The sequence below is a fragment of the Equus asinus genome, chromosome 8 (assembly GCF_041296235.1).
Source record: "Equus asinus isolate D_3611 breed Donkey chromosome 8, EquAss-T2T_v2, whole genome shotgun sequence".
NCBI lineage: Eukaryota > Metazoa > Chordata > Mammalia > Perissodactyla > Equidae > Equus > Equus asinus.
Genome location: NC_091797.1, coordinates 97,527,837 through 97,579,304, shown reverse-complemented (window position 1 = coordinate 97,579,304; position 51,468 = coordinate 97,527,837). Strand labels below are relative to the sequence as shown.

The following is a 51,468-nucleotide window of genomic DNA, read 5'->3' as shown; positions in this document are numbered from 1 at the left end:
ATGCAGAACGAACTTGTGAGTCAGGCTGCAGTGGGATTGGAAAGAGAACTGAGCAAGGTCAACTCCTGTCACCCAGGCTGCACCAGCAGGAACCGAGCTCAGGATGACAGCTGGATCAGGGGCCAAGGATGCTGAGGAATACAGACTCTATGGCTCTGAGGGCTTGTACAGATCTATGGATTTGGTTCCCATCTGAGTCAAACTTGCCTTCTTTTTTCACTAGTAAGATTGAAGTATTACAGGGGGAGGAGGTAAGAACTAGTCCACCCTGTTGCAGATAGGGGCCTGTTAGAGATTCAATTCCTCACTCTGTGTCTCTGGAGAGCAGGTAATGGGCTACTGATGGACACAGTTCAGTCTTTTTCCAAGCAATGTGAGCGGGTTCTGCACTTAGTAACAATCCTACCTCATTTGCATGTGTAGCCCAGAGACTAATGGGGACATCTTTTAAAGACTCATCCTCTTCAGAAGAATTTCAATCAGGATGCCTTTCTAGCAAGGAAAGTAGGAGACTTGGGGTTTGGTCTGAGGGCCGGGAGGTGAAAATGCCTTTCTCATTACAGTTTTTAGTGGCATTAAATTTACATAACAAACTCTGCCAAAAAGGCTTGCTGGTGAGCAGTGGGAGACTAGAGAGGCAGGGTGAGTGTTAAGGTGCTGAAGATGTTGCAGTGGACTGGGATCTGGGCCATGAAATAGGCTGCCCAGAGACTCCAACAGCTTGCACAGAATCAGAGGGGACAGGTAGAGATAAACCCTCTGAAGGGTGAGTAGAGAAACTCACATCAGTGTCACTTAAGAAATCCAGTTCCCCATTCTCTATTTTAAGTTTAATGGTGGCTCAGGGCAGTGACTGAGGATCAGCTGACCCCATCATTTAAGGGGGAAGTGCCTCTCAGGAGGAGAAATACGAGCCTTCTGGGGGTGCTGGGACCAAGTGGGGGAGGTATTTTTAAGCTTTCCCTTCTCTTAAGAGCAAGACAATCTCTCTCCAATGCCCTGGTTTCCTGCAAGACCTGCAAGTGTCTGGAGGCGAATAGGGAGCCCTCTGAGTGGGCTTCAGTTTCCTCTCACAGTCACATTTCTCCTTCTCTAAAGATTCAAGTTGTAAAGCTAGAAGAATTACTGTTAATTCTTTGTTCTTTTGCTATCCTGCTGACTGTTTTCAAAGAATTATTTAGCAGCCTCTGTTATTATCCATAATGGCTGCCTTGACAAACCCCAACCACAGTATTTGGAATTTGTTTTTTGATATAAGGAAGAAAATTTCCTACTAAAGCAGAAATTAGGAGATTCCTGTGCTCTGGGGCTTCCGGGTTTAATGCACTGCACCTTTGAAAAGTTTGTGTAAAACATTCACAAAGGGCTTTTGGATGTTCCTCATTCTGAGTGCATAATTCCGTTTTTGACCATTTACCTTTAGGAGGAAACACCTCTAAAATGGCTCCTATTAAACCTTGAGTGTCAGCCTCCAGCAGAGCCACTTCCTGGTCATTTGCAGGAGGGCCTGGGAGAGGGTCTGGCCCTCTATTTCCCCTGTGAGGAGGCCCCCTGGCCTGTCTGATAACCACAGTGTAATCCTGGGCTGGAAGAACCCCCTTAGCAGCCAGCCACGATCTCCGTGGGTGGGGTTATGAACAGCCACTGACCTTTCTGAGTCCTCTCTAAATTTAGTGGGATCTTCTGGCCATGGAGGCAGGAGAAGTTTATAATTTAATAGATCGGCTGTGTCCAGGGGACATGAACTGTCTGCAGTGGAGGCCCAGGGCACATCCACAGTGGACCCTGCATGGACTGCCTGATACTGGCAGAGCCTGATGACAGAGCCCTGGAAAGCAGGAGGACTTGGAAGGGGCAGCAAACCAGCCTTCCTGCCTTTCCTGGCTGCTTCCACTTCTATTCCTGGCTTCAGCATTTGCACCAGTGACCTGTGTGCCCCTAGCTTGGGGGTCAGGCCTGAGGGCCCCTGTGAGTCTTCTAAAGCAAGTGCAGTGAAGAAGGGCAGCTGGATACTGTCTGGAGAAGTTGGGGTTTTAGGATCTAAGCGAACTGACTGAGGAGCTAAATCTTCAGAAGGGGAGTTGAAACCAGGGGGCCAGAGACTCATCAGATCTTCTAGGGGGTCAGGGACAGGGAGCTGGGGGTACAAGGGAGCAGAGGAGGGAGCAAAAGGGGAATTTTCATTCAATTTGCTTTTTAATCTTTGTTCTAAATCTGACTTTGGTTGTTTCATTTTATTAAGGGATCCTCTAAGGCTAGCTGTTATATTTTTTGGGTTTTCTTTTCAATTTGATCTTCCCATAAATACCAGTAAGGCAGCTGTTTGTGATGAGAGTGCTCTCCAATAATTTTCAAATATGAAGTTTTTCCAATTCAAAAGGCCATCATCTGGACATTGACAAGGAGGATCTCCACTGTATGTTATTCTAATATGACTCCATCCAATGAGCCTTTTTAAGGACAGACGTGAAGATGACTTTCCAGGCCTAGAATGAATCTCTACCATGGATGCAGGAGGCATCCCTGGGGAGGGCACAGGTGCTGTAGCCCTCATGATCCAAAAAGTTCACTCCCCAAAATAGTCAGAGAGAGTAAAGAGCTTCATTGCACAAGCAGTAAAGATGGTGTCGTGAAAACGGTGTCTGCAGTCTGACGAGAGCGTGGGCCACTTCCTGTCACAGACCGGGTAATCTGTGACACCAGGCAGGACCTACTCGAGTAGGATTATTCCAGCACTAACAAGCAAGGAAGGTTGAGACAACAAAGGCATTTATGATAAACTCCTCCGAGAGCTTGGCACAGCTGGACAGAGACTGCTCAAAACCCGTTATTTGACTGGGCACCAAGGTGCACTCCAGAAAATGCACCTTACAAATGATGGAGACCAAGGAGAATATTCTCTCTGGTGATAAAGCCAAGTTCTCAGGACATAGAACAAGACAGAAAGAAAAACCTCATCTGGCTTTTGTTTTCTTATATGCATAATAACAGTAGCTACCCTGTGGGTCTCTTGGAACCAAACTAACACCTAGGAGGGATGTGATGTGGGTTTGAGGGTTATGTGTGACTTGCAGAGTACCTTGTTGCATGGAAATTTTTCTTTTTCTTTTTTTGAAGGGAAGAATTTGCCCTGCACTAACATCTGTTGCCAATCTTCCTTTTCTTTTCTTCTCCCCAAAGCCCCGGTGCATGGTTGTATATCCTAGTTGAAAGTCCTGCTAGTTCTTCTATGTGAGCTGCCACCACAGCATGGCTGCTGACAAATGGCTGGTGTGGTTCTGTGACTGGGAGAGGAACCTGGACCACAAAAGTGGTGAGGGCACCAAATCTTAACCACTAGACCATCAAGGCTGACTCAAGGAAATTTCCTGGAGGTTGACGGGGACCTGTTGTCATCTACCCCATTCCATGACCACCTTATCCTATCATGGGAGCCTTACGTAAACTTACTTAATAAAGCATTGACAGGGTTTGAGAAGACTGACCCAATTTTGAAAGAATTTCTACCGTGGGTAAAATGCCATCAAACAGCATCACATGCTACAGAGAAATTGTTCACGAAAGGAAGAGTCAATCGATGTGGCAAACTTCATTGTTGGCTTATTTTAAGATGTTGCCACAGTCACCCCAACCTTCAGCTACCACCACCCTGGTCAGTCAGCAGCCGTCACCATCAAGGCAGACCCTCCCCCAGCAAAAACATCACAACTTGCTGAAGGTTCAGATGATGGTCAGAATTTTTTTTTACCATAAAGTATGTTTTAATTAAGGTTTGTACATTCTTTTTTTTAGACATAATGTCACTTAAGTGACTACAGTAGAGTGTAAGCATAACTTTTATATGCACTGGGCAACCCAAAAATTCACGTGACTCACTTTGTCATGACATTCATCTTATTGCAGTGGTCTCCAAGCAAACCCATAGAATCTCCAAGGTCTGCCTGTATAGTTTAAGCTCTTAGATTTAGGTCTCTGATCCACTTTGAGTTAATTTTTGCATGTGGTGTGAGGTGGGAGTCTGACCTCATTCATTTGCTTGTGGATGTCCTGTTGTTGCAGCACAGTGTGTTCGAAAGACTATTGTTTCCCCCATTGACTTTTTTGGCTCTCTTGTCAAAAATCAACTGGCCATCAAGAGAATGAGAAGACAAGGCACAGACTAGGAGAAAATATTTGTAAAGACATAGCTGATAAAGGATTGTTACCCAAACTATACAAAGAACTCTTAAAAATCCACAATTAGGAAATGAAGAACCCAATAGTAATAGGCAAATGATCTGAACAGACACCTCACCAAAAAAGATATACAGTTGGCAAATAAGCCTATGAAAAGATGCTCCACATAATATGTCATTAAGGAATTGCAAACTAAAACAACAATGAGATGCCACTACACACCTGTTAGAATGGCAGAAATTGAGGTCGCCAACAACAGCAAATGTTGTGGAGGATGTGGAGCAACAGAAACACTCATTCATTGCTGGTGGGAATGCAATATGGCACAGCAAGTTTGGAAGACAGTTTGTAAATTTCTTACAAAACTCAACATACTTTTATCCTATGAATCAGCAACCACACTCCTTGGTATTTACTCAAATGAGTTGAAGACTTGTGTCCACACAAAATCCTGCACATGGATGTTACAGCAGCTTCATTCATAATCACCAAAACTTGGAAGCAACCAGGATGTCCTTCAGTAGGTGAATGGATAAATAACTGTGGACCCTTCAGACAAGGAATATTACTCAGCGCTAAAAAAAAAAAGGAGCTTTCCAGCCAAGAAAAGATATAAGACAACTTTAAATGCATATCTCTAGGTGAAAAAGGCTGATCTGAAAAGGCTACATACTGTATCATTTGATTCCAACTCTATGACCTTCTGGAAAGGCCAAACTGTGGAGACAGTGAGAAGATCAGTGGTTGCCAGGGGTTAGTGGGGAGGGAGGGATGAGTAGGTGAAGCACAGAGGATTTTTAGGGCTTACTGTAGTAGTGTGCACACGTCATTATACATTTGTCAAACCCATGGAATGTACAACACCAAGAGTGAGCCCTAATGTAGACTCTGGACTTTAGGTGATAGTGATGTGTCACTGTAGGTTCATCACTTATAACAAATGTACCAATCTGGTAGCGGATGTTGATAGTAGGGAGGCTGTGCTTGTGTAGGGACTGGGGGTATATAGTGATATGCGAACTCCACCTTATGCTCAATTTTGTTGTGAACCTAAAATATAAAATCTATTTTTAAAAAATCAGTTGGCCATAAATTTAAATTTGCAATAAATTTTTAAAAGTTAATTGTCCATTATTTTGGACCCTCAATTCTATTCCATTGATCTATATGTCTATGTTCATGTCAGTAACACGCTGTCCTGATTCCTGTAGCTTTGTGGTCAGTTTAGAAATCAGAAAGCACTAAGTCCTCCAACTTTGTTCTTTGTCAAAATTGTTTGGGCTCTTCTGGGTCCCCTGCATCTCCACATGAATTTTAGGATCAACTTTATAATTTCCGTAAAACAGGCAGTTGGGATTTTAATACGGATTGCACTGAATCTGCAGACCAATTTGGAGAGGATTGCCATCTTTATAACATTAAATTTTCCAGTCCATTAATGTGGGGTGTCTTTCCACTTATTTAGGTCTTCTTTAATTTTCTTCAATGGTGTTTAGTAGTTGTCAGTGTACGAGTCTTGCATTTCTTTCGTTAAATGTATTCTAAGTGTGTTTATACATAAATTTATTCTTTTTGATAGTACATAGGCAGAATTCTGGATAGTTCCTTGCTAGTATATAGAAAGACAGTTGATTTTTGTATATTGATCTTGTATCTTGCACCTTTGAACCTGAACTGGTTTATAAGTTCTAATATTTTTTGTGTGGATTCCTTAGGATTTTCTCTCATAAGATCATGTCATCTGTGGTTACAGAAAGTTTTACTCCTCCCTTTCCAATCTGGATTCCTTTTATTTCATGTTCTCACCTAATCGCCATGACCAGAGCCTGCAGTAAAATTCTGGGTGCAAGTGGTGAGAGGACCTCCCGATGTTGTTCCTGAGCAAAGGGAAAGCTTTCAGTCTCTCTCCACTGAGCACAGCAGCTGAGGGATTTTTGTGGATGGTCTTCGTCAGTTTGAGGGTGGTCCCTTCTATTCCAGGTTTGTTGACTGTTTTTTTCTGTGTCTGTTGAGATGATCATGTAGTTTTTGTCCTTTATTCTATTACATGGCCTATTCCATTGATTGACTTTCAGATGCTAAATCAATCTTGCATTCCTGGGATAAATCCCACTTGGCTCTTTTTATATGTTGGTGGATTCAATTTGCTGGTACTCAGTTGAGCAATCCTGCAACTATATTCATAAAGGATGTTGGTCTGTGGTTTTCTTTCCTTGTGATGTCCTTGTTGGGTTTGCTGACAGGGTGCTCCTGCCTTTTGTAGGATGAGGTGGGAAGCGTTCTCTCTTCTTCTTGTATTTTTGGTGCTTTCTCTTCACTGCATCTTCATGTGTTGCTCAGTGTAACTGCCTTGCTCACTGAGGTCCAGCACTTGGCCCAGCCATGTCCCTGGAAGTTTAGTTTACTGCGTCGACCATGCTTGACCACGAGTATCCACTGGATGTTGGCCCCTGTGAAGGGGGTGTGGTGAGAGCCCCTCTCTGGGGAGATGAAAAGTCAGGGCTCTGAAACCCTGCACACCAGCTCTCAGGTGGCCGTTGGTCAGGCCTTGGGGGAGTTGCTGTTATACAACTGCCCAGGCCTCTTGGTTGGAAATGTATTTTTCTGGGTTTCTTTGAAGGCGTTTCAGAACAAGGAACTCTGCTCGGTTATGTTTAGGCCACACAGGAGTGAGATGTGGGAGGTGTCACCCCTGCAGGGAGTGGAAGCCCATCTGAGAAGCTCCTCAAGACAACGTCAGCCACATACCAGAAGGGAGCAAGGGGCTGGCTAAGGCAGAGTGCTCCAAGTGGCACTCTCTTGTCTGGGAGTCCACCACCCTGTCACCAGCCCGCTGAGCCAGACAGCCTGCAGGTGCCCCTAACATCCTATCCCACAAACCACATAGAAACCTGACAACATGGAGAGAGTTCTGGGTAAGAGGATGACTGTTTTGGTTTTGCTTTGCTTGGATGGATTGTCCTCATTTTGCTGTAAACAAGTTCACATCCTGTCACACCAGGCTTTCCATTTTCAAAGGCGTGGGAAGAGCAGAAGGACAGAGACCCCTCAGCTCCAGGAATAAATATGCCTGAGGGGGTTTGTGATGGTCACGTGATGAGATGTGATGTGTCCCCATGATGCAGGGAGTGGCATGGAGCAGATGCTCAGTCCATGACTCCTCTCAGATATCCACAAGTGGGAGCTGCTCTTAGGGTCCCCCAGGGTCCTCCAGGCTTTACAGGTGCTCCTGGGCTGGGAGGGGCTGCCATTGGTGTCTGCGGGGCCTAGGGGTGCCCCAGGCTGGAGGGATGAAGGTGGTCCCCAGGGGTCTGCTTGCGCCCTTTCAGGACACTGTCTGTAGCTGGAAGCTCAGAACAGCCAGCACAAGTTTTGCCAATTCACAGAACACTCCCCACAGCTGGGTGCTCCCTCATCAGTGGGTGAGGGTGGCTTACTGCCATCCCATTGTGCCAGAGGTCAGGCACTGCCCAGGGCCTCTCAGCCACATTCAGACCCTCGTCTTATCAGCGTCTTGCCTGACTCCTGCAGCCCCAACCCCTCCCAGGGTCGAGGGGCCTGGATGGTGCCCAGCTGGTGGAGTCTGTGTGTTGGGATGAGGGATAAAGGAGGGCATCTGCAGCAGTGGAAAGTGGGTGGGCTCCAGACCCCACCAAGACCTGGACCTTAGGCTCCACTGGCCTCCCAAGGCCACCTGGTGACCTGGGCTAGTCACTTACCTGGTGGCCTGAGCTTCCTCATCTGTGAACCGGACACAGTCATAGGGCTTCCCCAGAACCTGGGGAGCACTGGTCTTGACTGTGTGAGGTGTGGGCAGCATGGGCTGAGGGCATGTATGACTGTGAGGTAGGGCCCAGGGCTGGATCTGGCACTGAGGGGTTGTAGGGGAGGTCATAGTGTGCAATGGCTACAGTTGTGACAGCAGGCGAGCTACAGCAAGTCCTGTGGGGACAGACTCAGCCCAGAAAGGAAGCGATACTCCAGCACCTGTGCACCGGGGTGCGGGGAAATTGGCTCTGACAGAGGTGTGGTGGTGGGTGTGAGACATTGGCTTCCAGCATATGGCCCAGGGCACCCCTACTCCTCGCAGGGAGCACTGATACACCAGCCTGGCAGGACAGGGGATGGGGGGATGAACGCAGCTGTCTGAGGCTAGGCAGCTGTCTAGGCCAGAGTTCCTCCTGTCCTGGGCCCTGGGGGCCTGGCCCAGCTCCCAGGAAGCTTTTTCCAATGTGCTCTGGGATCCCAGACCACTGGAGCGGGTCCTAGCTAGGCTTCCTGGGGCGGCCCTCCCCACCCTCAGGGCCCCTCCCATACACCCAGTCTCTTGCCCAGGAGGCAGGCCAACGGGATCCCCACGCTGCCCTGTGGCCTCCTGCCCGCCCTGCTGCCAGGCCCTGAGCCGGCCTCATCCAGCCCTGCAGCTGCCAGTGGTTCCAAGCTTGGGTCCCCAGGGCAGGGTCAGAGCATGGACTGGAGGCTGGTCAGGACCCCCCTGGTCAGGACCCACCTGGACAGCCTGTCACTCCCCTCTTACCCTTGTAGCTGCCAGTTTGGTGCTCCTCTCAGCTGCCCACCATGGCCTGGGGACTGCCCAGCACCGCAAGCCTGGCACGCTTCTGCCAGAGGCTGAACCGGCTGAAGACACTGAAGGAGCCCACCACGGAGAGGTTGCCGCAGCGCCACCTGTCCACACTGCAGCTGACCCTCTTGGGTTTGGGTGCCTTGACGGGCTTTGAACTTTATGTGCTCACAGGCATTGTGGCCAGGAAGATGGCTGGCCCTGCGGTGCTCGTGTCCTTCTGTGTGGCTGCCGCGGCCTCCCTGCTGGCAGCCCTATGCTATGTGGAGTTTGCAGCATGTGTGCCCAGCACAGGCTCTTCCTACCTGTTCACCTATGTGTCCATGGGTGAGCTGTGGGCCTTCGTTGTTGGCTGGAACACAATCTTCCAGTACCTCATTGCTGGCGTTGCAGGGGCCAGTGCCTGCAGCGGCTACCTGGATGCCATCTTCAGCTACCCCATCCGCAGCTTCATCGAGGCCCATGTGGGCATCTGGCAGGTGCCCTTCCTGGCCCAGTACCTCGACTTCTTGGCTGCTGGCATTGCACTTTTGGCCTCCGTGTTCATCTGCTATGGAGCCCCCCTCTCTTCCTGTCTTGACTACACCTCTTCTGCCATCAACCTGGTCGTCATCGTCTTCATCATCATCCTGGGGTTTGTCCTGGCCAACCCGCACAACTGGAGCGCTGAGCAGGGTGGCTTTGCACCCTTCAGTTTCTCTGGGATCATGGCTGGTGCCGCCACTTGCTGCTATGCCTTCGTGGGCTTTGATGTTGTTGCTGACTCCAGTAAGGAGGCCCGGAACCCAAAGTGAGCCGTGCCTATGGCCATCGCCATCTCTCTTGGTCTGGTAGCTGGAGCCTACATCCTCGTCTCCACTGTGCTCACCCTCATGGTACCCTGGCACAGCCTGGACCCTGACTGGGCATTTGTTGATGCCTTCTACCAGCGGGGCTATAGCTGGGCGGCCTTCATGGTGGAGGCTGCCTCCATCTGTGGTAAGGGGCACCTCAGGGCAAGGCAGGAGGGGAACAGGGTGGTAGGACCTTGCTCTAAGCCCCCAAGGGCACACATCTCCATCTGGGCCTGTGCTCCCAGTTGCATCCTGGGCCCAGGAGGGTGCTAATGATTAGACTCTTCACCAGGGCTTGTTGGGAGGGACCTACTCACTGTCCCTCCCAGTTGTACACAGAATGTCAGTTCTGGGCATGTGCTTCCAGATCCTTCCAGGCAGAGGGACTCAGCCCTCATCAGATTCTCCAGTGGATCTGCCACCTAAATTGGGATGTTTAATTCCTGGGTGTGATGGGGGACAATCCAGTACCCTAAATACACTCAGCCCACTCTGAGAGCCCAGACAAACTCATGCCCATGTTCCCAAGAGGCCACCCATGTCTTGGCCCCCAGCAGCGGCCCCTGATGGGCCTGTCCACCATGCTGACCAGTCTCCTACTCTCTGTCACAGCCATGATAACTGTCCTGCTCTTCGACCTCTTTTCCTTGCCAAACATCATCCATGCCATGGCCACCGATGGGCTCCTCCTCCAGGTGTTTACCTACATGCACTCCCAGATACAGGCACCTGTGGTGAGCATCCTGGTGTTCGGGGCCCTCATGACTTTCCTGGCTCTGCTGCTGGACCTCGAGGTGCTGGTCCAGTTCCTGTCCATCAGCACACTGCTGGACTATAGCTTCATGGCCACCAGCACTATCATGCTACGCTTCAGAAAGACACCTCCATCCAGCTCCCTGGCCCCAGGCAGCCCTGTGGGCACTGAGCCTGGGCAGCTGCGACCAGCCCTGAGGCCCTACCTCAGCTTCCTGGGTGGGTGCAGACCTGGAGCTGCTGTGGCTTGGACCCTCGGTGTCCTGGTGGCCTCGGCCATCACTCTGGACTGTGTGCTGGTCTTCGGGGACTCAGCCCTGCACCTCCCGCCCTGGGGCTACACCCTGCTGCTCCTGCTCAGCTCCGCCACCTTTCTGCTCAGTCTCCTCGTCCTGGGGGCCCACCAGCAACAGCGCCGGCAGGACACCTTTCAGGTACTTCCTCCAGCCAGCACCCACCGTGCTCAGCCCAGCCAGCTCCCTTCGCCCCTTCCTCCTCTGCCGTGGCAGGATGCACCAGGGCTGCAGGGTGGGGGAGGCCAGTACCCCACACCCTGCTCTCTGCATGGCGGGTGGGCCCTTGTCTCTGGAATCTCCAGAGGCGGAGAAAGGCTCTGTGGACTCCTGAGAAGTCAGGCCCTGGGCCAGCAGCCCTTCCCTGCGGCCCAGCCCCATCCTTGTCCCCTCAGGTTCCCGTGACTCCCCTGACACCCGCCCTGAGCATCCTCCTCGACATCTTCCTCATGCTGCACCTGAGTTACCTGACCTGGCTGGGCTTATTCATCTGGCTGCTGATTGGTGAGTTGGGTCCAGGCTGGGACCCCAGGTGGCCTGCAGGAGGAGGGCAAGCAGGGAGGCAGGGCTAGGACCGACCCCTCAGGCTTATGCCACCCTTGCAGGACTCGCGGTGTATTTTGGCTACGGCATCTGGCACAGCAAGGAGAACCAGCGTGGTTGACCATCCCACAAGGCAACCTGGAGGAGATGGTGCCAGCCCTGCAGCCCCCCAGCCAGGCACCAGCCCAGGAGCCCAGTCACACGGAGCAGCCGGACAGTCTATGAGGACCACTGGGGGCCTGCCTGCCCTCCCCATCTCTTCAGGTTGCCTGAGGTGTTGGCCACCCCTTCTATCTTGGGCAGCTTGGGTTTGCAGACCTGCCCGTGCTGGGGGGTCCTCAGGACCTCAAGACCTTAGACCAGGTGCTGAGCTTCGAGTCTTTGGGAGTGGGCCGTGGCCAGCACTGGTGTAGTGGACTCTGCCCATCACCTTCCAGTTTATGACCAACTCTAACTACCTGGGCAGGTGGAGTAGCGCGGGCAGGGAAGAGCCTCGAGTCCCAGGGATCCACAGTAATAACTGCTTAGCCTGCCATGTGGCCTGCTGCTGTGTCCACTGTGGTAGTCTTTGTGGCCCTGAGTCCTCACCTGCCCCTGGGAACTAGATGGTTGTCACCAATCCACAGCAAAGGTGCAGAGGTTCTGCAGGGAGGAGGTGCCAGGCCTGAGTCAGGGACACAGCCAGGCCTGGTTCTCAGGGTCCTGCCCTCAGGCAACTGACCCCTGCCCAGCAGAGAGGGGAGCTACACACACCAGGCACAGAGGGGTCCCTCACAGAGTGAGGCCAGGCTCCCTCCCAGCCTCCCCACATGTCATCTTGAGGACAGATCCAGAGAGCAGAGCCATTGCAGTTCCAGGTTTTCCTCATTTTCCCAATCCTGAGACCTGCCTCGGATGGAGAGGGCCCCCTGCCTGGGCACACGCATCTCTCAGGCACAGGCCCACATGGCCCACACAGTCCCCTGGGCATGCACCCACGTGCAGACTGAGGCAGCAGCTGTTTCCCAGCCCAGGGCTGCCTGCAGCTTCCAGCGGCCTCTCTCCCTGCTGGCCCCTCAGGGCTTTGTGACAAAGGCTCAGGATGAGACACACATGGGCAGGTGGGTGCATAAGTACCTGGGCCTGCTCCAGGGACCTTCCACCCAACTGTGGTGTTGAAGCCCCATCCATGGGGGTCCCTAGGCCCACCCTGCACCCCCCGTGGTCTCCCCAAGGCCATGCTCCATCTACAATAGCTGCCTCCCCCTCCCCGTTCTTGCCTGTGAGGACCACACAGGAAGCTGCTGGCTTTGGCAGTTTTACTCCTCGACTCTCTGCAGCCTCAACATCACTTTCTCTGGGCCCCAAGGGCAATCAGGGACATGTGACCCCACTCCAATAACCAGGCCTCAGGGCCGTGATCTCTCACTCAGGCCCTTCTGAGCCAGCCTCCCATGGACACTGCCCTGGGGGTGAGAGGCAGCAGGGATCCCAAGGCTTTGCTGAGGCTCCTGGTGCCAGATGATTCCAGATGTTGCCCAGCCTGAGCCCCAGGCCCCCCTCCCAAGTCTGGCCTGTGTCCCTCCACCAGCAAGCTGCCAGCAGGGCCCTGCTCACCAGGGACCCATGTGGAGGCAGCCTCTTGTCTCCCTGGGGTAGGTACAACAAACCCTGCCCCTCCCTGGGACCCAGAGAGGGCTTGGCTCCTGCAGCCCTGTCCCTGCCCTCCTGACCATGGGCCCAGGACATGGGGAAATTCTCCAGCAGGCAGGACTCAGGCCCCCAGGAGGATTCCAGAGCCAGAACCAGGCCAACCTGCTGGGGGCCCTATGTCTTCTCTTAGGGACATTCTCTCCACCCCCTGGGCTCCACCTGGGGTCTTGTTCAGAGTGTGAGCTTCATGCAGTTGGCTTAGGCTGCATGGGCAGCTGCCCAGACATATTCTTGGGTGTGACCTTGGGCAGCTTTGACACGTGTGTCCAGGGATACAGCCTCCCCACCCCATGGCTCCCAGGAGTCCGGTGAGCAGCTTGCAGGGTCTTGTGCTGCGGGTACCAAGGAGACATATAGAAGATTCCAAAGGACCCCATGCCCACCTACTCAGCCCCTCCACCCACGTCCCCATCCCAGCCCTCCACAGGCCGAGGGCTGCCACCAGGAAGGGGATGGTGCTCATCAGCTGAGCAGGTAGGGGACAAAGGAATCCTGTGCCCTTGTCTGGGGTCCTAGGGGGTCAGAGCATCTGCCCACCACATTCCTCACTCTATGGATGAGGCCCAGAACTGGGAGGGGCCCTGCACTGGGAACCCAGCACAGAGCAGCTGCCACAGCTCCTCTTGTCAGGCTGCCTTCTCCCTGGCCTTGGACTCTGGCTGCACAGACCCCAGTGTGGGACAGCTGAGAGGGCAGGGCCTCTCCCTGTCAGGGGGTGCCAGCAGGGGGAGGAGGGCTGGGAGCCAGGCAGGGCCGGAGGCGACCACGGCCAGTGTGGTGCACAGCTGGAGAGCGGGGAGCTGCTGGGAACACTGGAAATGGAGACTAGGAGAGCATCTCCAGCCCCAGCCCCAGCCGGAGCCCCACTGGACCGGGGCCCTGCGTCTGTTCCCTGCAGTCTCTACACAAAACTGGCTTCTGTGGTCCCCAGGCAGCACCTGCCGAGGCTGGCGCTGGGGAGGGACAGGCTACCTGGGAGCAGAAGGGTGAAATTCTTCCCCAACCCCTGCCCTGGGCCTTCCAAGGCTTCAGCCATGAGTCCCCAAGGTGCGGGCCCCTAGTCATTTGAGCCTCCAACCTCCAACCAGCAGAGAAAGGCTACAGGCCTCAGGAATGGGCCAGCAAGTGGGTGCCAGGCCCACTCTGTTGACAGCGTCCAGCTCCCAGCAGCAGCAGTGGGGGCAGGTGCTGGGCCCCCTCTAAGGCACCTGGGCAGCCAGATGTGGAGAAGCCGCCTGTCTGCTCAGGGTTGGCAGTTCCCTTTGGGGCCTTTGTCTGCAGATGAGGACAGCAGGTCAGGGCTCCAGCCACCATCCTCCAAAGTGTAGCCCACGGTCAGGCAGGCCTGCAGCCCTCTCCTCATGCTTGATCCTCCAGTAGAAATGGGCTTCTCCATCCACGTACAACAGCAGCAGGTCACAGAAGGGGGTGATCTGGGAGAGGCAGGGCAGACCCACGGCCCGGCCCCCAAACTGCCATTCGCCTCCTCCCCAGCCCTCACTCCAAGACTCAACATCAGCCAGGGGGCTTGGGAGGCACTCGGGGGGCACGTGCTTGCTGACAGCCAGAGGGAGCCACGATGGCCAGACTCATCACCCCCAGCCAAGCCGCTCCAGTGCCCAGCATGTGGGGTGTGGGGATAAGCCCGAACTTTCCTGCCTGAGAGAGACCTAGGCCGAGCCTCTCTGCCCGTGGCTGTCACCCCCTCCAGCCCCTCCTCTCTTCCCGCCCTCACCTGTCCTGGCCTGACCCCTACCTGCCCAGTGATGAGGATGGCGAAGCGGATCCCGTAGAGCTGAGCAGGCTCCGGGCCTCCACGCCTGAGGCCTCCCCTCAGTGAACAGCTGTCCTGGGGCAGGAGAGAGTCCAGTGGCTGCTCTGCCCACTCCTGGGTGGCCTGGCCCTCACAGGCCTCATCTTCCTCATCCACTAACTCCACCCCCAGCCTGAGTCCTGGGTCTCAGCCCTGTGTCACTGCTGAGGACACAGGGGACAAGCAAGATGGGACCTGCCTCTCAGAAGCTCCCTGACTGCTGAGGGGACAGGGACAGAGGATCCCTAAACAGACAGGGGCAGTGGGGGTGGGGGAGGTGGGGCAGGCCTGTGGCTGTGGGGTCCTGAGAAGGGCGATCACTCTCCCCCAGGAACCAGGGAAGACTTCCTGCTAGGAGACCCTCAGGCTGGATTCCCAGGGCTCAGAAAGGAGCTCTAGGCAGGGCAGGGAGAGTGCAGAGGGGAGGGGAGCAGGGCATAGGTGGGTCCAGCCCCACATGGTTGCACAGGGCTGAGGAGACCAGTGAAGCCAGGGCAGGAGGGCCCAGAGGACAGTATCACAGAGCGTCCCCTCCAGGCCTGGTGGCTGTGTGCATGTCTGTGTGAGGGTGACAAGGTGACATGAGGGGGCAGAAGGATGGGACACATCTGCTTAGGAGACTCAAAGACACGACAATACACACAACAAAAGAGCCTTGAGTGCATCCTTGATAAGAAAATAAAAAGCTTTAGGACTATTTCTGGCACAGCTGGGGAAATTTAAATATTAGATCTATCTGCCAATGTTAAATTTCCTGAGTGTTACAAGAGGACAGCGGTCACCTGGGGAAGGTCCTCCGTCTCAGGACACCGTTGAGAGAGGTGAGTGTCCGGATCTCTGCAGCAGGGTGTGGGGACAGATGGGGTGGAGGCCAAAGGGCTCAGGAGGGAGGCTGGATGGAGCCTGTGCTGGGGCACCTGGAGCTGAGAGACCCCCTCCTGCCCTGGGACCCCCTCACACACACAGCAGAGCGTCCAGAGGGATGGGCCAGGCTGTGGTCTGTCCTGGCCACCACAGGAGGACAGGTGGGGGAGGACCTGGCTGAGGAGCAGCAGGTGGGCAGTGGGGCAGCACCTGAAGTTGGAGCTCCTCTCCTGCAGCTGGAAGGAGCTGTGGGGCCGGAAGACAGAGCCCCCGCTGTCCAGGTCACAATCCCAGCAGACATGGATGGTACATCACCACCCTGCACACAGTGCATCACTGCTCCCCCAGCATGTGGGCCTGAGAACCTCTCCCTGAGCCCTCCCAGAGCCCTGCCCCCACAGACCCACCAGCAAAGCCAGGTCCTCAAAGACCTCTCCAGCTGTGGTCAGATCACCCATGTGGAACACAGGACAGCAGGGGCTGAAGCATGGGATGTAGTGGCAGCACTTGAAATAGGTGGTGTCCCAGGTCTCGAAGGCATTGGACCTGAGAGGGGGTGGGGCTGGGGGTCGGGCCAGTAGGGGACAAGGAGGATCTGGGGCCAGCCAGGACCCAGCATGCTTACTTGAAGAAGTTGAACTTGCTGAAGGTGACAGTGATTTTGATGAACAGCGTGAAGTTCTCAGCCTGGACCAGCAGGGGCTTCCTGCAGGTGGGAGGAGGTAAGGGACAGGCTCTGCTGGTCCTGGGACCCTGCCCTGGATGTCGGGGACACTTACACAGGCACAGTGTCACTCTCCATGGGGCACCAGCCCCAGATCTCATAGGTCCTGTGGGTCCCATTGAAGACCACACACTGGCCTGCTTTTATGCCTTGAAAACATGAGAGAGAATCCAGGCCTCCAATCCCCACAGGGCCTGGGAAGCGAGTGGGCAGGGGGCTGCTGGCAGAAAGAAGAGACGCAAAGGCACCACGGGACCTGCACACAGGAGCCACCCAGTGTCCCAGCCCGGCACCCTGAACCCCATCCCAGTGGAGGTGCTGGAAGACAGGCCCACAGTTACCATGGCTGTGCGTCCCTGTCTCCCCTTCAGGACAGTCCTTGTCAGCCCAGCAGGTGCCCAGTGGGATGGAGGGTGTTGAGGTAGTGAGAGAGCAGAGCTGTCCAGGCCCAGGAGAGGGCTCCCCTGTGTGACCCAGCCCTGCAGTCCCCAGGGACACACCCTTCCCCTGCTTAGCCCCCAGGTTCCCTGAGTTTGGGGCACATGGGAAAGCTGGAGGGTGCAGATAAAAGGAGGTGCTCAGAGGGGGAGGACGAGCAATACCCTGGCCAGATAGGGGTGCAGCGCTGTCTCCCAAGGCAGAGCGAGACTCCTTCCCTCCTGAAAGTTTTGTGCCCAGGGGAGCAGAAGTGACTCCTCCAGGCCCAGCTCCTCTGGTTCAATTCAGATGACAGAATAGGGAGGGTGGAGGGACTCTGGGAGGGTGAGCTCATGCCAGGGTGGAGGTGCCGGGTGTGACACACAAAGGGTGGGACCCTCCTCAGAGGGGCCTGTCGGGAAGTGGGACCCCACACACTGGCCAAGGGACAACAGGCCAGTCCCTTCCTGGCTTGTTCTGCTGCAAACAGGGACATCAGTGCCTGCACAGGGTCACAGAGTTCTGGGCATCAGCCAGGAGGGGGGGGCAAGCTCTCTGGGAGTCCCAGACTCAGGAGAGGAAGCGTCGGGCACTGGTACAGACATGGTTGTGCCAGGTGGAGGGTGGACGCCGCTGTCCAGGGCCCCTGGCTCAGGGGCAGCAGGAAGAATGCAGCACCAGGGTGGCAGGAAGGCCTGGGGACTCTGAGAAGCCAAAGGAGACTTGGGACTTTGTGGGGGTGGGACTATGAGAAGTGGGCAGGGGACAGTGTGGGCCACCTGCTCTGCCTTGCTGTCCCTACCTATGTCCTGAGTCTGCCCCTCCTCTCCACCCTGGCTGGTCCACCATCTCCGCCGACCAGACCCCATCATGACCAGCATGGTCCCCACCTCTGCCCCTATCCACCTCCCTCCAGCAGCCTGCGTGGTCCTGAGGCCTCGGGTAGCCTGATGTGCCTCCCTGGGTCTCCCAGCTGCAGCTTCTTCCCCAGTCGCAGGACTGGCCACCTTGGCTGAGCTGTCTGTGCAGGAGCTCCATGAGGTAAGGACGGTGGAGTTTTGCAAGCCTGGTCTGGGGGAGGCTTGGCAGATGCTTGCTGGAGGCTGTGACACCACAAGGACACAGTGTGTGTGCTGGGACGGACCAGACGACCAGGCCCCTGAGAGGAGCTGGCAGGAACTCCGCTATTCTCAGGAAGCCGGCTTGTCGGATCTGGTGGATCACCCAGGCCTGGCAGTTTCGAGGGAAGGGCCAGAAGCCTGGAAGGGGGCAAAGAGGATCACATGGATTCCTGAAAACGCAGACCCATGGCCCCAGCACAATTTCAGGACAGTCTACAAACTGAACATTAACTAGACGTCTCTGGGCATTTGGAAAGGGAAGGACGTCGTGTGTGTTTCTGAACGTCAGCACATGCTCTGTGCACGTGCCTCACCTCATTGTGGACGGGCCAACCAGGGACATGTGGCACCCCAGCCACTGTGGTGGGACCAAAGACCAGGACTCAGGGGACAGGGGCCACACAGTTACCCTCCAGCCCAGCAAGCGATTCAGTGTTGGACTCATCTAAAGAAAGACATCACCGTGGAGGCAGGCTTCCAGGGCGGTGTCCCGGGTCCCAACTGTTCACGCAAAATCCACAGTTGGGGAACTGTGCACGGGAAAGTGGCTAAGATGGTAAATTTTATGTTAAGTGATTTTTATCACAATAAAAAAAGTGGAAAAAATCCACAGCTGGGGAGGAAAGCAACTGTTTTCTGTGACAGACAGTGGATCCCAGGGACGGCCTTAGGGGAGAGGAAAAGTTGAAATTTCAAGGGAGAGTCTGCATTTCCACATGAATGGGCAAGAAGAGGGTGGGGCACTCTGGCTTGACCACAGTCCTCATGAAAAAAAGTCAGAAACCATAAGTGACCCTGCGCTCTGCATAAGAAGGAGTGTGCTGTGTTTGCCCACAAAAGGGGAAGCTGCCCTGGGACACATTATCAGAGGCTGGGCATAGAGAAGGGGAGGTGATCTTCCAGCTTGGCTTTTGCTATCAGAGTCTACCTAAGCATTGTGCCCAGTTCTGGGGTTTACACTGACAACCTGGAGAGTGCCCAGAGGAGGGGCCAGGGTGGGGAGGAGCCTGGACATCTCACAGAGAACAAGAGTGGAAGGATCTGGAAGCAGACTGCTCAGGGGTGCAGAGTCCCATCCCCCACAGGCTGGAGGCCTTGGGTCAGTGACTCAGCCTGGCTGAGCCTCAGTCTTCTCCTCTTCAATGGGGCCTGCAGCAATTCCTGCCAGGCAGGGTGCTTGTGAGATGAAATGAAATGATTCAGGAAAAGTCTCAGCTCAGAGCCTGGGCTACAGCAACACATGATGAGCCTCAGGCACCTGGGAAGGAGAAGGGGGAACATGGCTGTGACCCAGGGCTGGCGGAGGAACAGGGACATGCTGGGAGGCTCCCAGGCAGCCTCACCTCTGAGCATCTGCCCTGAACTCCTTCTGGCATCACAAGGAAATTGGTCACCAAGAAGAGCACGTTCTCTCCCTGGAAGGCAGGGGTCAGGGTTGGCCCTGCTTGGCTCCTTGATGGGAGAGGCCAGAGGCTGGCAGCTGAATTTGGGAGGGAAGGGGTCCCATCGAGTCATCAATCCTGTGACCCAGGAAAATGCCTCCAGTGAGGCGAGTTCAGGCTGAGACAGGAGGCTGATTGGGTTTCTGGACATTTCTGAGCCCCTGTGCCCCTCTTTGAGGCAAATTTTTTTTCTCATATTCACTCTCATTCACTCAACCAGAATTTTGCATGAGCCTCCTGCTCTAGGCACTGAGGACCCAGAGCTAAATTGGGCTGGGCACACACCCAGGCTAGTGGGGAGGTGGACCCCTCATTGCACGCATGATGGGGGGCTGGGGGAGCAGGTGGTGAGCTCTGCCTGGGAAAAGGCAGGGGCTGTGGGGAAGGGTGGCTGGCACCATGTGCTGCCCATGACAGCTCTGCACATGTGGGGGACGCACACCCAGGAACGGAGGGGAGGGCTGGGCAGAGGGCAGCTGGGGGCAGCGGTCAGGATCTGCAGGGACCTGGTGGCCACCATCATGGAAAGGGAGCCTCCAAGTGTGGCAAGCAAGGGCTGGCAGGGACTGATGGTATCACCTGTGAAAGCTCAGCCTGGCCTCTTGGCAGAGAGCACCTGGGGGCCCACAGGATGACCACAGGGACAGCAGGGGCAACAGGGAAACCATCACAGACGGAATAGATGGCAGGGAGGGGCAGGGAGGTGTCGAGCCTGGTCCAGCTTTGGCTCTGGGGACGTCATGGCCTCACTGGATGAAAAGAGGCCCCCCTGGGAGATGGAGAGGGTTCCTTGGACGAGGCGGGTGTGCACCAAGAGGCAGCTATGCTGGGCAGGTGTCCCCAGGGTACAGTGTAGGCATCAGCAGAACAGAGGAAATGGGACTGTGGAGGATCTGGTGGAGGGAAGAGGAGCTGGAAGGCAGCGTGGGGCAGGCAGAGGAGGCACAAGCCCACAGGGCCCAGGGCAGGGAGGGAGCATTCAGGAGCTCCAGGTCCTGCCCCCTGATCCCACCCCTCCTTCAAGCTCAAGCCTTGAGCCCCCAGACCCTCCACTTTTCCAGATGCACCATTGTAAATGCAGTCCCTCTGGCCTGGCTTCCTGGCTTGTTCCTCTGTCCACCTGGAAACCTCTTACTCATCCCCGAGAGCCTGTCCAGGGCCACTCCTCTGTCAGGCCCTTCCTGAGCCTGGCCTGTGACAGTGCCAGCATCTGCTCCAGGATCACATGCCCCTCTTGCAAACACTCACGGCAGGTGTGGGGTCAGAGGTGTCAGTCCCTGGCAGCAGCACCCAGACACCCACCTATGGTGGCTTCATGAAGTCAGTCACGTCCTGTAGCTGGTTCCCCAGTTCCTCTATCTGGGTCACTGGAACCCCTTTGAGTTTGGTGATGATGGAAACCTGGGGGTCCAGGTCCTGCTCCTGGTAGCCTTTTTTGGCGAGGAGGGCCCACCTGGGGAGGAGGCGATGGGCAGTGTGGCATGCCCCCCACATAGGTGACCAGCAGCAGAGCTGAGCCCACCCACTCAGCCCCTACACACCCTATAGGTCCCAGCACAGCATTCAGGCCCCGCCTCTTCTCCAGCCTCATTTCCACCCAAACACCCTGCACAGGCCAGACATTCAGGCCACGCAGCCGAGACCCATGCTCTCAGACTGAGCTGCCCACCTCCTCCCTTACCAGCCCTCCCCCTCCCCTGCCCCGGCCACACCAGCTCCTCCTCAAATGCTCCCCTGACCCAGCACAGCTGGTGGCCTTTCTCAGGGGCCTCAGGGCTGCAGCTCTCACAGGGGTCAGGGATTACCTCCTGCCCTCCCAGGGCCTCCTGGGCAGGGCAAGGCCATCCTGCTCTGTGCCCAGAGCCCAGCACAGGGCTGGGGACAAGGCCCAGGAAAGGGGACAGGTGGGCGCACAGGAGGACACAAGCACAAGAGGAGGCTCATTCTTGTCCCTGCTGGCCTCTAGACAGACAGAGATCCTTCCTTCTGCCCCTCCCTGTTTCAACATGCCCTCTCCACCACTATCAGCCCGGCCCCTGGAGAGTCAGACCCCCAACCCTCAGCCCAGCAGGACCAGTCAGGGTCCCTCCAGCCAACCGGCCCAGGAGACATTCTCTCACCCACCACGCAGACCAGGACCCCGAGCTGCAGCAGCCTCTGCAGGGCGCCCACCCGCCACTTCCTGATCATCTCTTACTTCTTAGTTTTGTAATCCAGAAGCCCCAGCCTGTCCCAGCCCCTGGGGAGCCCCTGCTCTCAGCTCCTGCTGGCTGCTGGGAGCAGGAGTCAGCACAGCAGCTGCAGCCCCAACTGAACAGGAGGCAAAGCAGGGGCCCAGGCTAGGCCACGCCAGCAGCATTAAAGGGACACTCGGGGCAGGGTCCAGCCCCACCCCAGCCCTGGGCTCAGTCCCAACCCCCAGCTGCCCTGGGCCTCCCTTCCTCCCCACACTCCTTCTTCTGGGCTTTAGGGCACAGACAGGAGGAGCTCCTCTCAACTGCCCTTTCACCTCACTTCCTTGGGGCTGAGGAGATGACAGGTGTTATAGGTATTTTGAGAGGGTGGCATGGGGGTGGCAGAGCCCAGAGGAGGGGCCAAGGAAAGCTTCAGGAAGAAGGGCCCTCTGAGCTGACACTGCAGATTCTGAAGTTCAACAAGCAAAGCTGGGGAGAGATGTTCCTGGTGGAGGAAGCCACACATGCGACGCTAGATCAGGAGAGAGAACTGGGACCCACAGAGAGAGAGCGTGACTCTGGTTCCAGAGAGGAGGGTGGCTGGCTCTGCAAGGTCCCCCAGGCCCTCCTGTGGGATGCTCCTGCAGAGCTGCCCCACCCCCAAGTGCAGTAACTAAGTACAGCTCTGGAGTCAGGCAGAGTCCTCAGTCCGGGGAAGGCGGGCGCTGCTGGACTTATGAGTCCTGGCCAGGAGGGGGCTGAAGGTCAGCGCAGGCCAGTGGCAGTGTCCGCAGCGACCAACAGCCCGGGGTTCCCCAGGCAAGCGCCTTGGGGAGCGTGTCTCTACTGGCTGCAGTGCGGTGGAAAGGAGGGGGATGCCTGTCCGCTGCCAGCCACACTCGATTGGTCCATGCGGCCGGCGGGTCCGTCCACATCCCCGGCCTTCTGGGTTCCTGCGACTCAGTCTCAGCCTCAGTGCCTGGGACAGTGAAATGGACAGAGCCATGGGGGTCCCTGTGAGAGGTCCGGGGAGAGGGAAGATCAGGAGGAGGTGGCGGCTGCTGCTGGGCATCCTGCAGGGGTCCTGGAAGCTGAGTGGCGTTCGAACACAGGTTCTGATTGGGACCTTCAGGCAGCAGGTTCCTGGGTATGGGGTTCAGGTCTGTCTCCTCACCTCAGGGGCTTCTAGGTAGGGGTAGACTGGGGCTGAGGGACAGGGGACCCAAGTCCAGCAGAAAGCCATCCCTCCCTGGGACACCTTCAGGGCAGCTGGCAGCCCCTCCAGCCCCGTGCATTCCTGGAAATGCTCTTGACAGAATCAGTTGTTCCGCCCTTAGAATAGGCTTCCAGAATGATGTTAAAATGCAAAAGCTCAGCCAAACAGTGTAAGGAGGGGTGTCCCACCTCTTCCTGAAATGGGATCAGGGCTGAGTTTTCCCAACCAAGAGGAGAAACTTAGCTAATGGATGTATGGAACTCAGAGAAGGAATAATCGAAGGAAAAATAAAAGTGTTCAGTTTATGCATTTCTTATTCTAAACTGATCTAACAGATTCATCTTGTTCAAAATAGTGATTGTAAAAATACATTGGGTGATAACAGTTCACGGATAAGTGAGGTGTAGGAGAGCCGCTTTATACGGGATGGGAGGGAGGAATCGGGAGGACTCTGTCATAGGGACCTGCACTAACCATGAAGAAACAGTGTCATTGCAAAGTGAACTGAGGTTGCTTGTAAATTTATATTATAAGCTCTACAGAAACCACTGAAAAATTTCAAAAGAAATAAAATGGAAATGCTAAAAGAAAAGAAAAAGTGGAATCATATAAAATGCTCAATTAAAACCAGAGAAGGCAAAAAATAATTTAAAAAGTGCAAGACAAAAAAGGAAAGATCAAAAGCAACAGATAGAACCAGTTACAAATATAGTAGATATTAATCCAACTATATTAATAATCACTTTAAATAAGAATGGTCTAAATGTGGCCGGTAAGAGACAGATTTCAGACTAATTTTAAAAAATAAGAACGAACTACATGCTGTCCACAAGAAACCCACTTTAATTATAAAGACACAGCTGGGTTAGGAGTAAAGGGACAGAATAAGATTAAGTCAGGCTAACACACATCCAAGGAAAGCTAGAGGAGCTGTGTTCATTCCAGACAAAGCCAATTTCAGAACAAGGGAAATTCTCAAGGACAAGCAGGCATTCCATGATGTGAAAGGGGTCACTTCTCAAGAAGACATGACAGTCCTTAACATACACACCTCTAACAACAGAACATCAAAATATATGAGGAAAAACTCTTAAAACTAATCCACTATCACAGTGGATGGACACAGAACCAGACAAATCCCCATGACAGCACTAAACACCGCTCTTTCAGTGACTGACAGACGCAGCAGGCAGAACCTCAGGAAGGACGGACTGGATGGTGCCACCCATCTACTGGAGCTCAGTGACATGCATAAAACACCGCACCCAACACAGCAGAGCACCCGGGCTCCAAAGCTCACACAAATCACTGGATAGAACACATTGCAGGTAAAAAAAAAAAAAAATCACACTTCAACAAATTTAAAACAATAGAAATCAGACAAAGCATGCTCTCAGACCAAAAAGGACTTTGAAGTAGGAAACAAAAATAGAAAGATAACTGGAAAATCACAAAATATTTGCAGATTAAACAACACATGGATCAAAAAAAGAAGCATCAAGAGAAATTGCAAGAATTTTCCAACTGAAAATGAATATACAACTTGTCAAAATGTGAGGAATGCAGTGAAAGCAGAACCTGCAGGGAAATTTATAGCAGTGAATGCACATTAGAAAAAACCATCTGAGACAATAATCTACAGAAATAAGAACAAAGGAAGCCTAAAGGAAACAGAAGAAAGGAAATTTAAAAAATTACAGCAGGAATTCATGACACTGAAACTGGAAATGCATAGAGTAATCGATAAACCAAGACTAGTTCTTAAAAAAGATTTTAAAAAGTAGATAAACCTTTAGCCAGGCTGAGAAAAAAAGAGAGAAACACAAATTCCTAATCTCAGAAATGAGAGAGGGGCTATGATTACTGATCCCATGAGCATCAAAAGGATAATAAAGAAATATTTGACATTTGATACCTTCCCTGATGAGTTCCTTTGGATCTATAGCGAATCTTGAAATGAACTAATTCAAATCTTTCCGTGACCCTTTAACAGCAGGCTTTTAACTCAGATAACCAAAATACTGATGAGGATGTGAGTTAATGTCTGAATCATTTCCATCTAGTAAGACTCTATTACACATAAATTAGACATCGCTAAAATGCAAAACTTTTGGGATTCAAAGTACACCACTAAGAATGTGAAAAGACAATCCACAATATAGAGAAAAATTTGCAACTGATATACCTGGTAAGAAACATACCTAGAATATATAAAGGACTGTGACAACTCAGTTATGAAAAGAAAACCCAATTTAAACATGGGCCCATGCTCTGAACAGACATTTCTCCAAGGAAGATACACAAATGGCCATTGAGCACATGAAAATGCCCAACATCGTCAGCCATCAGAGAAGTACCAATCAAGGCCACAGAGAGAAGCCATTTCACACCCACAGCGTGGCTAGAATCAAAGACAGACGGTGAGTGTGGGTGAGGATGTGGAGGAACTGGGACCCTCACACGCTGCTGCAGGAGCGGGAAACGGTGCAGGCGCTTTGGTGAAAGCCCTCCGGGCATCCAAACAGGGACACAGAGAGTGACCATCTTACCCAGCAGTTCCACTCCCAGGTGTGCACCCAAAAGAAATGAAAGCAGATGTCCATGCAGAAACTTGTGCAGGAATGTTCACAGCAGCCATAGTCATAAGAGCCACAAAGTGGACACAACCCAAATGTCCCTCCCCTGAGGAAAGGAGAAATACATCATGCTACTGTCATACAATGGATATTCTTCAGCAATCAAAGCAATGAGGGGCTGACACACGCCATGACACGGATGGACCGTGAAACCACTACACTGAGGGAAAGGAGCCAGACACAGAAGGTCACACACTGTGTGATTCCATTCATAAGAAATGTGCCACATGGGCCAATTATAGAAATAGAAAGTGGATTTGTGTTTGCCTAGGCCTTAGGGGCTGGGGGAAATGGGACTGTCTCCTAATGAGGAAGGTGTTTCTTTAGAGGGATGGTGGAAAGCTTCCAGAATCCACTGTGCTGATGTTGCACAATTCTGTGAACATACGAAAAAACCATGAATTTCATGCCTTCAAGTGTGACTTGTATGTGAACCATATCTCACTAAAGCTGTTAAAATGAATAAAAGACAGCATTGTGCATCATCAACACAGAATGTAACCCCTAGAAGGGAGCACAGAATCTCATTCACTCACCTTAAAGGATCTGAACTAGGGCAACGAAAATTAGAGGAATTCTATTAGTTAACGTTCGAGATACCAGGTAATCCTGAAATATTCACAAGGATTTCCATGTTTTAATTTTTAGAAAAAGGCACCAAAGGTTTAAAAACACATATTCACAAATATCTGGAAAGAATCATTATCACTCAGGGGGAGGGGATACGGGGAAGTCGTCAAATGGAGAGAATGTCAGAGTTCGGGTCACACAGATCTGCACCCTGAATGTGAAGGTGGACTCACATCCGTCACTACTCCACCCCCAGGGATGACCTCAGAAGTCAAAGAGGACAATTAACTATCTTTTTCAAAAGTATCAGTTTGTGAAAAACCAAAATATTAAGAAATAAATATTGTGCAATCATTAAGAACTGAATCTTCCAGATTCCCAGTTTTAAAACTAAAAATTCCTGAATATTCCATTTCATAGGCACTGAAGGGATGCTCCTCCTCGTTGTTGGAGTGGATTCCAGACGTGACAGATGCCTTAGGAGACAACTGAAAAGAATCCACAGCATTTGTAAAGGGCTCGTTGTTGACCCTGAATCCAACCCTAAACGCTCTATCAGACAACAGACACAAATGCGGGTCAGCACGGCCAACAGGCAGAGAAACGAGGATCATGGGAAATTCAGTACTTTGAAGTGATGGTGCAGGGCGCGTGTCTATTAAAATCCATCAGGGTTTAATTTACCCTCCACGAGTGATGAAATACAAATAAAAAGACATTTTGGATTTGTTAAAAAGCTGTGCACCTGTTCTTTGTACCAAACCTTGTCCCCCTTCCCATGATGTGACCATCACCGTGTACAACATGCTTCCCTGGGCACACACTGCTCACCAGGGCAAAGGAACCTAAGGTACTGTGCCTTAGAAGTCCTGGCTACGTGGCCAAGTGACACCTCCAACTTCCCCCTCCTCTCCTCCGTCCTGGCAGGTCAGGAGGAACCCACCCCCCCAGCCAAGGGGATCTCCAAGTGCAGTCATGACACAGCCAAGGTTCAATGACTTTGGAAGCCTAGGGTCACCAAGCACAAAAACATAAAGAAGCTCCCTCTATCCCCACTATGATCGTATCAAGGAGAATCCTTGACGCTAAAAAGGAAGGATGTCATTTCCAGAAAAAGGACAGGCCTTCCCAGGAAACAGCAGTTGCCAAGCTTCCCCTGATATGTGTGTGCACATAATATACAAATCGCACTCACCCCACCTTTCTAAGGGGTTCCCTCCTCCCTAAATGGAGATGATGAGAAGCCTGCACCCAGGGGTGTGGTGAGAAATGAGCACAGGATAAGTGTGAATCCAGCCCCAGCCCAGAGCGAGAGGGAAGACATGTCAGCTGCTTCATTCTTACACACACGTCTCCTCCTGGCCTTGATCTGCTCACTGCCTGCCGTCAGGGAAGACTGTCACAGGCCAGCCTGGGGCAGAGCCTGGCCATGTGGACCAGGCCTTGGAGAAGTCCCAGTGGGGACATCAGGTCATGACGCAGGGGCCCCATGGCGTCATTATTACAATACAGCTCAGGTCCACTCTGCACACCCACCTGAGCGCTGACCTGCTTTGTACCAAGCACAGCGCTGGGTGGTCATGGTTGGGAGCAAGACAGCTCCTGCCCCCCAGGAACGTCAGACCCAAGGAAAGGAGAACCAATGACAGCCTTGGACATCCGATGATCACTGATCTAGTGCTTCTTGTAGAGGTTTAAACAGAAACATAAAGAAGCAGGGCATTTGACACACAGTCAACAGAAATTGGAAAGAAACATAAAATGAATCATCTAGCTAAACGAGTGTGGGGGAATCGTTTGCTTGTGGAAGTTTGGCAGGATGCTCGGGGCCTGTGATGGCTGCTGGCTGAGTGTGCAGCAGAGGCAGCGGAACAGAACCACTCAGCAAGGGAACCAAGCACACTGGGGGGAGCCTCCACCCAGAGCAGGGCTGTCATCACCGGTCTCCAAATGACCTGTGGTAGAATCTGACCCTCCCCCAACATCTCCCTCAGTGGCCATTTTATTCATAGAAACCCACGCAAGCACCGTGTGCTTCGACCTCTGGAACAGCAGGATATTGACTGGCCCACACATACCAGGACCCGGGCTTGGTCCCTTACCCAGCAGGTGCCCTGGTGCCAACAGCGAGCCCACCCTGATCTGCCCGAAGCCGATGGTGATGGTAGCAGCGGAGGTGAGAACTTTAATGACTGATGGGGCAGGAGATGACGTCCAGCAGGGACCCCGGCCAGCCAAGAGGAAATACTGAGTGGTCACGGCTCTGCCCTGTCCCAGAGGACATGGCTGGACATGGGCTGGGAGACAGGCTGTGGGTGGGATTGGGGCTAATGGCTGGTGGTTTGGGCTGCTTTGGAGAGCAGGAAAGGGAGGCTGGGGTCTGAGGCCCTAGGCACGTCTCCAAGTGTCCTGGCCTCTCAGCAGAATAGGGCAGGGCTGAGAGATGAGGGCACCTCCACCTCCCACCCCCCCCCCCCACACACAGGGACAGCTGTTGGAATGCAAAGAAGGAAATGCTGAGGGCAGGGGCAGCCTCCAGAGGCAGGTGCCTAGGGGCCCCAGGAAGAGCAGAACCACAGCCCCCACCTGGGAGGAAAGCCCAAGGGTCTCACCCGAGAGCAGGAGCCCCAGGGCTCACTGCACACAGCCCCACAGGAAGGTCAGCAGCACAGCACAGGCAGGCTCATGGAAGGCATAGGAGGAAATCAGGAGGGACATGATGGCTGTGGGACCCAGAGTCACATACCAGGAAGTGCCAAGAAGAAGTACCCGAAGCACCCATGGAGGCAGAGTAGAGACCAGACCATTGGGGAGAGAGAGCGATGAGTCCCGAGGAGGCACGTGGCACGTCCACAGTGTCCCTGATGTAGACATCTGAGAACAGGGGTCTGTGTGTCCATTGTGTACATTGGGCATACCAGTGCACACAGGCAGGATAACAGCTCACCCTCTATCACCCACAAGTGTGACCTGCAGTGACCAGGGGACCTCTTTTCTCCCCATACCCATCTGGTACCACCTGGGTGCCACCTGCGGGAGCACAAAGACCTGTGTGCCTCTTGTGAGTGTGTGAGTCTGAGGAAGTGTTCTTAAGGCCACGGTGGGTCATCGCGCTGGCCCCATCACACAATCCAGAACTAGCTCAGTGCCTGTGAGTGACAAGTGTGACAAAAGCTGCTAGAGGGGCATGTGTCACATGCTCTAGATGGTAAACCAAGGCTTCTTGGCCCCATGGGGCTGGAGCCCTGGGTGCCCCGCTGTTTAGAGGGGCACTGTGTATTTCTCCTCAGCTTCTGGGTGGGTGCTGAGGCCTGGAATGGGGTCAGGCTGTGAGCAGGGCATGCGGCCAGCAGCAAGGGTAGACATCTCACCTGGGGCAGGAGTCAGGCCCCTCAGCACAGGCCAGCGGCTAGGGAATGACCTTGAGCCCCACCTAGAACCTGGCCATTAAGTCCATCTTCAGCCACTGCAGAGTCCTGGGACAGCCAGGTCAGGATGCACAGCCTCCTCTGCACAGCCTCCTCTGCATGGCCGCAGGGGGCAGCAGAGGGCTGGTCAGGCCATGCAGGCACCTGAGGGCCTGGCCTGAGCCAGCACCTTCACAGTAGAGGCCATGCACTGGGTGGGCCGGCAGGCAACACAGACCAGCAGTCAGGGTCCAAGCTTCAGAGAACCCAGCAATAGGGTGGGGGTCCAGGGCATCAGCAGAGGCACAATCTGTCTCCCCTCCAGGGGGTCTGACCCAGATGGGTTAAATGCCCCCTTGCTGGTCTGAGAGGAAGCCAACAAGCTGTGCAGAGGGGCCTCCACCAAGGTGGGCTGCCCCCTCCCCTGCTCACTGATCTCCCCGAATCCCCCTGCCCAAACCCTGGGCACCTTCTCTCCCTCCATCACTGCTGGCCCGGCAGAATGCGGTAAAGGATTTCTCAGCGAGAAGCCAAAATGCTCATTAGACTCAAGGTTTCTCCTCCAGGAGAATTTTTTGCTTTAATTTTTCCTCCTCAGGGAATTTCACGGGGAGCAGGGCACAGAGAAGCCGGGTCCAGGGGGCACCATCGTCTGGATGGTGGGGAGTGGGTGGGGAGTGGCTCCTTGAGGGCCCGGAGACTTTCCAAGTGTGCCCCACTCCACCCACTGAGGGGGACGGCAGCGCTGGAAGGGGTCTGCCATCCTGAGGCCTCACCTTCCTCCACCCCCACCTGTGGCATCGCATCCCTAGAGAGGCACCAGGGGTTCCAGTTGTTTCTGGGAGAAGGCCAGAGGCTCCTCCATTAATTCAGGGTGCGCAACATCCTCTGGGATCCTGATGCCCCCAGCGAGCAGAGCAGCCCCAGACCACCCCTCACCACGGCCCTGCGAGCCTGCTCCGGGCAGAACCCGGCCGCCACCCCCACAGCCGCTTGTTCTGGACCCTGGGGTCGAAGGGTGGGGATCCCACGACGCTAAGGGCCCGTGGCCTACTGGCGCGGCCGAGGGCAGCGGGGACCCGGGTGGGGACGCGGTGGGTGGGGAGCAGGGGTGCCCGATGGAGGCGCCCGCATCCGAGGACCTGCACCGCCCCTCGCGTCCGCTGCCCCCGGGCGACGTTGGCCTGTCCCCAGCAGCTCTTCCACCCAGCCCTAGACCAGCCGCCTGCTGCGGACTCACGTGGCACCGCAGCTCATGGTCTCTGGCTGTCGCTGCAGCCAGGTCGCCAGGAGCCACGGAGAACGGGGAGCAAGGGGCAGGGTCAGGGCGGAGGGGGCGGGCCTGGTGCACGCGTGTCCGCGGGCTGGGAGGGATCAGGGCAGGCCTGGAGTGAACATGGCCCCGCTCAGGGTCTGGCTGGTAGCGCCGCCCTGAGCTGCCCGGGTCGGGACTCCGATCCTGGGTCCCGGGCTCTGTCACGCGTCGCTGGCGCCCCCGGAACGTGCTGAGGACCTTCTGTAAGCGCGAGGCGACGCCCTGGGCACCGCCGTCCACGCCCTCCTGTTGTTCCCCCAGAAGTGGCCGCTCACCCTTCCTACCAGCGGTCAGTGCTGACCCCAGCGTGCCCTGCAGCCCCGCTGCCATTCCTTCCCCGTCTCCCCTCTGCTGACCCTAGGTTCTTCGTGGTTGGCTCCTGGGAGAGGGAGGCAGGGGTGGCCTCGCCCACCTCGGGCTCTGCGGGGGTCGGCCCAACATTCAATACCCGACTCCTGCCCCCCCCCCGCTCTGACCCTGCACCCCAACCCGTGACCAGAGTAGCCTGGGCTAACCCTGCGGGCCTCTAGAACTCAGGGATCCACAGATCCCAGAGGGGATGCCAGAAGAGGGGCTGGTGCCCAAGTCCCCAGAGACCAGCCAGGGTGCCCAGGGGCTCTCATCTCCTCCCCACCACTTTCTCAGACCGCAGAGTGCTGTGGGTCTGTGGCTCAGCTCTCTTTCTCCTGGCTGAAAGGTGCAGCCCACCACCACTCACCTGCCCTCTCCCCAGATCCCCGCCCCTGCCAGGAACCTGAGGTTTCTCCAGCGCCCTGCTGTTCAGGAGACTTCAGGTTGGTGACTTGGGCCTGGCTGTCGCAAGGCAACCCGGTTCTTTCCTGTTTTGAGGTCTGGCCCTCTGCCAGGTTCTCTGTTTCTGATGAACTTTGTGGTCTAGCCAGACCCTTCAGCTCAGCTCTCCACTGAGGGTCTCTCACCGACTGCCCCCTCCCAGGGACAGGGGCAGAGAATCTGCATGTGGATCCACATCCTGCCAGGCCTGGGATTCGTGCTGGAACCTTCCAGAGACCTGGTGATGCAGCCCCGGGGTCAGATCCTCTCTTGGTCAGCTGGGGCTGCTGTAACGAACACCAGGCATTGGGAGCTTCAAAAACAGGTGTTTATTTTTCACAGTTCTGGAGGCTGGAAGTCCAAGGTCAGGGTCAGAAAGGTCCGTTGCTGGAAAGATTCTCTTCCTGGCTTGCAGGTGGCCACCATCTCACCATGTCCTCAGTGGTGGAGGCAGATCTTTCTCCCTTTTACAAGGCCACAATCCTGCTGGGTTAGGACCACCCTTACGACTTCATTTAGCCTCAATTAAAGACCCTGTCTCCAGATACAGTCATGCTGGGGTTACGGCTTCCACTCATGAACTTGAGGGGCACAGTTCCATCCATGGCAGGTGCACAGCCAAGTGCTGAGACCCTCCCAGCAGGTTTGGAGAAGGGCGGCTTTCCCTCCTTGGCCTGCAAGCAGGATGCATGTCAAATGGTGAGACCCCAGCACCTCGTCTGCTCAGCTGCCATCAGCTCATGCCCCAGGGGGTTCAGTGGGGGCAGGATGATAACCCAACAGGAGGTTGACCGTGCCCTCTCTTCAAGGGTCTCCCCCACAGTTGCCGCTGGGGGAGTTGGGGCAGGTGCTGGCCCTGGGGGTTCCCGCTGGCTTCTTCTGTGTGCCCCTGACCTCCTCTACTCCAGGGCAGATGGAAGAAACTTGGCATGATAAAGCCTGGTGGCCCAGTCCCTGGTGCCCACTGCCCAGGAGTGTGGCCTTGGGTGCTGCACCTCGCCTCGCTGAGGCTCACTCACTTTCCTCTAGGGTGAAGGGCTTGGACTGGACAGTCTTCAAGTTCCCGTTAGGTTTGGGGATTGGTCCTGTCCATCAGTGTGAGGCAGTGGGCAAGATGCACACACACTCGCCCAGGTCATCAGATTTGCCCTGTGTGTGGCCCTCCTGGCCACTGCCTCCTGCAGTGTCTGCACAGCCCGGGACTGCCCAGAAGTGCACTGTGTCCACGTGTTCAGCCACCACCTGCTAATGTGCCTGCCCGAGTATCATACCTGCTGAGGATTATGACCCCCATGTGTCATGGCCGCTTGCTAACACGCCTGCCTGTGTACATGCTCACCCGGGTATCAACCCTGCCTGGCGGCATTCCCCCTCAGGAATCAGGCCTGCTGACTCTCATGCCCACCTGGGTATCACACCTGTATGGTCTCACGCCCACCCAGATATTATGCCCACCCAGGGATCATGCCCACCTGGGCATCCATCACCGACCCAGGCCACCTCAGCAGGACCCCAGGTCTTCCTCCCTTGCTCCTGCTGCTCCTTCTGAGCCCAGCCCCCGTGTGTGTCCTCTGTGTCTCCCACCTTCCTCAGAGGATGGAGGCTTTGAGAGTGGCGGCTGCAACAGCAGCGCCATCACCCCCTCACCCGGACACCTTGGTCCACTGCAGCCTGAGCCCCCACCATGCCTTCCCCTCGGCCAGCAGCTGCTCTCCCAGTGGTGCCAACCTCGTCACCTGTCTGTCCCAGGGGAGGCAGGAGGGGGACAAGGAAGAGGGTATGGGAGAAGGAGAGCCCCTGATGCCTCTGCTGTGGGGGACCCTTCCCTGGTCTCTCCTGAGGATGCCCCCAACTCCCCTCCCACACCTCACCTGAGTGGTCCATGTACAGGCTCCACCACCCACCCATGAGCTCTGCTCCACCACTCTGTATGACAAAGTTCAAGTCACTTACCTCTGTCTGCCTCTGTCTCCTCCCCTGTCACATGGAGTTATAATAATGCCTCATCCAGGGCTTCCTGAAAAGTCCATCAGGCAGCCGTGGATGTGCTCCCATCTTGGTGGGGCTGCAGGAACACAGAGGGGCTTTTCCTTCTCACCTGACGTCTTTCTGGTCTAAGTGTGTGACATGTGCCATGATCCCTCACACACTAGAGAAGAACTGGTGAATAAAAGGAGGCTGCTGCTGGCATTTTCAGTCTGTGATGAGTGCTCGTTACAGAAACGTTGGGAAGAACAGAGGAACAGAAAGAAGAAAACAAAAGCCCCCAGGGTCAGTGTGCGTCCTCCCAGTCTACTGTGTTTCCTACCGATGTCCCAGGGGAGGGACCTGTGGGCCTGTGGGGTGAGGAGGGGGAGGTGGCGTAGATCTCCCTGGGTGCCGGCCACCTGAGGTCCACACCAGGGCTCAGATGAGCGCTCCCCCCACTACCGGGTGGCCCCGCCTCCCTGCCAGCAGCATCAGAGTGGGGCAGAGGGCCTACACCAGGAGTTCCAGCACCTCGCCTCCTCAGGCAGGTGCAGAGCCTGCCACTGCAGCTTGGCCAGGCCAGCGGTCCCACAGTGGGAGCTTTGTGCCACCATGGGGACAGGCCGGCACCTTCCCTCCCTGCCCCAGAGGGACGAGGTCACATCCAGAGCCACCCTCAGCCCCATGCCGCCTGCTCTGAGCACTCGTCCCCAGGCCCCGGGCCTCCTGGCTGGGCCATGGGTCCATGAGGACAAGGGCCTGGGCTGCCCTTGCAGAGGCCACGGCCAAGCGCAGGGCTTGGGGGTCGGAGAAGGGAGCCAAGGGCAGTGGGAGACTGCAGGAGCTCTGCACAGGCCCGTCTCCCGCCTCCAGGCATCCCCGGGAGGAAGCACATGGAGCAGGAGACGGCGTCCCCGCTGGACTTGGCGTCAGGAGGACAGCTCTGTCCTCCAGGTGGGGCGGACTCACTGGAATTAAGCTGCTGTTCAGGAACTCCTGCAGACTCAGGATGACCGGGCAATGAGGGCCGTGTCCCCTCCCCTCCCTCACACGGCCAGACCTGGGCAGTTAACACGGGACACACAGCCTGGAGTCTTTAGTTGGGATTCTTGGAGTCCCCAGATGATGGAGTTGGGGTGGGGGAGAAGGTTCCAGATTCTCTTAATCTGCACAGAGGAAAAGGGGACCTGTGGCAACTGGGGCAGTGGGGTCACGGGAGACTTTCAGTTCGTGGGCAGGAGGCCAAGCCCAGAGGGCTGTTCCTTCCTGAGGACTGGGGCTCCCCGGGGTGGAAAGGCAGGTGGGGTGTCACCTGGCTGACCTCAACAATCCAGCCCCCACTGGCTGTGCAGGCCCATCTTCCTCTGTGTCATCTTCCATGGCCCCCAGTACTGCAGACACCCCAGCCTCAGTGCGGGACCTTCTATGAGAAGTGTGGCCATGAGGAACATGGCCTGGGCGGACCCCAGATGGGACCTTGGACCTACAACCTGTGGAATGTGCTGGGAGGAAGGCCCCTCCCGTGTTGCCAAGACACCCACCTTTCTTTGCCCACCTTGTAAATCTGGGGTCTCTGCCTCACCCCCACCGTGGGCTCACAGGCCTGGCCTCAGATGTGTGGCCTTAGTGTCTAAGGAGAGACCCTCTGACTCACTGGATCTGGGCCCCCATGATGGGGCCCATGGAGAGAAGCGTGAGGACGTGGAATGACATCCAGAAGCGTGGAGGTTCCAGGTGAATCCACTCACAGGAAGGACAATGATCTCAGGCCCCGGGAGGAAGGCCAGCACCTCCGCCTCCTGCCCCAGTTCAAGGGCGGCCCTCCATCCCCCACCTATCTGCTCAAACCTTGACTCCCACCCACTTGCCCCCAAGTCTCTTACTTCATCACTGACACCCCAGCATCCTGAGCTGACCTGGCCACTCAGAACACCACCATCGGGCAGAGGGACCAAGGTGGGTCCAAGGAGCCCAGATGGTGGGGTGGGCTGTGGCTTGGGCCCCATCCTGGGCTGGCAGTCTGAAATCACGGCATCAGCAGGCTGGGTTCCCTCTGTGCTTCTAGGGCCTTCCTGCCTCTTCCAGCATCTGCTGGCTCCAGGGGTCCCTTGTGACATGGCTGCCCCACTCCAGGCTCTGCCTCCATCATCACAGGGCTTCTCTGTGTCTTCTGCTTTGCATCTGTGTCTCTCCTCCTCTTATAAGGGCACGTGTCACTGGGTTTAGGGAAGCCTGGGTGCTTCAGGATGCTCTCACCTTGAAATCCTTGGCAATTACATCTGTAAAGAGTCTTTTTCCAACAAAGGTTCACAGGTTCCGGGGGTACATATCCTTTGGGGGATTCACCATTCAATCCCCTACAGGAGGTGGGTGCCTTCCTCATTTCCCTGTTGGTGCCACTAGTTCACGGTGACCTGGGAAGGGGGTGGGGTGAGGCATCCTCCCTTCCAGCCCCTGCCCAAGGCTGTCCCTGGTAGCTCCATGGGCAGACGTGGGATTCCAGAAAACACAGAATCCAGTGGATGGCAGGTAGCAGCTGCACAGGGGTGACACGGAAGAGTCAAGGGATGGCCAGAGTCCCTGGAGGGGAGCGCTCAGGCAGAGGACCAGCAAGGCCTGCTCCAGGACGGGGCGCTGGTGGAGCGACTGGCTCCAGCCTGGGCTCTGAGGCCCCATCCACAGTGTCTTCCTCCCCCATGAGACATGAGTTCATTCCACCTCCGCGCCTTTGCTCAAGCCATTCTCCCTGCCTAGCGCGCCCTCCCCTCTCCATCCCACCACTGTCTTTGTCAAGAGTCCTCCTGCCTGGTGGCCCCTCCTCAGAGGGCCCGTAGCTCTTTGTCCCTCAACCATTGAGCAGTCAAGCTCCCCTCCTTGCTTTGTGTGGGAGTACCAGTCTCCCTGTGGCCAGAGGATGAGCACCTGTGGGACAGGGATGGCCCCACTGTCTCCCTTCCTTGCCCTTCAGGCCTCTGTGGATCTTCCTGACCAGGTACCTGAGAGCCCGGGTCAGGAGGAGGTGGGCAGGGACACAGGCCTGGGAGAGAGTCCCTCCTGAGTGTACTCTCGCTCCTGGGCGTGCGCTCACTCACTGTACAGACTGGCCTAGGAGGGGGGCCAGCTACGCAGGTCACAGGAAGGGGCCCCTGCCCGGAAGCTCTGCCATCCCCACAGAACAGAGTGCAGCCTTGAGCTGGAGGAGATCCTACAGGTGGATGCTTCCAGCCGGCCCATCCCACAGACAGGGACACTGAGGCCTAGGAGGAGGGGCCGGGGAGTGGCCAGGTCCACTGCTGGCCCTGAGGCGGCAGAGCCAGCCCCGGAGTCCAGGTCTGAGGTCTGCCTGTGCCCAGCATACAGCACATCCCAGGGACAGAGAGAGCCTGGGGCAGCCCTTGTGTGGGCGGGACCAGAGCCACGTGGACAAGGAGCCAGGACGGCCGGGGTTTGGGGACCAGGGAGGACTTGCCTGAGGTGGTCATGTCCCCACCACATCCCAAACTCGGCCTGTCTCAAACCAACGGGTGGCCTCCCTCCCAAACCCGGCCCTCCCTAGGTCTCACCACTCAGGCCAGGGGCTTCCACCTCCTGACCCATTCGCTCCCTCTCTGTCACACGCCCACCACTGTAGGCTGCAGCCTCCCCTGCCCACTGATCCTCTGGCTGCCTACTGTCCTCACAGCAGCCACAGGGATCTTGTTAAAAGGACAGTCGAGCATCACCTCTTCAGAGAGGCTTCCCAGATCAGCCCATCTAGCATGGGGCCCACTACCGGATCCTGCACCCCAACATGGCTGTTAATCCCATCAGCGCACGGTCCTGTCTACACCAGCTCTCATGTTATCACAGGCCTCTGACTGCCTGTCTGCTCAGCTCCACCATGAGGGACAGTGTCTCTGTTGGCTGCTGTGTTTCCAGCATCCAGAACGTGCCACACACAGTTGGTGCTCAATAAATGCTGGGCTTTCTTCATTACAGTTGCAGGGAGGACACGATCTGCCGGATGAGATGACTGAGGTTGTTGTACATGGGCAGCTCGATATCCAGGTTGTGGCAACAAACATCATAGATGGCTTCTCTGTCCTCCATGAAGGCACAGTCAGCATGTTCCAGGGTCGTGTGGGTGGTCAGGATGGAGTTGGAGGGCTCCACCATGGCCGTGGAAACCTGGGGGGCTGCGGAAATGGCAAGTTCGAGCTTGGGCCTCTTGCCATAGTCCACCGAGAGGCGCTCCATGAGCAGAGATGCAAACCCAGAGCCGGGGCCGCCCCCGGAGCTGTGGAAGATGAGGAAGCCCTGTAGCCCCGAGCACAGATCCACCTGAGAGAAAGCAGAGAACGGGAGCCAACGCGGGCAGAAGGCACAGCGCAACCTCCAAACATCCCCAGTCACATCTCCTCCTCTGCAAGATTACACGGTTCACACCCTCCACAGTGAACATGCATGGCACTGAGAGGCAGAGCAGACAGACGGTAAAGATGTATGCATGCACCACAGCCACACTGGAGGGTAAGACTGTGGACTCGTGATTAAGGTGTCGGTTTGCCAAAATGTCCTCGAGGTCACATTCCAAGGCCTACCCTCCTGTCCAGGATAGCATCCACAGATGGCCTTCTCAGGGCTCTTCTCACCAGTTTACGGATCCAGTCCAGGACCAGGTCAACGATCTCCTTGCTGATGGGGCTATGGCCTCTGGCGTAATTATTGGCTGCGTCTTCTTTCCCGGTGATCAGCTGCTCCGGGTGGAAGGGCTGCCTGTGGGTGCCTGTGTGCACTTCATCTACAAAGAGGACACAGGGACCATGAGTCTTTAAGGCCTGTTGTTAACTCACCAGGGTGGACAGATCGGGACCGTCCCCTCCTACCAAGCACACGCTGTTCTTTGTAGGTCAGCAGCATCGGTGTCTCACAGGAAACATCTCTGTGTAATACACAGACCACAAGTGTACCCAATGGTTCTAGGAGAGAAGAGTCAACTCTCGGGACAAATGCCAGCATGACCGGTTCCCCAAGAAGGGAGGAGAGCTCTCACACCCACACACACGCAACTCTACACATGTGTGTTTCTTCCATCCCTGTAGCTACAGTCAAGGGTGGAATTTAAAAATCCCTTACAGGTTAGACACTCCCCAGCATGACTGTTGCTGGGCAGTCCCATCAGGGCACCCTATGTGGCCTGGGTCTCACAGGCTTCACGGTGACATTCTGTCATCCCCTGGTGGCCACTGAAATGTGCTGTCTTTGCAGCTCTCCTCGGAAACTACCTCAGACTTCTAATCTGGAGGAACCCAACGAATGTTCTATACTGAGCTTTCTATGTCTAAAACGCAGGTCAAGACTCATGCCCCAGCCTGGGGGAGCACACAGCACTAAGGAGGGACTGGTGCCCAGGCGCCCTGCAGACAGGGTCTCCACAACGACCTGACCGGGCCGAGGAGGCCACGAGGGACTCCATCCCCAGCCCATCTCCGTGCCGGCCAACCTCACAGCAGGTTTTTCTCAATTACAAGCCTGAGTCCCACGGCCTTTTCAGGCACTAACCATCCAGTGTGTGACCTAACGTGACCACGGGCATACACTTGTACATCCGTCCCTTCTGCAGGGGGATCCAAAGGAACACATGGGGGGCTTTAACAAGGCTCTCCCACACTCCCAGGACAGCTGCTCCGAGTGTCCATGTACCTACCGACACGGTGGGCTCCAGGTCCACAAACACTGCTCTGGGCACACTCTTGCCAGCCCCAGTTTCGCTGAAGAATGTGTTGAACCAGTCATCTCCACCACCGATGGTTTTGTCACTTGGCATCTGACCATCAGGTGAATTCCATGATCAACGCGGTACCATTCCCAGCAGGCATCGCCAATCTGGACCCCTGCCTGCCCAACATGGATAGAGATGCATTTGTGCTTGGACCCAGAAAATAAATGTGAGACTCTCATCTTCAAGCAAATTGTAATTCTATGACATGCAAATAGGACCTGATGTCATAAATTAATATTTGTAAAAGATTTTGGTGTCTGGTAGTTTGCTCAGACATTACATCCTATGCCCTGCCATGATCATTTCATATCTGAACACCCAACATCCAACATGGATAAAGACATACTTGAACTATGAACAGGAATATAGCCATTATGAACTTGTCTTCCAAGCAATCAGTAAGTAATATAAAAATTAACAGAAAATAAGCAGTCAAGCAATTTTGCTTCCACCTAAGGGTGGATTTAAAATATCAGATGAATTACATGAAATAGCAGGTTTTGGTCACTGGACAACAGACAGTGATGGCTCTGAGCAGAGAAACAGTCAGCGTGTTCCTGCTCCAGAAGCCTGCTGGGGAGTTTCTCGGCTGCAGCAAGGGAGGGAGACCTGAAGCCCAGGGGTCCCCCGAGTTGGGAAGAGAGGATTCGGTGTTTGGGAAGGCCAAGACAACTGGAAACCATGGTGCTGAGGCCAGGGGTTGGGGTGAGAGCTGCAGGGAAGAGCTCTGTGCAGACCAGTGGGGGGTCCCACAGAGCCCACAGCTGTGGCCAGCTCGGCACACGTATGTGGGGGACTCCTGAGGTCACAGCCGCAATGCTGGAAAGACCTCTCCCTCACAAACACTGCACAGGGTCCTCAGAAGTGGGGCCCAGTGAGGTCTACACTCCAGGCTGTTAGGAACCCACCTAAGCAAGCTGAAAAGCAAGCCTCAAAGGGTCACACTGTTCCTAGGTTTATTGGTAGCATCCCCCCAAAAGCCTACACATAGCTAAAGGAACACCAAGAAAATCTAGCACCTGAGAATGTGAAATTCATAATGTCTGGTATCCAATCTAAACCTACCAGGTATACGAAAAAAATCCAGAAAATATGACTCTATGAAGAGAAAAAGCAACCAATAAAAGCAGACCCAGAAATGGCATACATGATAGAATTAGTTGACAAGGACATTAAAGTAACTGTTACATATCCATATGCTCAGGAAGGTAGAGGGAAAATTAGCATGATAAGGGGAACATGTTTGCTATTAAAATGCCTAAATCAAACTGCTAATGATCAAAACGGTAACGTCTGAAATGAACACTGGATGTATTAACAGCAGATTATATACCACAGGAGACAAGACTTGAGGGTGATGAAAATGTTCTGGAAGCAGATAGTGGTGCTGGTTATACAACACGTGCATGTACTTAGTGCTACTGAATTATACACATAAAAATGGTTAAAGTGGTAAATTTTGTGTTGTGTATTTTATCACAGAAAAAGGAGATTCTAAGCAATAAAAAGAGCCATGTCAACACAGGCAACCTCACGGATGAATCCCAAAATAATCATAATGAGTGAAAGAATCCAAACTACAACAAACAATGAACTCAGTGATCCCATTGACATAAAATTCCAGAAAATACAAAAAAGTAGATTGGTGGGAGGGCCAAGGGGGGCGGGAGGGCTCACAAAGGGGCACGATGGAACTTGGGGTGATGGACATGTTCATTGTCTCGACGGAGGTGATGGCTTCATGGGTTATCAATATGTTAATCACTGTTAACCCATGTGAAATTACATGCTTTAAATGAGTACTTTATTATTATGCCAATTACACCTCAGTTAAACTGTAAAACAAAAAAGCCGGGATAAAGATTTTTCAGACATTCAAACACTGAGAGAATTAATCATCAGCAGAGCACGACTACAAGAGATGTGAAAGGAACTCCTCCAGCAGAGGGAAACAATCCTAGATGCACAGCTGGGACTGTGCAAGGAACGCAGACACCACGACTGCTACATATGGGGGCAAATATCAAAGACTTTCACCATATTATGAAAATATAATTGAATGTTAAAGCCAAAATAATGATTTGTTGTGGGGTTAATAACTCATATAAAAGTAAAACATGACAATCAATAGCAGACTGCCAAGAAGGGGACACAGAAGTGGACTGTCGTGAAGTGGACAGTGTCACCTGAAGGCAGACTGGCACAAACAGGAGATGGAGGCAGGAATCCTCAAAGCAACCACAGAACATGAAATGAAGTGGCTGAGCCAGGAGATAAGATGGAATCATACGAGTAATTAACCCAAAAGAAGGTAGAAAAAGAGGGAAATGGGGACAAACAGGATAGATAACAAACAAACAGCAACCTGGTGGATCTGAATCCAACCCCGCCCATAGTCACATCAGCGTCCTTACAAATTCCATGTAATTACCTAATAAAGGCGGATTGTCAGAGGGAGAAAAAAGCAGACCTGACTCTGTGCTAAGTGCAGGAAGCCAAGAGACAGGGAAAGGAAAGAGGAGAGAGACCCAGCAGGCTGAGGCTCCACCGCAGGAAAGGAGGGCGGCTGCAGGGGCAGCGTGGTGTGCATTCTGTGTCATCTGCTTTCTGCTGACAGCAGCACATGCTGAGCACAGATGGGCCTTGGTCTGGGAGAGGGGAGGCTGGTATGGACAGATCACCCCACCAGGCGTCCTCCAAGCAGGTGTAGAGGACACTCCGCTCTGGATGAGGCAGGTCAGCAGGGGTGGGAGGGGCGCATGGTACATGGAGGGGGCAGCGAGGACATTGCTCCAGCATGCGCCGACCAGGTGGAGTTGCTGGGGCCTCCCACTCCACCACTCATCCCGTGCTTCTCCAAGAGCGTCATAGTGGGCTCAAACCTGCAGCTGGGTGGGCAGACTAGCAGGAACTCAGGGTCTCTTGGTTCTCTGATGCGCCCCCGAAGGCCTCTGGTTGGGGGTGGGAGGCAGGCCCCTCCAGACAGCACCTGGCCCACAGGGAGCTCCCAGGGAGCAGCGCATTCACGTGGTGTCCAGTGGGGAGTGCGCAGGCCAGGGCCAACAGTGCTGCTTTCAAAACAAAGAATTTCCCAGGGAAAGGTGGTCATTTCCTAATAATAAAGGGGCCATTCACCAGGAAGGCATCACAGTCCTCAATGGCTGTGTATCAGGAGAGTCATAGCTTCTAGATCCAGAGCTTCAACTATACAAAGAAAACCCACAGAACTGAAAGGAGAAACAGAAGACCTACAGTCCGAGATTTCAACACTCGCTCGATCACTGATGGAGCAGCTAGACAGAGACGAGGACGGATGTGGAAGCCCTGGACGGCACTGTCATCACTCTGCCCGAACTGACTTTACAGAACACGCCCCCAACACAGCAGAGGACACATTCTTCTCACGTGCACAGTAGACATTTGCCAAGAGACCCCATTCCCCACCAACCAGAGACAAGTCTCAATAAACCCAAATAATCCAAAGAAGAGTTTGCTCAGTAGTGGGAGGAGAAGCGGAGCCCAGAGAGCCCTGAGCAGCCCCGCCTCCAGCTCCAGTCTCCATCACTGCACCCTTGAGGGGTGAGCTGGCCCAGCCACTGTCACCACACCCTGAGCAGCAAGGACCTTCGCAGTGCAGGAGATGGGGAGACTGTGCAGTCTGATGCTGCTGAAGGAAAAGGGGGCAGAGGCAGCAAATGTGACAGGCCTGGCGGAGCTGCAGTGCAGACAGTAAATGTGCAGCAGCCTGGGGCCAGTATAGCCACTGTTCACATCGCAGGGGCCTCCACACCGACCCCAGCCGAACCACCAGAATAGTGAGAGCAGGAAGGAATGCAGGATCAGAGAGTGCTCCCGAAGGTTGGGCCCACAGCACTGGCCTGACCAAATACAGGCCATGGTCCCCCCCTTGCTACATGCATAGACCCTAGGGTGACAACCACAGTCTTCCAGCCCTCCTCTGCAGGGAGAAGTGATGGAGGGGAATGACACCCAGGTGCAGGAGAACAAGGCAGACCAGTAGAAGGAGCTGTATCAGGGCATAGACCACAGTGCCGCAGGGGCCTCCTCACCAAAGACAGTCAGAGAGGATGGCCACGCAGATCAGGAAGCTCAAGGACAGGAGACCTACTGTAAGCAGCCACCTCAACGTCAGCACCGCCACACCTTCATTGACCAACACAGAGGCCAAGAAATCCCTAAATCACAAGATGGCCAGGAGAAGAAAGCAGCTGCCCCCAGCTGAGAACCCCCCTCCCGGGGCTGAGCAGGGTGGGTACATAGACACAGGCTTCCTGCCTCCACCACCGTCTGTAGTCATCCAACACGAAGAGGTGAAGATGACATTCCAGCACCGAGAAACGACAAAAGATCAGAGTGCAAGACCTCAAGGGCTTGCTTTTTGCCCGTTGACCAGATAACTGGAACCATCTGCATTATCTACACAGCATGGAACCTTCATTATTTTATCTAAAGATGTCTCTTTTTGGTAATGACACAGGTGTTTATTGTTTTTTAAAGCCTAGTCTTTCTCAATACTGAAGATCTTTAAATGTTTTCATATCTGGTCAAGTTACATTTTTAAGAAACTCATTTTTAATTTGTGATGAAAGTTTACAACTTGATATTGGTCGGAGCTTTCCCACCAGCCTGCATTCTGCCTTGGGAGGCTGCTTACAGGGAGGAGGATCATAGGGAATTTGCAGGTGGCTGTCCTTGGCCATTTGCCTCCATGGCGGAGAGTGGATTCTGGAGCCAGGAAGCCAGGAGTAAGCAGGGAATGAGAGCTGTGGTTTTAACCCATATATGCTGGGTTTAATGTAGGGAACCAATATCAGGGCTGGTATCAACATTACCATTCAGAAATCTCAAACTACCTCAAGTTCTTTCTGGTTCCCTAACCCAGCATTGTAATCTCCTAGCTCGTGAGAGTGGTGGTCTGGAAGCCTAGAAATACTGCTTCTGGCCTCCTCCTTAGTCAGTGAAAGACAAGAGGCTAATTGATAGCCAATGGGCTAATTCTGCTTCCAATCAAACTACAATACTGAGCCAGAAGAAAAATTACCCATCCAGGCAGGACAAATTCTTCAGAAGGTTCTCAACTTTCTGAGGCGGCTCTTGGACGCAGAAAGTAGGATTTTAATCAAAATTTCTGCAGCTGAGATTTCCATTAAATTCTTCTTGAGACACAAACCCTTCTAACACAAAAGGAAATTACCTGGAATGGCCAACACTGTCTCAGAGAAGGTCAGTGTAAGTTCTTTTAGGTTAAGTTCACACCAACCTGTCACCACCTCCCCCTCACATGAAGTTTCTTAATTGTGTTGCTTCAAGTAAGTACTATGAACTCTTAAAATCATATTTAGGCATTTCAACTGGAGAAGACCCTAGCATACCAAAAATAGCTGGATAGCTCTTCTGAAAGTATTAGTCACGGTATTTTTCTCTTTTAGGACAAAGCCTTTGCTGAACATAACAGCTCCTCAGAATGATGAAACGCACAAATTTCTTCTAACCCGGAAGCTTCCTTTCACCTGTCAGGTAACAGAAGACACTTTTCCTTTACACTTGGAATACTTCACCTCTAAAAAAATTTTTTGAGCAGCTTGATTTCATGCTGTGTAACAGAAGCCTCAAAACCAACTTTTATGAAAGGAGAACGCAGAGGCTGGTGTGAGTTACTGTATAGTTACATACTCTTTATAAAGTTTGGAAGCTACCACAGTGGTCAGGAGGGGAAACTGAGGCTGAGATGATTAGCCGTCAGCCTCAGCTCCCCGGGAACAAGTGAAACTTGAACTGGACCATGTGACGTCCGGTCCCAGGGTCATTCCGGCCCTCACCACATCAGGCTGTCTCTGGGCACTGCTTGTTCTAGAAGCGCAAGATGACAGAGGTGATGGTTGGGTTCCACCGATGTGTAAACTATTAACATATTAATCCAACAATTAACCAGGAGACACCTATGAGCTGAGCATACAAAAATGAACAAGTTAAAGGCAGAATCCCACCCTGTGTGTGAAAGCAAGAACCCTCGCATAGCGCCTACGGAAAGGGATCTGCCCATATCTACAGACTCCCAGCCCTCCGCCCCTGGCAGCCCCTGCACACCCACACGGCAGGAAGCGGCACACGCGGACACTCACGGCAGCGTTCTGGGTCAAGGCTGGAAACACCCGAGTCTCCGCGACACAGAACAGGCCGATTGACTCACGCCACGCTCTGGACACCGTGCGGGGCAGACGACCGTGCAGATTCTTGGAGCTGAGACGGAGGGAGCCGGACTTTCCGTACAAGGAAACCCCAGGCGCCAGAGCGCATACTGGGCGCTACCTTTGGTGTAAGAAAGAGGGGATGTCAGCACATCTATTCCTGTTTGCTTGGTTTGCTTTAAAAAAATTATCAGTATAAACAACCAGGAAATAAAACTCTATCTAATGGGGGAAGCAAGATTTTTCCACATATGCCGGTTTCTATCATTCTTATTACAAGACCTTGTAAATACTGCCCATCGTTTAAGCGCCCTCGCGAGCTCCCAGCACAGCAGAGACGAGCAGGAGAGAGCTCGAGTGCAACACTCGGTGCTGCTTCCGAAGGAAGAGTCTGGAAGGGCGAGGGCAGAGGGCGACTGCACCTGTGCAGTGTACCCGGTGCCCACCCCCGACCCTCAAGCTGTGGGTACACCGCCCTGGGTGGCTCCCCGTCCCGGCGCTGCCGGTCAGGGACATGGCCCTGGCGCCCGCTGCCCGGGAGCCACGGGGACCCCAGCCGGCCGGCCGCAGGCGCGCTCCCAGACAGTCCTGGTCCAACGCCACGCCCCTGACTGCGGCCTGCCGCATCCTGATTGGCTCGCCAGCTTCGCGACTGCTATTGGCTCCGACCACTTCGGGGGGGCGGGCCTTAGACAGGCCCACAATCGCCATTGGCCATTTTTCTGACCCGTGAAATCGCTCTTTTGATTGGTCTTCCCTTTGAGCGGGAAGCTGAAGGGCTGGCGGCGGCTGGGCTGGGGGAGCCCTGATGTGAAGGCCGCGCTGCGAGCTCTCGGCGCCAGTCCATCCGTGAAAGGCGGGCTCCCGGAGAGCAGCACCCGCAGGGAGGGACAGGGCCGGGCCTGTGAGAGGCTCTGCAGCCGGCAGCGCAGCCACCACGGAGGGCTGTCAGCGCCCCTCTCATCGCCGAGGCTGCGTCCTGGGCTGGGATGAAGCTCCAAGCCTGGGCCTGTCAGGGGCAGACGTGTCACCAGACTCCTGCAAGTGCACGCGGGGTGGACCAGTTCTGGGTCCCGGGAGGAAGTGGCTGGGAAGCTCGAGGAGGGAGGGAGTCAGCTCATCACGGACAACATCAATGCAAGGACAGAATCTTTGGCAATGGTGATCAATGGAGAGTAAATGGGGTGTAAAGGTGGGTCATTAAGTCTCGCCTAGACCTCTGAGATGGTGGTTGGGTTTCTCTTTTAACAATGACTCGAAATGGAATCCTATGAAGGCATTGTCCTGCCATATGCCAGCTGTCTAGACATCCATCAGCTCACCGTTGTCCGTAGGTGGAAGGTGTACCCAGAAGGGGCACATAGTCTGCAATGCCTTCTACTTCTGTAGCAGTGTCAGTGGTCAGGGGCATTTGGTAAGGTCCTTTCCATGGAACTCGAGGGCTGTCCTCTGATGATGCTTCCAGAACACCCAGTCACCAGGCTCTAGACTGTGACCAACAGGATCCTTTAAATTGGGATCCAGGAAAGTGTCTTTAACCTGTTGGTGGTGGGCTGGGGATAAGACAGTGGAGACTCACAGCAGCTGGTCACACTCACATAAGACAACAGGGGAGCAGCAGAAGGTTGTGGACCAACAGACACTGATCTGCTGGTGACTGTCCATGTGGAGTTAGTCCATGTTCTCCAAAGAGGGCACTGCCAACAGTCAGCAAGGCCAAAGGCAATACCTTAGGCCAGGGGAGTCCAGTCCACATTATGTAACGAACCTCATAGACAATTAACAGGATTAGAATCTAATGTCTACAAGGTGCAAACAGAATTTTTCTCTCTACAATTAGCCTCAATTTTTTTTTTTTTGCCAAAAATAATCATGGTAAAACTAATTCGTTTAAATTAAAAACTTGGCCTGATTATTTATACAAGTGAAAATAAGAATACTCACTGAGAGTTTCTCGAATTGAGAAAGGGAGGGATCAGGTAAGAAGAAAAAGTCAATGTTTCATCTTTGTTCACAAAGGTATGTGTTACCAAATTGTTGTTAGTTTAAGAGAAAATGTTTCTTTAAATTCGGAAAAACAAAACATCAGAACATCCTCCTCAGTTCACATAGTCCCGGGAAATTAATACTTGTTCTGCTTGAATCCAGTTTTTCCATTAGTTTTCCTGATTTTGCCTGATGATTGAGGGTGATACAGACAGGGATAATCTCAAGAAGTTTGGAAGTTTTCATTAAGGTTCATATGATTTGCCCAGTGAAGTGGGTGCCTCAATCACTGGAGATTGGGAAAGGTACATCCCATGTGGGAAGCTCGTGTTCTAGCAGTTTCTCTGCCATTGTGAGGGCATCAGCTTTGTGGCAAGGGAAGGGCATTAACACATCCTGAAACCACAGACAGCAACAAGAACATATTGATGAGCCGTAGGAAGTGGCAGCTGAGTGAAGGACAAGGCAGGTGCTCAAAGGACCCAGAGGGAGGAGTTCTAAGGCCTCTGGACAGAATAGTTTTTCCTATAGTGGGTGAAGGAATGTAACAACTGAAAAATAGAGGCCTGCCAGTGGTGTAGTGGTTAAGTTCAACACACTCCGCTTTGGGGGCCCGGGATTCATGGCTTCAGGTTCTGGGCATGGACCTACACCACTCATCAAGCGATGTTGTGGCAGGAACCCACATTCAAAAGAGAGAAAGGCTGGCACAGATTTATCTCAGAGCAAATCTTCCTCAAGCAAAAGGAGAAGGATTGGCAACGTGTTAGCTCAGGGTCAATCTTCCTCACCAAAAAAAAAAATAAAAAATAAAATAAAACACCAAAAAGATAAACCTGGGAATTGGGATTTGCCAGAGAGCTGGGAAGAGCCCAGTGACCATTTGGGTTTTCCATAGTCCTGACTGTTTGGTGAATTTACAGCCATTGTTCGCCCACCTTAATTTCCCTGCTTCAGGAGCAGACTGTTGCCCTGTGATAAGGACATCAGGATGGCAGAACTCTGGCAGTGAGGGACTGTTCTTTTCAGAGGCAGAATGGACTTCATCCACATATGACCATCTCTGTAGATTCTGTTGTTGTTGCCTTTACATGAAAATCACGTAAGGAGATTTCCTGACATTTAGTCTGAGCTTCAATTTGGATGACAGACAACATTTATTCCAGGACATGTTGTCACATTAATTTCTGGAACTCTCATAACATGTACATATAAAGATATAACATAAAGAAGGAATAATGTTATTTTTTTATTTTCCAAGGCTTCCCATGTAACTTAACATATCAGATAAGCCTAATTAGTTTAATCTCTCTCTTTTTATAAGGAAAATAAAATCTCTTGACATATTTCAAGGATCCTCTGAAAAATCCCAATGTGGGCTAGAGGTCAAAAAACGACATCATTTAGAATCAGATTTTGGTAAGTTTGTCACAAATATCAAAGAAAGTCTTAAAATACTTGCCTACATAGGATCACAGGTCATCATGAAACTTAATATTTAACTATCTATTTAAATAAGGCGACAAAAAGATTTCAAAGACAAATATAGAAGTTTACAAAGCCACAAAACCTTAGCTCTTTGTAATAGGGAAGACTCAGCTTTTAACTTAAAGCACAAGAAATTATTTTGATAAAACATAAAGTCTCTGCCTTTTATGAAGATTACTCAAACATAAAGAAAATCTTTCATAATCCTGTTTATCAGGAATAGATTAAAAGCCTAAGAAACCTTGTCCTTATAACAAACACAAAGAAAACCAAATTCTACTTTTGCACCAGCTTATTTTTGATATTAAAACTCATTTACTTAATTAAATTCATTCTGATCTTAGCTAGCTTGACCAGGAACAAGACTCTTTTCTCAGGGCTCCTCTTCCAAAAACTTTCCTGTTTACATTCAGAATTTCACCTTCCTTCCCATAACCAATTTTACTTTAGGACAAATTTAATTCCTGAACAAAAATATCTCCATTTATATATCTTCTTTTACTGAAAACATACATTTCCTCATAGCATAATCTTTTAAATGTGGCAAAGGTGTGTTTGCTAATAGACCCAAACATCTTTCAGGTTTTCTATAATAGGAAGCCAAAATAGATAACACCTGTACAATAATCAACATTTCTCTGTCGTATCTTATCTGGAGATCTGTTTTATCCTATCTAGATATTCAATGAATTTTCCATCACTTACTTTCAATTAGCAAAACTCTAAACTTTCAAGTTACCAAAAGATTTGGGAAAGCTATTATAAAGTACATAGACAATGAAACATAATTATTGCACTTAAAACTCCTTATTTCATTAGCATCTGTGTAATTCACTTGTTCTTAATCACCATATTTAGATTATTCGTGAAAACTTCATGAGACAAAGCAGTTAGCTATCATTTTAAGTTAATGTTTCTTGCTGAGAAATAAGTAACAGGAGCTTATTTGATTAATAACCCAGTTAGAAAAAAAGCTGTATGTGTCCATTATATCCAATGCTGATAACTCTGAAGACATGTCTATTTTAACTAAACCAACAAACTTAAGCAAGCTTTTATTGACAAAAGATTATTTTATAACACATTAACTTGAACATTTGAGTTAGTTTCTGTTATATTTAGAAATAATTTATGTAAGCTCTTACTTTAAGTTCATTAAATGGAACCCTTTTTAGAAATCAATTTTGTTAATACTACCTGAAGGTAGAACACTATCACACATACATAGTGTGTATACATACATACATACATACATATATATATATGTAACAATACAGAGATCTTACAGCTTTTAGTTTAAAAATTTTAGCCATGAAACAGGTAGAATTACAAAACTCACTAATTTATAAATAACTGTGCAGTTGGAACAAGTTAAGGTCACCTGCTTGAAAGGTTTTTTTGTTGTTGTTAGTATTTGTGGAGAAGCCTTTGAAGATTGATCTGTGCTCTAGATAAGGAGGCTATGAAGTACATTTGGGGAGAGAGCCCCTCTAGCAGCCTGCATTTAAAAGGAAACTTTTTCCTTTTTTTTCCCTCTAACCTCAGGCTTCACTGATTGAGGAGCCAGGTTGAGCCTCAGGTGACTGTGGGCTGTTAGCTCCTGGGCTGTTTACATGCAAAAGACAGGGAGAAATTTACAAGTTCAAAGGACACAGAGAAATAGTGCAAGTTTGTCCCTAGGGCTTTCAGGGTAATTGGGGTTTAAACTTTTCCTTCAGTCTCAGGAATGGGGGAAGGTCTAATAAGGATGCTCCTGGTGAGGGTCCAGGCTTTGAGTCAGACGGGGAGGTGTCAGGATCAGTGACGGGGATGGTGGGACCTGAGCTGCCTGTGGAGCTGCATTTTCAGTTTTGCAAAGATTTGTGAGATGAGGACAGTTGCTCTCAGTGCCTCAGAAACTGGGTTGTAACTTAAATGACAACAGAGGTGGGTTTACCCATCCAATTACAGTATCCCTAATTTGCTTCTTGCTCTCTGGGTATGTGGTTTTATTTTAACTTACACAAGAAAGCCTATTTTTAAAAAATCCTTCTCAATATCTTGTTAGTTTTCAGCTGGGACAAAGAGTAAATATTTCTGGCAGTGTTAAATAACCCCATTACTTCTAATTTTAGTTTCCCCTGGGCTGTTTAAGGGAATAACGTAGCAGTTTACCAGGAAAACCCTCAGAGTCTCGTCAACTCTGGAGTTGCCCATCAGGGCCCTGCTATGAGACTGGATGTGAGGGTGTCAGTAAGGCCACTAACCTGGTGGACTCCTGTGGATGGCTGAGTGGTCTTTCCTTTTGGTCCCTCTTACAGCTTTAATTTTCCGTTAGCTTTTTGCAACAAAACTGCCGATGAAGCCATTTTAGAATTTTGAAGGCTTTCATTTTAAGTGCACCTTTTAAATGATCTTATCTCATTAGAATGTTCCCTTTCCTGGCCATTGTGGTTTTAAATCACCCTTAGTAATTTTGGTCCATGGAGCTAGAAATTTAAAAGAGACAGGACCATAGTTCTTAAACAGAAAACCAGCTGGAGTTCCTGAGGGAGAAAGTTCTTGGGAAATTTTGGAAAATGAAAGTCTCATGTGAAAGAAAAGCTCACAGACAGGAATGACAGTAGAGACATCCCTCAATTCAGTAAGAGTGCTCACTGAGCAGAGAAAACCCTGCTGAGAGAATCCCCACCTGTGGCAATGGCCGTCACACA

The 51,468-nt window shown here is 53.0% G+C and overlaps 1 protein-coding gene and 1 pseudogene across 1 annotated transcript; both read right to left on the bottom strand.

Moving 5' to 3' along the window:
• Positions 1 to 14,167: 14,167 nt before the first annotated feature.
• On the bottom strand, positions 14,168 to 30,901 carry LOC106826196 (P2X purinoceptor 6-like; annotated as a pseudogene).
• A 6,257-nt stretch (positions 30,902 to 37,158) lies between these two features.
• LOC106826197 (tubulin alpha-3 chain-like) lies at positions 37,159 to 39,195 on the bottom strand. The gene is made up of 3 exons (XM_070516868.1): positions 39,014 to 39,195; positions 37,963 to 38,111; positions 37,159 to 37,651 (listed from the first exon to the last, which is right to left on the bottom strand). Exons 1-3 carry the CDS (start codon positions 39,135 to 39,137, stop codon positions 37,304 to 37,306), a joined length of 621 nt encoding a protein of 206 aa, XP_070372969.1. The 5' UTR covers positions 39,138 to 39,195; the 3' UTR covers positions 37,159 to 37,303.
• Between the last annotated feature and the right edge of the window lie 12,273 nt (positions 39,196 to 51,468).

What these genes read in the sequence shown, in the direction of transcription:
- LOC106826197 (XM_070516868.1), bottom strand. Translation starts at nt 39,137, where the DNA reads ATGCCAAGTGACAAAACCATCGGTGGTGGAGATGACTGGTTCAACACA. An exon ending in GGAGCCCACCGTGTCGGTAG is followed by an intron (nt 38,112 to 39,013) that starts GTACATGGACAC and finishes TCCTCTTTGTAG; the next exon opens with ATGAAGTGCACACAGGCACC. An exon ending in TGGACTGGATCCGTAAACTG is followed by an intron (nt 37,652 to 37,962) that starts GTGAGAAGAGCC and finishes GCTTTCTCTCAG; the next exon opens with GTGGATCTGTGCTCGGGGCT.